A 71,179-nucleotide genomic window follows, 5' to 3' on the forward strand; every position below is an offset into this window, starting at 1 on the left:
TGAAGGTGTTTTTTTTACATTTTGGGGACATAAAAATATGAAAATAATTTTGGTAAACCTTAAATTAAAAACAGAGGGGAGGGATGTTACTGTGGTTAGAAAGGAACTCCATGTACAGCTAAACAAGCAAATAAAATAGTATGATGTTTAAGTAATTTGACCTCACCTTACCCCCAGACCACCCTTCAAGTGCTGATGGACCCATCTCCCAACAACAACAGACATCCAAGATGTTCAGGGAAGGTTTGCAGGGAGCAATGAGAGGTTGCTGGCTGTCTAGTTCAGGAACAAGTTTTGGCAGAAGTATATAAAACTGTTAACAGTTTTAGTAATGGTAAGTTGCAACGATCATATTTAGTGTTTCTCATAATTCAGGAGCAGTGAGATGGAAAGGCATCCACATAACATTGGAACAGGGAAATGCTTCTATTTATTTTATTATTAAAACTACTCCATAAATTGGCTTTCTGTTGCAAAGGGCACAAGAATTTTGTGGTAACTGTAAGCTCAAGTCCTCAATATATGAGCGAAAAAAGCAGTGCCTGAGAAGCACCTTCTCCCAGTTTTCCCTCCTCTCAGCAGTGCGGTTTCACTGTCTGTGGATATCTTGATGTTTGCTGCTGGCAGCCATTCAGCCGGTCTTGGAGAAGAGCAGGGAGAGCCTTTCCTCAGCGTACACCGGTATGAGTCTGACAGCACATTCCTTGTAAGAGTAGACTGTATGCAAGTCAGAGCCCCTTCTGTGCCTGGTGAGGAACGTTCATGGGCAGATGAAGCCTCATGCTCTGTATACAGCAACCTTTGACTCTGAAGCAGAGTACAGATTGCCTGCAGTTTCCTCTTCCAAATTCTGGTTTATTCACCCCAAATGCTATCATTGCAGCGAGCTTTTCTGTTCAGATGAAGTACAGAGCTTGAGTGACCCCAGATGGGTTTTTCCCTCCAGCTTTCGCCCCAAGAAGTGCCTGCCAAGCCTCTGCACCAGACAGCGTTTGCAGCAGTAATGCCACTGCTTTTGGCAGCCCGGGAGGTGGATGGGGACAAAGAATGGACAAGACTGTGGCAGCTCTGATATTCCAAGCAGACTTGAGGGACATAAGTGGTTGAAAAGATGAAAGACAGCAAAATATTGCCACCTCTTGGAAATCAGCTCTGTGAGAACATGGTTGTTAGGAGCATTTAGCTAAAGTAGTCAAGGCTGAACACAAGGCTAGCTCAGTAACAAAAATTTCAATACTGTTTCAACTGGGAGATGGAATTAGGCCTTTACTTTTTCCTCCTTCAGTGCAGTGAATGCTTGATTAGCAGCAGATGGTTATTACTAACCGTTTGCCTGGGCAGGCGTATCTGTCTGCCCCTGCTCTCCGCACTGGGGCTCTGCAGCGGCTGGAGGCGCTGCCACCTCCTCCCACCTCTGGTGAGAGGTCACGTCCAGTCTCCTTTGCTGCCACCATGGCTCTGCCTGTCTTTGGGATACTTGAAGCTCCTCTGATCAGTTTAAATGCCGCACAAGCAGAGCTATCCTGACTTCTTCAGGAGGCAGTAATGCTCCTATGCCTAAGCCAAGGAGCAGGGTGGGTGCACCAGCTGGCCTGGGCTGGGGAAGGAGGGGGACACCACTCTGGGGATGTGTTATGGCCAGGAGGGGCCTCCAGGGACAGGGAGTAGGCACAGCACTACAGCTACTGTTAAAGGGAGTTGCTGGCTGCAAACCCTGTGTCTGCACATCACAGTCGTATTTGATACAGCCATGGGAAATGCATAGTAGAGATGCAGGCAGAGACTGCAGCACCCTGAGATTCCTGGCTTTGGTGCTTGCTCCAGGTGTGGAGCAATCACAAAGCACTGACCGTCACATTATAACTGGGCTGATCAGAGGAAAGAAAAGAAAACTATCATTTGGAGTTCATCTTATCTGAGACTATCATGCATACTCAGGAACTGTGTAATTCAGTTGCCCTGCTTAGCCAAAAGCTAAATAGTTTCTAAAGTTTATTTCCTGTCTTTATAGCAACTGTCTGTCCCTTCATTTATTTTCACTGAAAGCTACTGGTGTGCTAAAAATAAGTTTTGGAGCAATTCTTGTGGCAGATTGTATAACAATCGCAGGCTGAAGTTAGAGTAGTTGGGAAGTGAAGGATGCCTCCTTGGCCAATCTCTTCTTATGAATTTCCATAATTTTTATTTTTATGTTTTGTGCTAAAACATTTTCTGTTCCTCGCAGTTGAGAAGAGCTGACGGCTCGCATTGTTGTTACCTTGAAAGGGCAGTTATCATGGTTAATCCACCCTCCAAGGTTTTTCCTCAGGATAATTATTGTTTCAGTGATTCATCTTGCAGACCCTGCCCTTCCTTATTCGCACAAAATAACCTACTCCCTGCAATATTTCTGGGTCAGGCTCGTGCCACACATGTGACTTCCTCTTGGGCACGCAGACAAGACAAGATGGATTTAAAGGTCAGCCATCGCTGGGCTGGCCAACCTTGGTGTGCTACACAGGCCACTTCATGTGTCACCTATGGGACGTTATTGGGTGGGTGAAGGTTGGCAGGGCTGCACAGGAGCAGGGTGGTAAGGTAGAGTTCCCCTGTGTTTCGCATGGGGTGGGGGGAACAGTGCCTCTGTTGTTATGCTGGAAAATTTCACTGCTCCTGTCTTCAGTGGAAAACATTATCACCAGCACATCCTGGCATGTAATTTTGCCTCATTTATTATTGTCTAGCATTGGCTTAATGCTTATGGTGCATTTCTAAGGTACTTAGAGCGGGTTGTGGTTTTTCAAGGAAACATAACTCATGGGGGACGGGGAAGGGAGAATCCTGAAAGTTTTTGGCACAAATTGTGTCAAATTTTACTGAACATGAAAAATATAACCTGTGCAGGTTTTAACATGAGTTCTGCATGGGCTGGAGACTATGGGCAAGGGAATATGCCCAAGAGGCAGGATTACCACTCGGGAGACCTGGACTCTGCTTTTTCTGCCAACCTGTTTGTCAGGGACTATTCATACATCCTGTGCTTCCCAGAGTGGGTAAAAACCACCACATTTTGTAGCAGGCAGATGTTACCCAACACTTGTATTTGCCTAATCTCAGGTTCCTTCTCAGGGTAGAGAAGCTGGACGAAACCCAGCGATGCCACCGAAAAGCCAGATCAGAAGCTTGGTTTGGGTTTGTTTGGGAGTTTTTTCCCCCCTTTAACCTTGGCATTTGTGCTAGAGATGGGCTCACAGCTCATCAGCTTGCTCAGTGACCCTCCCTGCCAGTGTGCCAGCAGATGAAGGTGAGGAGCACCATCAAAGGGAGCAAGCAAAACCCCCACCACATGGTTCCACTGTGCTGCCATTTCCCAGCAGGCGAGGGCCAGTGCTTATCCTTGCTGCTGAGCTGGGAAGCACCACAACACCCTGCAGTGCAGGACTGAACTCAGGGTGCCCCCAGCTTTGCTGCCTCCCTTTGCCATGCCGAAACAGCCACCCCACAGCTCCACAATACTGCTAGCTGCAAGATCACTGTAAAACGCAGCTGCCATGTCTCTCATCTCAGAGGTACAGCACCCTAACTGGTGAGATCGGTAAGGCAGCTTCCAGTCTGTAAGTTCTAGCCAGGATGGGAAATGCATATTAGCAGGTAAATTTTATGCAGTGCTGCTTTTAGCTAAGACCAGCAGAAACTGGTGGCAGTTTGGTGGCAAGGTGCTACCACCAACTTCATTTGATTTTACTTTAGGTGCTGTGGAGGAGATCAAAGTCTTGAGTAAAGCCCCTCTAGGGACAGAGGACATAAGGGAGAAAAACCCATGAGCTTCCAACGGAATTCCTTCGTACACTGAACTTGTAAGATGAAGGTGGAAACAGTTGCAACTGGTCGTGCAACCCTTCCAAGGGGTGTGAGTGAGTTGTAACAAGTCCACAGTACAATCATGTGCTTGCTAATACAGTGAGGAACTGTGGTTTTACTAAACCCACCCCTTCTGCTCCTGTGATGCAGCCAGCTGAGCTGGCATTTGCTCGCACCAGAGAGCTCCTTACGGACTCTGATCACCAGCAGTCACCGTGCTCCCGGGACTGGGATGCTTGCTGCTGGGTGTCTCTGGTAGCACGAACCTGTGCCTGCACTGGTTGCCTTCAGCATGTGCCTGTTCCATCTCTTCTAGCCAGATTCACCCAGTGTATTGGGTTGTATTTTACCAAATTCACCTGGTGACTTGGCAGTGCATTTTAGTGTCATTGTATCAGTATACTTGGACAAGAGAATACTTTTCCTGTGAACCTTTTGCATACAGGTGGAGCATCTCCAAACACGGGTGTATAACTTTCAGTATCAAGAAATGAAAACCAGTACACGCAGTGCTGACACACACAAAGTGAAAACCGGCACAAGTACCAGCCAAAACAAATTCGTAACATGTTCCTCAGGGGCTCTGAATAGCTGCCCTGCAGCCACTACCAGCCGGTAAATCGTGCGAGGTAGGAAAATCCCCAAACTGCTGTGTGAGGTGCTGTACCTAGTGGCCAGTGGTCAGTTTATGGGATCTTTATGGACAGAAGTAGTGACTGGTGACTGATGTTACTATTTTCAACTCCAAATTAATATTGTACACAGTGGTAGTCTTACTACCTTTCATTGCCTGGTATATAGTTATGACCTATTTAATTTAAAAAAAATAAAAAAAGAAAAGAATAAAAAAAAAAAAAGTGGAGTATTACAGTGAATTTATTCTCATTTTTCCTTGAGAAAGTTAACATAAACAATGACCACAATGATTTGATTGGAAAATTCTCTCACAAGTCTACGCTTACATTTACAGTTTCTTTGAATGTGTAACACCAATGGTTCAAAGAACTGCAGCTTTAGTGACAAAACAGAGATTCAATCTGTTACTGCTTCCTTGACAGCAAAAGTTGTTAAATACTTTGAACTGGTTTCAGCATGTCTAATTTTTTTTTTTTCTTTGGCACAAGAGTTCTGGAGCAACACTTCAGAGAGGAGTTCACTGTGCAAGTAAGGCTGCTTTCAATGCCCAAAGTATCAAAATCAGCTTCATTTGGTTGCACAGTGCTAAAATTAAACCACTCACATTGTACAGGTACATCTTGTATAGATTTGCTTAGGTTTTTACTACTGTACAGTGAAAATACCCAAGTAGTGTCCCTGCTAGTAGGCTGGTGACCGGACAGACACATGAAATGCCCAAGTAATAATAGATCCAGTAAATGATGTGTCCAGTAAAGAATCTAAGAATCCAGGGGAAGAGAACTGGCAGGGTATATTCACCATGGTTTAGGCTTAGGCAGTAGAGAAAACAGAGTTTTGCTTGGTTACTTGTCTCATGGTAGGTAAGAGTTTTCAATATGCTTAGTTAGAAATAATCAAGTTTTGATGAAGCTATCAAAGATGCATACTAAAAGAATCTACCTATTAATTTTGTTAGGTGATACAACACTTTCAAAGATCTGTGTGCAATTGTTGCATGAATTTAGTATGCAAACCCATATTGGGGTTTCTTTTAAAAGCTTTTCTGACCATAAGCAGAAATGTGGAAACTCAACAAATCACCTCTGGAAAAATGGCATTTGTGTGTTATATTCTCAGAAGACTAAAAATAGAGCTCTGTCTGTGTTTCTTAATGAAGTGGGTAACTATAACTCTCCCTTCCTAACCCTAAAAAAGAATTTACATAGAAGATGGTGATGTAAACCCTTATCTCATTAGTGTATCTCATTAGGTCATCTGTGGTGATGAAGAAAAGACATCATTTTTGAAGGCTTTTTCCCATCTTCCCTGACTATGAACCAATTTGAGAAAATATTTAGGTGCATATCTGCACACCAACCTGTTACCTATCTATTAATATTGCAAATCTGTTTTTTGAACCTACAATAAAATCTCGATAATCACACATAACATAACACTATCAGAGAGGAACTTTCACAAATGCCATCATTTAATAACACTTAGTAACATACTGTCTAAAGGGCATGGTATTTTTCCGGGTGTAATGAGCTCCACATCTTTAAACACTTTGCTGAACAGAGCTTGTGGAGAATTGAACCTTTCAGTTCTATTTAATTATGTTTTGTTTTCTAACTCTTATTTTATTGTAGGAAAAATAAATGTCATGGCTTATCTGTCTGACAATGAACATGTTTGGTGCTGGAAAGTTAACGTCAGTTACTTGTACTGCATCTACTGATGACACAGATACAGCCTGGAATGGGCAAGAGGTGAGAAAATACATGAGTTTGCATATTTTTCTCTTCCCTTAAAAATGAAATTTAAGGCCCAAATCTATCCTGCAATACTTATGCCTTCAATATTTATGCCCTCTACTTTGTTTTTTACAGAATCCTGCTCCATTTAGGAAACAACTATTGTGATCTGAGAACATTAGCTTTCAGCAGATAGTATTTCACATGCTAAATTTTTTCCAATTCAGATATAGTGAACGCAGCTAGAAACACAGATAGTATGGGACAGTTGTATAAAAGCACGTAAAGATACCAGTCACTCAGTTTTTCTAATGTCTTCATATAACTAAATATTCTCTCTTACACAGAAATCTCTAGATACTTGGGTTGCTGATCACCAGTTTTTTCCACGGCCTAATTTAAAACACTGTAGAAAAAGCCTGCTTTTTCATCTGTCTCAAAATAAATACAGAGAGGAACAAATAAATGTGGCGGTTTGTATAATTCACATTTTTCTTCTGCTGTTGAGGGCTCTTTGCACAGAAGACGTCTAGTAGTCATCTAGTCACATAATTTGTACTGAATCTAAAAGCAGCATCTGATTATTTTCTGTTGCTGATTTTGATGGAGGAAATTCCTTTTGGGTTGGAGAAGGACTACACAGTGACCAACCCAATACTGCTATCCACCAAGTGAAATACTGTCTTCAGTATCAAATTTGCTGATCAGCACTTTGGACTTTTTGATTTTTATTTTTGGAAATTAGTCCCTGAACACTGACATTCACACTAGTCACCCTAAAACTAATGAACGCTATTCAAGAGCAGCTTAGATTTGGCTACTGTCACAGCTGCATATTAAAGCAGTCTTAAAATACCTGGGATATCTGTCTATGAGTCAGCAGTGAAATGAATTGGCAGAGAAGGTAGAAAGCTTTGTGTACAACTGTGCTACATGTGGATCCAGAAACAGATTCTGAATTTCACAGGACCAGAGTGCTTCTCCAAAAAACAAAGGAAAGGATGTAGGGGGGTATTGAGGTGGGAATTTTAGTTTCTATATTTTAAGGAAAGCTGACAGGAAAGGTCCCGTGTTGCCTCTATTTGAAATACAAAAATCTGTGGTCACTGAACGAGACTTGAAGGGTAAGCAATACAACAGATACTTTTTCTTTCACAAGGTAATCCTTGGAAGGAACTTCTTGGCCACATTTCAGAATTTCTGAAACACAATGCAGTGTGCTGAGTCATGGCAATCCAGTAGAGACACACGTCCAACCAGGGTTGAAATGCGAAAGAGAAAACAGGTATTTTATTAAGAGTAAAAACTTCATCACACACCCAAGAAATATTTTTGAAAAGTCTTTGAGAATTTCATATGGTCTAATTCACTTCCATATGAATAAACTAACAGCATTGTAATAATTAACTCTGTATTAGATGGTTACTAACTGGCATCTTATTATTCTTGGTTAGGGTAAGCAACCAGGCTCAAGCTCCTTAAAGGAAATGCCACTTCTGTAAGTCATCACAGTTCCACAGCACAGGCGAGCAGCAATTGCCCATCAAGTGACCAGGCCTGGCAGGGGGATTCTAGAGAACAGCTTGCTGCATTTTCCACACCACCACGTTCATGCAGATTGACGACCCACTCAGTAAACAACAAGCCTTCCCTAGCTGTGAGTTAATTATAAAAAAAAAAAATTAATTAAATATTACAAATTCTTATTGATACCTGATCTAGTAATTATCTCAATATGTTGATTCGTATTAATGAGTTAGCTGTTCACCTTATTTCAATCACTTGTGTAAAAAACGTGCTTGGGCTTCAAGTGAAATCCTGCCCTGAGATTAAGGGAAGGAAAGATTTCCATTGACTTCAGCTAAAAGAGTGTTTAACATGTCTGTTCCTGTCAAAGGACAGCTTTCCAGAGCTGCTTGTTGGCAATTCATCCATTTAAAGTATCTCCACAATAGAGCTTTACATACTTCATTGCAAATTTTTGTGACAGTTAGATGAAACTTTTTAACAGCATCCTAACAAGAATCATATTTCCTGCATTTGCATCCTTCAGATACTCATACACCCTAGTTATTTCATACTATTGATTTATTTGTTAGGTATTCTCATGCCTAATGCTCCAAATGGTTTACTTACCTTCATTTTTTTTTTTTCCCATTGGTCTGATTAGGTTTCAACTACCTCTTTCACGTTTAAAGCATCAGAAATACCATAGATGAATTGGTACTAGACTGTTGTATCAGAATGGCATCACCAGTGTTACTGTACAATAAGTACACAAGTGGGATGGTGAGGAGCAGGGAACAGTAGAAATACTGTTCTATTCACCACTGCCACCAGAGAGATTGGTCAGACGTGTTGACTTTGCTTCTTTGCACTGCAGTGGTGGCGGTCACTGCTGGCTCTCCTGTAGGCTCCACAGGAGCTGCATGTAGTTGAAACACTAACAGAAAAAGGAAATATACTGCATTTGTTCAAAACTGAGGAAAATTTGCTTTGTACTGTCTGTCTATCCACTGGTTTCTGCAGCTATGCATCACCTCTTTCATTACAGAATGTACTATAAGGCAGTTGGGACAGTATATGCCAGCTGCTGAAGAAACAGTCAGGATGGTATTACACCAGTCTCTAAAACCAGCTTGTCTTACTTTTTTGTAAAGTATAGAGGATAGTCTTTGACTGTGCTTGTTTTGGCACAAGGTACGCTTTACTTTTATGTACCAGGTCCTAATAGCATCAGCCACAGCTGAACTGGGCAGAATGTTAGTCACGAATATTAGCTCTTTGGCATTGTATAAATTTATTTTTGTAGGAGTTGGGAAGTTTAAACTACACCTCTCTCTTTTTCTTCTTTACCCCTCTTTGTTTAGTGAGATACTGCAGGAGGAGCCACTTACTAAAGATTCTTGATGTGAATCAGATTTCATGTGTGACCGCATTTTGGGATACTGGGATTGATTTAATACTCCCTACTACTTTCACCTAGCAACTTATAGGTAGCTGATGGGAGTACCGAGACCACAGGTATTTCCAAAGGTTAAAGGTTATATTATAGATCTTATAATATATAAGGTAATGTATATAGGGAGTATTAAACTCCCTCACAGAACTGGAATTTGCAATTGCATGATTTGATCCTTCTCTCTGGGTTTTATGCTGTGCTGCATTTAACTAATCAGCTCAACATTAGTTATATAGGAGAGTTTTAATGTCAAAAGAAGTATTTTTTTCAGTAACATTCTATTTCAGAAAGGACCTTTTTAGTCACCAAAAACAGTCCTTAGTAGCATTATGACTTGTAATAGCTTTATTTTTAAGATTGTTTTAATACAACAGGCTGAAATAGAATAGTGTCTTCTTTTCCAATGCATATAAGTCCTCTTCACTGTAGCGGTTTCAAGTTTCTGAAACAAACTAGTATAAAAATCAAATTCCATTAAGAATTGCAATAAGAACAAATCTGATTTCTTGTGTTGCAACAAAATATACATTTGATGCTTCCAGCAGCTCCTATCATGACTCATCTTTAGAGAACTATGTCATTAAATATAAAATTAAGCTTGTTAGAAGAAATCCGCTTTCTTAACTAAATCAAACTATCTCATCTGCTCCTTAACTCTTTAAAACTTAGCAGAGGTCTGAAGGCCACATCACGCAGTGATGCCTCTAGAATTGAGGGTCTTCAGTTGTCTTTTCAGAGTCTCAGTTGAAACCACTAATACTCCATTGAATTTGTCACACTTGTCTTGTTTTGACCAGTATATCTAAGACTTTCCTTCCTCTTTCTTTTTTCTCCTTGTATATATCAGGTTTATAGTTTGCTTGGTAAAGCCAAAAAATGATGAACCACCTGTATGCACCTATTACCGAGTCCAGCCTGCTGGTTACCAAAAAAAGAGAGCAAAAAGAGCTTTTTGGCATAAGGATGATATGGCATTTCAAATGACCACAGTACTGGATCTAGCAATCAAGGAATCTAAATATAACATTAAAATTGTAACTGTGTGCATCTCTGTATGTACATTTGATAGCTAAAGGTTAAAATCACTGCCTCGGTTTGCGCAGGTTAGAAGGAGACTGGATACAGAAGCACAAAGAAAAACTAATTGTTAGGAATGCAAATACCCTAACCAACCAGGGAATCCCCAGCGGAGAACACCTTTTGAGGTTGGGTAAAACTCTGCTGTATGTACCTACGGTGGCAGCTGTTCTCTAGGAGCTCTATTATCTACTGCATAGCACAAAGTATAGAAAATAACAACAGCAATTCTTGTTTGCCATAATCACAGCTCTCAATGCAAAGCAGCAAAAGAAACAGAATTTTTAATGCATAAAGTTCACATACTGTGAATATGGCACAAGTACCCAGACTGCCCTTGGAAGCATAAGAGTATTTATTAGTCTTGTGGAAAAGCTCAACAGGTCTCAGGTTTCACACTACCAAGATTTCAGAGCACACCTTCCTGCATGGAAGGGCACAGAACAGAAATAATTCTCCTGGGATGTGGATCTGCACTGAAGCTGTATTCTATTTTTGGAGTTATATTGGAACATTTTCAAGACCACCATGACACAATTGCTTCAATATGGGTGGTAAACATGTCTCTACTGTTACTGCAAACTTTTCTGCAGTTTGCTGTGCATTCTTTAACCACTGTTTCTTTATTGGAAAGATTCTTGCCATGTTGTCACCTCATCCTTGGATCCGTCTCTGAATATACACGTGGAAAAAAGCAAACAAATCCTGTGCTTTGCTGAGCAGATATCATTTACTAGGTGGAGCCCATAGATAAATCAAGGTAAGAAATAATCTGATGAGATGAAACTGCTAAACCACAGTGTAATTCCTTTCTAGTTTGAGCCTTATCACTTAATCAAGCTGCTTCCAATTACAAGAAAATAAATGCCTGTACCTGTTACAGGTAAGACAGAATCAGTAGTAAAAAGATGGGGTCAAAGGTTAGCACCCTTAAAGGAAAGAACTAATTAACCATTTAAAAAAATCAACTGAACAGTACCGCCTTTGTTTACAAAGACATGATCAAGGCCACTTACAGTATTGCACGAGAAGGGCTAGATTTGATGTGGCAGAACTGATACTGCAGTAGCTTACTGCAGCATCTGCTTATCACAATACACTGAAAGCATATGGAGACAGTAATCCCAAAATTCAGGTACTTCTGCCTAAGAAACACTTAGGACTCTGAAGAGAGGCTCTGGTTTTAACACTTTAAAAAATCTAAATCATCTGCATCTGATAATAATGTTGAGCTGTATATAGCTTAGTCAGCCTAAGAAATTAAAAGCTTCATCTACTTGCTTTCTGAAGTTTACTATTAAAGAAATCCAGCAGCACCGAGAGCTAATATCAAGTATATAGAAGGCATTCTATAGGAATAGAAGGGCAGAAATAGGTGTATCAAGCCTAAAATTTGCATATTACTTCAAACTTAACGTAAACCAGCTATTCATTTTCATCTAGGACCCAGGTTCTATTTATTTCTCACAAAAGGGGCTTTACAAATGTATTGGATGCATTGGGAGTATCATAGTTGCAGTGGCTAGCACACATCAAGTCTTTTATAAGCATACTCTTTATACTTATATAATGTTAAGTATATTAAAGATTTTATGGCATTTTGCACTGCAAAAATCAAATTTATAAATGTTTCTCTGCCTGAATCTTACCTGCTGATACCAGCTGCATTTATGCAAAAACCAAGGTGCAGTTAAGACTAGTGGAGCCCACATTCTTAAAGTCTAGATTTTTGTGCAGCAATTTAAATTTACACCCAGAAACCAGCTCTAGAGTAAGCAGAGTTCCTGTAGTCATCAGCAGTGTTGTAAATATGAATTCCTCCCTCCCCCACAGCGAAGTCTTGTACCAAAGCTAAAGTCATAGTTAACACTAGCATAATTGGTTAACACTAACTCTAGTTAACACTGTATTTTTTCTAACATGGTCTTAACTTTATTTCAATAATGTGGGCACCGTTTTCCTGTAAAACTAACTTCCTTATTTTGGAGAAAGTAAAGTCCATACACCATAAGAGTTGCACAAAATGCTATTTTATTAACTAAATCAAATGTGTACAATCAAATTCACACAGGATGTTCAATATAAGCATACTTAACATGTTTATAATCTAGCAGTCTGTCTTACTGTCAAAAGTTTAAAAAGCGGCTGTTGTAGGCATAACCTGTTAATGCTACAAGATGCTTAGCAGTTAAAAAAAAAGTGTATCCCATAGCATAGGGAGTCCAGATGAGGCCCTGTCAGAACTACTGCAGTGTAATCACATAAAAAACTATGAACAACTAATTAACATACAATTCCATGAGGCACAAACCATGCAATCATTCATCTTAACTGACTGAAAACTTCCCTCCTGCAAGACTGCAAATAATCCATGACTGAGAACTTGTTTTATTAGGAGTGACTATACCTGTTAAGAAACCACCAGCTTTCAGCAGAGTTGCAAGCTGATCCTTCTGGGGAAGGAAAACTTTAGTTTTTCCACTGAAAATGCACAAAGCCAAACAAAGATGTATTTTAGCTCCTCATTTCAGTATTATACCTCAACTGAATGTTAAGAAGTGCATACCACCTCCATCCTGATTGCAAGGAACTTGATCTGTCTTGAAGGAGTTGCCTTCCAAACATAGCCTCTTATTTATCACAACCCAATGTCACCAAAATGGCAAGTGTACCCTCAAACGCAGTGTTCCACCATACTGAATTCCCGCTAGCAGTACTATGCTTGAGTTTGGTACCAAGTTTGCTGATATACCAGTTTTATTAAGCCTCAATATGCTTACAAATAGCTTGTCATTTCTCTTCATGTACCAAAGCTGCAGAAGTTAGGATGGAGCTAAAATGGTCCTGGTGTTATAATAAAGCCCTAAGAAAGGCAGCAGGTTGTATAGTTACCTCCTTGTGAGCAAAATCCCTGCCCTAAAACTATGCAACCTACTACCTCTTCCTAGGGCCCAGCGCTTCCTTTTTGCAGTTCTTCTTACTTAGCAGCTGCTCTGTGAAGTCACTCTAGCTTACCAGCTGCTTTTGGTCTTCTGCCTTTTAGGCCTGGGCATGTACTGCAAGTTTATGCTGTTATCACTGTTCGGTAAGTGGTTAACCAGTTTTAACACTACAGGCTTAAATACTCATTAATTACTCCTTTTTCACCCTGACCTATTATGCTAAACTTTCAGCCCCCAAAAAGCATTTTCATGTTTTTCTTTGTTACTATAGCAAAATAGCTAGCTGGTCAAACGAGTGCAGAAGCAGTTAGACCGGGTACACCTAGGATGTCAGGAGGAAAAATAATGCAGTAAGCTTAAAATGTCTTTTTTATAAAAACAGTAACCACCTCAGAGAAAAATTTGTTCTGGCTCTTGAACTCAAATTTCATAGCTTTACACTTCCCCAAAAAGGTGAGGAGTCAATTTTGGCCATTGAACACTTTTAGTTTTGTATTACAGTGTTTAAGTCTCAGGTGCTAGAAGAGTTGGATTAAAACAAGCAGACTTTATTAATAAAGTATAACTAAGCTTTCCCTCCAACTTTTACTAAGCAGTTGGATTCATGGCAGTTTAATGCTTTACAGAAATTGGGGTCTCAAATCAGTTTAAGTCACAATGTACAAGTTTGAGTTACCAGTATTTTAATATTCAAAACCAAATTGTTTTACAATAATTTCCACTCCATGGAGTATTCCATTATTTATCTAGAAACATAGGCATTTTCAGTATCCAGCCAGCACTGTGCCACTCACCTTGGAAGAAAAGTCGTATTAGTCAAATACATCATTTTGGGGTTGCACCATTCAGTGATAGCTAATCCTGCAAATTCTGTCACTGATTAATCTGATACTTTACAACCCTAAATTTATCTGACACATCTATTTTTACTCAATGCAGACATGAATGACTGCAAAGGACCGCAGTTTGTTTTACTCCTCAGGGAAGGCAATAGATTGTATAGTTATCTCCTGAACAGGGTAAAATAACTACCCTACAACTATACAATCTACTACCTCACTCTGACAGAGAAGCATATACTTCAGCAAAGAGCTTAAGTAGCTAACCATAGTTTCATTCTGAAGGATATTTGATACTTCAGTTAGCAGTGTTAAACAACATGACTGGAACATTAGTAATTTGTATTCGATTACCCCACCGTAAACATACAGGAATCAATCTGTTCTTAATTTTTTACTCGTTCAAGGAGAAAAATTAATGTAGAATGACAACCTGGCTTTTCAAAGAATTAGAAAAATTTAAACACACATACCCGTAAGCGTTAAAGAAATATTTTCTCCTATAATAAGCATGGTAAGTACAGAAGTTCAGTAGAGTCTGACATTGAGCTTAAAACTGGACAGTTTCCATTGTTGATTTTCTGCTGCTTTAGGAAAGACAGTAGATTGTATAGTTATCTCCCAGTTGTGGGTATGACCCTAAAACTATACAACCTACTACCTCATCCCACAGTGCAGGCATCTTCAGAGCTGATGTAGAAAGAATGTCACTTTAATAATGACAAGTTACGCTAGCTACAGACAGCATTTACAGTGCAAAATATTGATCACAGAAAAAGCATTCCCCTTACTCCATCCAGTCATGCAATAAAGTTATTTTAAATATAAGATTCCTTAATTTCAAAATTTTACCAATTGCTTGGGTCTTAACAGATTTCATCTTTAGACAGTTAGCAAGCTGTAATAGTCACAGCAACTATAGCCATTAAGCTTCTGTTCAAGGAAAAGTGCTATATGTGTTCCACAGATGTAACCTCTCACCTGAAATTAGAAAAAAAGTCTATCAGAAACATCATATGCAGACATACATTTCTTTCTCTCTAGACCTTAATAAAACCTCGAACCATAACTACACAGCCAGTTTACATGGATTGGTATGAGGCCCTAATATTTATCATTCTGATGAAATAAATACTATTACATAGAGCGACCCTTTTCAGCTACCCTAACTGTTAATAGTTCAAAGAAAGTAATATACCATCAGTATTTTGTGCTACTTCTGCTAGTCTTAAATTACATAAGTCCCATGTACAGGGAGCCTTCTTATAAACAGAAGTCATTATGGCCTATACCCTGGCGTTTAACTGTTAAACTGCCTTACCAAAAGGCCACTTAAAATATACATTGTTTTCAGCTCGGAAATACATAGGTTTCTCTAACTACTGATACAACCTTAGAGCCAATTTCTAAATTAACACAGCTCAATGTCATCTTTAAGTAAAAGTGTCTTAGAATACTAGAATCAAAATACTTGCCAGACAGATGTGTGACTTACAACGCCCTTCTTAGCAAGGCCATCTTGAGAACAGAGCTGGAGAGGAAAACTGATTGTTTTGTCAATCTAATTTATACGGTGGTTGAAAATGTTTACAGAAATGCAGTTTTTTTAAAACATTAAATACATGGTTTACTAGTACTTCATCCTAATTCTAAACTGAGGTTTTCAGAGCCCTCTTCAAACAAAGCCTTGATAGAACCAGAGTGCCCTAATGCATGTTAACTTCCTTGCCAAAAAACACAATGCGCGATCCAGTGGATTAATATACAAAAGGATGACGTTATTCCTTGAACAGAAGAAAAAAAAAGTACTTTCCAACCCCCTCCACACTCTACTCCAGAATCTTTTATACAAATATCGATGACAAATTTTGGTGAATCACTCTTAAAATCTTGCTTTGTAATTGGTATGAACCCCCTTATTTGCTTTTGCTAACTTACATGCCTACCAAAACATGTACTTCAGCATGCACAGATGGACACAAGCGGTTGGTCCTAATGCTCAGACCAGAAATAAATTAGAAAAGCAGCAATGGGACAAAGTCAAACCATTAGGAAGCACTGGCACACATCACATCCTTTTGAATTAGCTCAGGCAAAGGTCCTGCTGTCAAGCAACTATTCAGTAGGGAAGGTGACAGTCCTTTCAGCTCCATGTTCCTGCATCCAAACCTTCAACAGCTGAGCAGAATTCATGCAAAGCATCCATTTCTCAGAGGGAGAGGCAGCCTGCTAAGGCTAGCTGCAGACAGCCAACTCTGTATCTTCACTTTGTTATTAGTGATTCCATGAAGCTGTATCCCAGATGCACAGTTTCAAAAGGAACTTCAAGACAAAGCTGATGATTCTGTGATGTACTGAAAACGTTTTAAGCACTTTGGAAAATGGAATCAGTGTTACCACACAAAAAGCTTACAACTTTTATTTTTTATTTCAATTGACAGTAGGACTTCCCAATAAAGTTGTGGTTTTGGAAATTCTAAAAATTTGGAAATTCTACTGCCACCACTAGTTTTTCCTGTTCAGTGCCTGCAGCTCCTCAGTCTGTAAGAATCTGTCTCCTTTCAGCTTCCTGAAACAAGAGCCTTTCATCTAATACAGGTCTGGATGGGCTGCTACTTAGGAGAAAAAATATCTGTGAAAAACATTGTTAGTTACTTCAAACTGTTACCCTTTGGTTATGTGCAACAGTCAGCTTTGAGAACATAAAGTGCACATAAGACATTAGGAAAACCTCATTCTGCAACAAATATACCTCAAGATCATCAGGTATCCTGTCTACTAACTATTGCAGAAAAACAATTTTTTTGATGTTACATCAGTCAGGTATCAGGTTTTATTTGGTTTAATTCTAGAAGGGTACAGAATTAAAAGAATTAAAATTCTAGTCAAATTCTTCTTTTGAAAGTTCAGGTTACCTTGTACTTTGTTTGTACTGTGTATTCATGCGACTTCTAGCTAACTAGTGTTCTGCTTTACAGTAATCCCGTCGTTTTGGGAGTTTCTAACTTGTGGGACATTTCTAATTGTTTTTAAAAACAGTATCACCTAAGTTGCAGTGTCCTTTTAAGGCATGCAAACTGCCAGGTCTCCTTGGAGGCCTGTTGCCTGCCACTTCTCTGGTACCATGCATGTAGGTTTTTTGGCACACACAGAAGTCAAAAAGCTTGATGTACAGCAGGCTTGAGAAACTATGCTCCTGGCATAGTCTCTACAAATTTGGTACATTCTCATTTTCAAGTGAATCTGCTATTGAATACGTACCTGCTACTGAAGTCAGTGTGCTGATGACAGTGTACCTCAACACAGCACAAGAGTTTCAGGGGTCTCTACTTGAATGTTGTTTCCTTCAACAATAGCAAACTACGATGAGATTTTAAGCTTTGAAGATATACACGGTTAATTTGATTCCCTTGTTAAAAGCCAGGTTCCAAGTGCTATTTTTCCAGTCACCACGCGCTTGTATTCTAAAATCCCCAAAGCAGAGGAAGTGTGAAGATGATGACACTGCAGCTGTGGAGCTGCCTAACTTTCCCCAAGCAGCAGCAGCAGCAAAGACGAAGGCGTTCGCTGCCTACCACAGCCAAGGGCTGAGGCTCCAGCCGGCCCCCAGCCTTCCCCACACGGTGGGGAGCAGCCAGCGCTCGCAACGCCAGCGCTGACACCAACTCCTCACAGGGTTACCCCATGATTTCTGTAGCACCCCCTGCACCGGAGCCACTCAGCCCAACTCCCACGGACTCTCTCAGCGAGTTCCTGCCTCCCTCTCCAGCTGCCCCTGGAGCACCTGCACAGCCAGCATCCCGTGTGACTACGTGCAGGCTTGCAAACTCAAGCCGATTTGTTCCAGGGGTTGGTGGTTTGACTGGGGGGAACTGGAGCAAGGCAAAGGGAGCAGCACACTGATGCAAACTTATTTGTCCTTCAGACTGCTTCCCCTCACTTCACTCAACTGCCCTTGCGCTGTCTGTCATCACAGGCTACACCCATACCTCATCACCTCTTCCCACCAGAGGCTCAGTAAAATTACACAGCTACCAACATGAAAGTAGTTTTAGTGTGAATTACATTTTCTTCCTCTTCTATGTTCACAGTTTTGGATTGTAGCTTCCTCTGTATTAAGAAAGTGCTTCACTTGCTAGAGCCTTGCTCCTAATTTCTGTCCCAAGGAAGCAACAGTAGTAGAATCTAAACAGGCTCTAGATCTCTGGGCTATATGCTTTTCATCATTTTCTTCAGCTACCTGTAAGCTTAAAACCTCAGAAATGATCCTAAACTGTATGGGGGCAAAAAAGTCTCAGGAACATACATGTTCCACTCTCTGTTACTGAACAAGATCATGAAAGGAATCTTAAGCTATTCACCAACAAGAGAAAAAAATAGCTCAGATGACAGGTTCAACTTTTATTCATTACTCTGCTGAAGGAACAAAATGTGTATTTTCAGAAATAACAAAACTCCTGTTTCTGTGTGATACTACAAGGCAAATGCTTTATTCTCCCAGTTATTTTGTCCACTTTGCAGCACAGAAGAAACCACCTAAAGCTGAAAGTGAGCTTGCAGAAGGAATAGCTCCAACACAAAGTGTGCTGTACTGACGCTAACTATATGTAGCGTGGAGATGAACAGACACCTCAGCTTGAGGCATCCAATGCTGTAGCACCTCATTCGGTGAAAAGATCATTTGGCAATTGTGCATTTGTAAACAGCTTCTTATTGGAAAACTATTTTACTCTAGGGCTTGAATCCTGCTTTAGGAATTCAGCAGGTACAATTAAGCATAACAGAAGAATCAAAGCTATAAATTAAAAAACAATGTGAAGTCTAAAGAGATTAGAGGGTTTGGTGGTTTTTTTGGTTGGTTGTTTTTTTTTTGTTTGTTTGTTTGGTTTTTTTTACTTTTTCCCAAACACCTCCTCTGAAAACAGGCACTGACCAAGAAGGCAAAACTCTTTTATCAGCATAGAACACTTCCCAGCTGAAGCCCAGGCACCTTTCTAAGGGTCCCCTGCTTATGCCCAAAAGCTTCAGATTTAATACCTCTATTTGGACATGCTAGTCAATTTAGCAGCAATACACTGGAGAAAGCGTACATCATACCAGAATACGTTTGAACTGGCAAATTTTACAAAGAGGAGAAAAGGAATACAAGCAGGTTCAGTGCACAAGGCTATACAGTTGCACAGATGTGCTTTAACTCCAAGCATGAGCAGTACCAAAGCCCATGCACCTAGACAGGGATGTGTGCTCACTACGGTACTCTGTGTCATTTTTCACACAACACTGCAAGATTAATACCACTGATTGTCACCAATAATGTATTCATCTAGTCTCTCAATTGGAAATGCCACTGTTTGTTGTTTTGTTTTTTGGTTTGCGGGTTTTTTTTGTTGTTGTTTGTTGGGTTTTTGGTTTTGTTTTTTTTTTTTTGTTTTTTTTTTTTACAAAATCAATATCCCATTTACACTTAATTGTTTTAACACAAAGCATTCTGGTTTTACATAATTATAACATGTAATTTTACCATTGTGCCACATTCTCAACTAGCAGGTTTGAGTTTGACTTGTTTTTCTGACCAAAACAACTACATTAAAATGTTATCAGGCTTTCACAAATCCTTTTTGAATACACACCTGTCAGTACAGGGGCAGACGAAATAGCTATGTGAGCACATTTCAGCTACAGCTTCAAATGGTACAAAGGCCTCAAAGCACTTCTCAAGGGAAACCATCATTTTGGTTATTTGTTCCTGCTTCCAACAGGACTGTATACTTACTTACAAATATACAAATGTGTATTTATTCACTAGATTTGTCTCTTAGAAAATGCTACCACTAAGTGGGCTAACGTTTTCTACATAAAGTTTGCGTGTCATTACAATTACACAAATCCAGCAAATAATGAATTTAGTGCATGAGAACGTTTTCAAGCATGCCATGTTATGTTATTAATTGGCAACAGAATTAAACACCTATTGTCTTTTATAAGTCCTGGGAGCCTTTCACTGTTTTGCAAACAAACCGATGTCTTCCCCTACTAACAACAGAGGAAAATGCAGAAAGGCATTGATTAAAAGGAAAGTGAAATAATGAATAATGACACAGCTTGTTAGTAGTAGTAGAAAAACAAAACAAGTGATTTGATGTTTTACCTAAGCTTCCTTTTGCCAAGTCTCCGGTCTTAGCAAGCAGAATAACTCCCCAGCATGGCCTGCATGAATGGAAGTTGCATTTAAGATATACAAAGTAGCACTTGCTAGTAAGCTCAGTGAAAACAATTACCATCAACAATTTTACATTAAAAATAACACAATACAGATATCTAGCAACTCCTTCTTCATGAAGCTCATTATTACGGGGCACAAAAAATTACTATTCAATCTCTTAGCGCATGTTGAGTATGCTGAAAAGACTGCAGCAAGTTTGAGCACAGACAGTAAATAACTCCCAGGGTAAGTTCCAGCTATTTAACACCTGAGTGCTGCTGTGAACAGAACATGTCAAATGTGACAACAGGAGTATCATCAGTAAATAACTGCTCTGGTGAAGCCCCCTGGCAGCTGGGGAAGATTATGCGCTTGAAGAACTAGCAAGAGGATGCCCTGTTCCCTAAATATTGTTTCATTAACATGAATAGCATTGCTTTTCAAGGGACAGATTAATTTTCTCAAAAATTCTGTCATGGATTAAATTGGACCCACTCTTATGATTAAGAATCATTCTGTATGATTTCTAAGAACGTTTTTAATGAAAGCAATTTCTCCTTGTCAGTTAAGACTTATGTTACAGTCAGAAAACTGTCTGCAAAAAGTCGTACAATTAGAGAGGAGCATAAGCAATGCAGAAAGAGCAAATCTATAAATTATGATTATCATACCCTTGAACATGAGGTTGAGTTTCCACTCCTACAAGAAATAAGTCACGGAAGTGTAATTTGATTGAGCAATGTCCTTCTCTAGTACTGACTTCTGTGCCTGCAGAAAGTCACCATAATCATGTTATTGCTTACCAGGGATGGATTCTACGCTGTGCTAACAAGAAGACTGAAACATAGCACAAGTGTTTAGTTTCAATCAGTACAGTGTATGCTGCTGACAAGCGTTAAAGTTTAGTCTTGTGCAACCCCACCTCTCACCCTGCTGTCTACTGACAGCATGTTTAGCTGCCAAAGGAGGTACGTTTCAGGAGGTGTTTTCTTCAACTTCTGCCTCCTCGTTCCCGAGTTTAATTCTTACTACACCGTGTTCTGCCTGCCCGTCCCGTCCCTAACGCCCTCCCTGCTTCCCGCAGCTGCCTGCGGCCCTGCCCGCCCCCCCAAGAGCTCCGGCGGCCACCGCTCCCCGCCGCCGGTCAGCGCTCCTCGATGCCCGAGGGGCGGGCAGCCCTGGGGGGGCGGAGGACGTGGTCCCCACGCAGAGCCCTCTCGGGGCGCCCCTGCAGCCCCGGTACCGGCGAGGGGCGGCTCTCACCCCTCCCACCACCCCCCCCCCCGGCCAAGGTCTCCCCTGCCCACACACTTGGTAGCGGAAGTGACGTACCCAAGCGCTGACGGCATCCGCGACCTATCCCCAGCGGACGACGGGGCCAAGCCACCACTCAGGAGCAACCGGGGGCGGCACTTCCGGGCCTTCAAGTTAGTCTGGAGGTGAGGCGGGGAAAGGGAAAAAAAAAAAAAAAAAGAAAAAAAAAAAGGCCTCAATCAGAAAAATAACGACGATAAAGACAGGTCCTGGCGGCGGCGGGGGAGGGGCGGCAGGCGCGCCCCACCAGGTAGCGGCGGCCGCGGCCCCGCCTCACGCCGGGGTAGGGGGCCGCAGACGGCGCCTCCACCCACCGTCCAGGCGGCTCCCCCCACAGCGGGGACAGCCCCGGCCCCGCGGGGAAGAGCGGCCGGACCGCAACCCCCGCGCCCGCAGCGGGGAGAGGAGACGGGCCCGCCCGTCCCACCTACCTGCTTGCCCTGCCCCAACCGCTGCCGCCCGGGCTCCGCCAACAGCCTCCCGCTGCCCACCCCGCGGGCGATGGCGGCGGCCTGCGCGCCCCGCCGCGCCCCGTTACCTGCCGCAGAGTGACCCGGAGCCGCGCCGGGACCCGGATGGAGTCGCGGCCGCTCCTGCCGCCGCTCGCCGCGCGGCACCACGGGAAGGCGTGACGCGCCCCGCGCCGCCCGCCCCATTGGCCGGCGGGCGCCAAGCCCAGCCCACTAGAGCGGCCGGGCGGAGAGAGACACCCGTCTATCATCTACCGTCTCTCACGCCCATTGGGTTTGGGGCGTGCGGCACCGCCTCCACCTGGGACGCTCTCCCCTCACTGGAGAGCGGGGAAAAAGTCTCCGCTCCCTCCGCCATTTCTGCCGAGGCGGCCTCGGGCGCAGCCGCAAAATGGCGCCCCCGGCGGCTGCCCCTCCACTGCCGCAGTTAGTGGGGCCGCTTCGCTGTGGTCCGGCTCCTCGGGGGTGCCCGAAGGTCCGCGGCCTGGCTTCTGCCCCTCAGGAAGGCCCGGCCCGACCAGACCAGGTGGCTGTTCTGACGGGTGCACTCGGCCCCTTAACCAAAGCAGTGGTGGTTTGGTACAGGCTCCAGAGGAGGTAGAGGTCTGAGCGGTAGCTGGGCCAAGAACTCTGCTAGAAGACCTCACGAAGGAGCCGAGGGGCCCAGTGAGCATCCCAGTGAGCCCGCAAAACAGGCACACCAGCTCTCCCCACAGTCCCTCCTGCCCCCTTTCCCCCCCCCCCCCCCCAGCCCGTCCCTGGCTACCATGATGCAGTGGAACCCCCCCCAGCACCAACACAAACAGTGTGTATGAGCTTGGAACATGGATCATATAAGTAACGTGTGAATTGTGGGTGGGTTTTGCAAGTCATTTATCAAGGAACAAAGCAAGTTGTGGGTACAAGGAGTATCCAGCCTACCTTTCCAATTATATGCAATTTGACTATAAGCCAACCAGTTTAGCCCATAAATAAGACAGCCTAACAGAGCCTTCTTGGAGCTCTCCCTGCTAGACAGCATGGCTGTGTAGCAGTGACCTCCCCTTGAGCTGGGGCACCTCTTGAGGTTCCTCCTTGAGGCAGAGAGACCTTTTACCAGCAATGGTTTGTTGGATGAGACCAATTTCAGTTCTCCTTGGGAGTGCAACTGGACTGCACATCAGGCGACCCCCCCCACCTTGAGCAGGGACACCTCCCAGGGTTTGTGATCCCATACCAGAGACGAAGAAATCCTTCCTTACCCAAGGTGGAGACAGCCCTTATTCACAACATATCCTAGGTAAGCAACTGATAGCATGCTGAATTAATACTAGTGAAATCCATGCACCTAATTCCATTAGACATAAACCGTTGTCCAAGTCTGAGACTAAGATTGGGCCTACTTGCCCCTGAGCTTGCTCAGGAGTTTGGAAAGCAAGGGGGTCCACTCTGAACCTCATGACTCAGCAGGAGGGTCTCCCTTACCCTTTTGTGTCTCCAGTCTCTGTAAATTGTTCTAGCTCGATTCACACTCAATTTTGCTTTGCATGTCTTCCACGTAGTAAGTAATAGAGATAACCTTGCTATTAACATTTTGTAAGTCACACTTGTTGCAACATCATATTTAAATCACTGTGATCATTTGCAGCAGCCTTGCGTTGCCAGGCTGGCATGTGTGTCCTCCAGCCCAAGGTCACTCTGGTGTTGGTTTGTAGTCTTGGTGCCAGCGGTGGCTTGAGTTTCCAGGTTGGCCATTAGCACTGTTACCTGGTTTTGGATCCGCTTTGACCCTTCACCATTGGTCTTCTGGGCGCTTCCATGTTGTTTCTCATCAGCTGCTTAGACCAGGAAACGGTCAAAAGATTTGAGACTAGTGCTTATGCATATATCTGTCCAAACAGTGGCCATCCAAACTATTACGTGATGCCAAGCAGCCCAACATCAGGTAAAGCAGCAACACGACCTGCACCCAGAGCAGGATAACCAGCATGGTCAATTGAAATATCTTTAACAAGCTCTCCTGAGGGGGTGGGGAGTAACAGTTCCAGGTAAATACACTCTATTTTACATGCATTTTCTGTCCAGACCTCCTGTTAGCCTCTCAGCATTGAAAGAGTGGCTTTTCTCTTTGGCAATGACAGCTTTTGTTTTCACTGTATTTTTTGTAGTCAATTTAAGTAGGTGATTGACTGAGCAACACAACTGGTGTTTTAATTGCTTTGCTGATAACATTCTCAGAGAGGTCATAATCTTGTTTAATTGGGGAGCAACCACTGAAGCACTTTCTCTTCCTTCACCCTTCCTTGCAATCCCAGTAAGATCTTGAAGTAATGACTTTATACTGTTCCTTGCGGGGAAGAAGAGCCTCTTTTCTGCCAGCAACACTTGGAAGTGGTTCTGTTGTCAAGTTGCGGGCCTTTGCAGTTGGGTGAGAGAAACCTCTAGCTTGCAGTTGATGCTCTATTGTGAATTGTTTATTTTGGACAAAGATTATCTATACTTTTTTTCCTACTTCTGTGTTTGCGTTCTATCCTGTTCTACTTTCAGAAGTAATCTTGACAAGGAAGGCACTATGTTAGTGGGGTTTTTTTGATCAAAATCCCATTTTTGGTGGGATTTTTTGAATGTTCTGGGGGACGCCCAGGGCCTGTAGGGCGCATCAAGGTCTTTCAGAGGAGGAGAGGTGTTCCTTCAGCTTGCTGGTCTGTCTGCAATACCGGAGTCCTCGGGACTAGTAGATGCTCAGGGAGGGAAGTGCTGTGTTTCGAAGCAAACTTGAAACACAGGTCTGTTTTCTGTGCCTCTTAATTCTCACAAGGTCACTGGGCTAGAGATACCTTGGAAATGGGGGAACGCACAGAGTCGTCAGTCTTTGTTTGCAAGGAAGGGTTTCTGTTTTCTTGTTCGGAGAAATGTTAGAAATAAGGAGACGTCTGTGAGTTCTTAACAGTTGTGTTCAGGGAGTTTGACTGATGAAGTTCTTAGGTGTGTGGTGTCCTGTCTTAATACTTCACAAATAACGTTTTTTATCTCAAATGTGGGAAGGGAACACGGCGCCTTGGTTTCGGCGATCAGAGCAACGAACAGATCAGACGGTGCCCTGACTCCTGTCTGGACAAGGCAGAGGTTTTGCACGTCGAACAAACGAAATCGTGATGCCTGAACAGCTGAAAGGTGAAGCCCAATGCAGTTTTCATCCTTGTGCAGGTGAAACGTTGTGAAATAAATTCGGCCGGCTGCTAAATTCCTTTTTACTTCCAGGTGTCAGTGGACTCTGTTCCTGACGAATACAGACGCTACAGCACAGCCCATGTTGGGGTGAGCACCTTTTGCCGGGTGTCCGCCAGGTACAACCGAGAAGCGCTTTGTTAGCCCCTGCACTCCCACTGCGGGTCACAAGATGGGGTCTGAATACCCAGAGAGACAGCTGTGCCAGCAGCACGTGCAGCAGCGAAACACCACCTTGCCACTCTATTTTGCTTGGGTACCGTAATAAATCTCGCTAGCTGTTTTGCCAATTGACGGGGTTAACACAAAGGACACAGACACCAAGCTAAAGAAATAGGCTTATTTTACTTTAGTAGAAATAGAAATTTTACTATAGTAGAAATAGCAGAAAGAATAAGCAAGGTAATGCACCTAGACATTACTATTTAAAGCTAGCTATAGTGATTAAGAAAGATACATCACCAATTGCCCTCATACTTTACCATCATCCAGACCCGTGCATCAGCTGGGGAGCCCCGTCACAGCGAAGGGTCGCAGAGCCTTTCCCGGCAATTGGGAAGTCCCACGCAGTGCGTCCACTCGTAGGTGAGGTCTCCGTCTTTGCTGTGAGAGGGTCCAGCTTTTATACAGTTTAACAAACAAGTCTAAACAAAATGCACAGGAGATATCTGGTAGATTGGTATGCCTCACTCAGGCATGTCCGGATCTGGCCAGGATCCGGGCATGTCTGAGGAGTTTCTGTTTTTCTTTACATTTGGGATTTATAGTTACTTCCTGTTGTTTACTTATAGTTCCCAGGGATTGTCCCCAGGGTTACATTTTCATGCTGATAAGATACGGGTTGCTTCAGTCTGCTGATAAGATGCTGATTGCTGGTCGGGGAATTCACTCAGAAGTCAACTTTGGTTTGAGGCCTATTGTTTGGGCCCCTTTTTGTTTCACTAGCTAGCACGCAGAGAGGGCTTCCGAGAAGTAGCAGTTATTAAATGTTATTTTTCAGGAGTCCTGTTCAGGAAGGTGGAAAGAGGTAAATTCAGGTACCGATTTTTAGTAAGTTACAGGTGGTGCTGCCGGCAGTGAGGAGGGTTGCTGGAGGGCTGGATTTGCGGGAGGAGCAGAGTGCTGTCATGAGGCAGACCATCCCATCCGTCAGATAAATGAGGAGGGATCCAGAAGTGTTTTCCCCAAATGAAGCATTCTGTGGACGGCACCTTTGTTTTCAAAGCAGGAGATACTTCCTGAGTGTCGGTGTTCTTTTGCGCCTGAGACTTTGCCAGATGCGCGCTGGTTCATGGGTGGCTGTTGCTCGTTATACCCGTAATTGGGAGGTGGCTTTGGTTGTGGCTTAGAGAACAATTCCACGGTATGTCCAGTCAGGCACCAGCCAGTTGTTGACGTGACAGTGAATTGTTTTATGACTTTCTGCCCAACTCGCATCTTGTGTTTGAAAAGAAATGCCAGCCCATCTCTTTTGCTGGACTGCGCGTAGCTGTGGCTTAGCAGGCCGTTTTCGATAGCGCTGATTATTTTAAAAGCAGATCAAGGCACATTGAAACTACGTGACTTGACATGTACTGTCCTAGGAAGAGTCTTTGGTCTTGCAAAATAGCGCCGAGTAGTGCTGCTCACCTTCCTCTCTGTTTCTTCAGGACAGATAGGAACGCGAGAGTCTAAATCTGTTCCTCATCTAAGAGTCGAGACACTAGTGTAAAAGTGACAGCTGAAGGTTTGCTCGCAATTGGGGCGTTCACATTTATCCACCATTTCCATGTGAATCCTGCCATGTCAAAAGAAGCGTTAGAACTTCTGTTGCAACCTCTTTTCACAGCGTCTGCTTAGTCACGCGCAGCTTTCCTGAAGAACCTCATAATGTTGTTTGGAGAGGTGCCACGTGCCAGCCAAGAGGTCAGCAGGCCCCTCTGCAGTTTTGACAGCCTCCAACGCTGTCGGGCCCCCCTGTCGTTACGAGGGGCCCCTTTCCATTACCTGCAGTTCCCTAAGGCAGACGAGGTTCCCAACATGCAATGGAAATGTTTCTCATCTGTACCTGCTTGCCGTCTGTAAGACAAGCTGTTTCTCTGTCTCTGTCAATGCATCCAGCATTAAATCGATATCTTTCCAATCGGGATCTTGATTTTTTTTTTTAATTATTTTTTTACAATCTTTTAGCTACCCCTGAGGGATCATCTTCCCAAGCAGAGCCTCTTGTTACAGCCTAACTGGGGAAAGGAGAAATAGAATTCTAATTGATAATGAAGCAACATATTCTGCACCTAACACCTTAGAAGGACCACATAGTTCAAAAAAATATTAAGGGAAGCTGCAATTTGCTTTATGGATAACATAGGATCTAGCATTCCATGTGAAGTAGAGGACGCTGTGATTCTTATCGTGTTGGTGAGTGGAATTACCTGCAAAATCCAGGGCAGCAGAACCAGTAAAGATCCAATTGAAACAGGGAATCATGCTGGTAAGATTGGAACAATATCCAATTAAAAGAGGCCTTGAACCTTTAGTAAATTCTCATTACTAATATGAGGTTTTGTGGTCGGACAGGTGCTGAAGCGTAACGCTGCAGCGATGGTAAGACGAACATCTTGCCTCAGAGGATGTCTCAGCAATGTTGAGACAGACATCTGTTAAGACAAGCACAGTCTCAACAAAGTCCTTTACAAACCTCTAGTAAATTCTCATTCTTAATATGATTATAACTACTAATAATATAATAATGAATATAATTAATAATAACTAATATGATTATAATCATATTACTAATATGATTGGAATTCACCAATCGAAATATAACACTCCCATATTGGAGGTAAAGAAAGCTAATGGGGAGAATTATGGCTGGTACAGTATTTAGAAGCAACTAGTAGAGCAGTAGAAGATATACATCCTGTAGTAGCAAATCCACACACATTGTTAACTACATTACATGAAAAATTAAGGTAGTTTACAGTGATTGATTTAAAGGATGCCTTCTTTTGCATCCCCTTAAGTTCGGAGGGCCAGGAATCGTTTGCCTTTGAGTGGGAAATCCCTGAAACAGACCACAAAACAGTAACATCTCAAGGGCAAATAATGGTAACTCCTAGCTTAATATGAGAGGTGGCCACAAAAGAACACGAAGCTACTCACTGGGGGATGAAAATCCTGGTTAAATATTTATGAAAAATTATAATCAGTAGACTCATAACTGAAATTGTAAAATCAGTAATTGAACAATGTGAAATTTATAAGGTAAATAATCATAATACGGGCAATAGGGTAGTTTTGGGAATAACTACGAGTGGACTGATTCCAGGAGGATACTAGCAGATAGATTTTGCTTTTGCTTTTTACCAAGATTACCCAGTACAAGGAGATATATCTGTATCTTGGTCTTAGTGGACACATTTAGTGGATGGCTGGAAGCCTACCCCTGTCGCACCAATATGGCTCGTGAGGTGAAACAGCTGCTGAATCAAACAATACCCTGATTTGGTATACCAGCAGGCATATCTTCAGACAGAGGTCCCCGTTTTTACTGCAGAAGTTCAGAAAGTGGGAAAAGCATTTTGGGATTAGATGAGACCTACATACCCCATAAAGGCCTCAGGCCAATGGAAGAAGAACTGAAACTCTCAAACTACAGCTGAGTATGATATGCCAGGAAATTTGGTTACAAGCACTACCAATAGCAATATTAAGGATAAGAATACAGCTTGGAAAAATCATGTAAGCCTCTATGAATTAATGTAACAGTTCCTGGAGACTTTTCTTTGTCAGAGGTCCTGTCTTCACTGCAACACCTGCTGGCACTGGGGGAGACCCTCTAGTGGCTTCACAACCAGTTCACATCACCAAAGCGGGTTTTGGACACTCTGGATCACCCATTCCAACCAGGGGACTGAATTGGAATTAAACATGGTAAGATGAGCCACTGGCAAGTAGGTGGCAGGGACCCTTCCAGGTATTATTAACCACCTATACAGCACTGAGGGTAGCGGAGAACGGACCTTGGATACACTACTCGGGCTGGAAGAACCTCTGCTCCATCTGCAACAAAAATCGCTGCTCACTTTGCAGTCTGTAAGAAAAACTGAATAATTAAAGGGTATTTGTGGATAATAATTTCAACTGGTTTATTATTATATATTAAAAAAAAAAAGGAGGGGTCAGGGGACCAGCTATTTAACTAGGTCGGACTTGGGACAAGAAATCAAATGGTAAAAGGATTTAATATAGACTGATCCTGGTTGACTAGCTGGTTGCCAAACCTTTAATAGGCAAAGCAATTTGTTGTGATTATAATTTTGATAATCTTTACATGTTTGATCACTCAAATATTACTACTGTTACAATCTTGTCTAGTATTATATATTGTATATATTACATTATATTACGATAGTATTGTAACTATCCGCTTTTAAGTGTAAGAAAGGATGGTTCCAGACTGGATGGCTGATAGTAAACGTGATAATGATTGTCATATTATTTGTAATCAGTGTAATCAAAAGAATAATGTTATGAGATTTGTGAGAATTTATGGTCTTAAAGCGGGAATTAATACCTCCCGACACTAGCCATTGTGAAATTGCTAACAACAGATGGTAAGTGGAAGAGAGGAGCTGGCTATCTTGTTAAGCTTTGGATAAATGTAACTAGGACAGAAAGACCCCCAAATTATCCAATTTGGTGCCTGTCAGGTGTTGAACTGTGGAGGTGTTGAGACCCAGAGACAATTAAGTAGTGAAAGTAAATATCTATGCCCTGTGACACAACTTCATAGGGGGCCACCATGTCCCAGGTAGAATAATGTATGGGGGACTACCACCTACCAGGGACGGACCTACACACCTCCCTGCCCAATACAGCAAAGGCATTAAAGGATCAAATAGGCAGATCTAAAGTGGTCCTCAGTCCCACCTGCTCAACCTTACAACGTAAAGCATCAAGATAAGCACCTGGGAATTTGTTAAAAACTGACCTTCTTGGAGCATCCCAGGGCGGAAAAATAGATTACTAATAGCTAACTACATGACCATATATGGGCGAAGGAAAACCAAAGTTCAGTCACCTGACAGTGAAGAAGAGTATGAACGACCACCCAAGCGGGAAAAGACCCTAACGCTAATTTTATCATGCATGCTTGGCCTATGTAAATAAGTTCTAGGCAATCTTATATGTATGTAGATTAGTTCTCAGAAATCCACTGAAGATGTGTAACCTCGCAGCATATATTCTCTGTGATTTTACCTGTCTGTTGGAGCACTCATGGTGGAGTGATCCCCAGTGCTGATCGGCACTGCTAATGAAGAATACCTGCTTGACAGTTACATTGGATTCTAACTGTTGAGTCAATGCCTGCGTTTCAGATGGTGACCCAGATGGGACCCTCTCCACCCAGCTGCAGGGCCCATTGAGATTGGGACTCTCTTGGCTACCTCTGGGGATTTTTCTCTGGAGACATTCCTCTCCTCAATCGGATCGCTGCGGGGATGGACAAGGACCATCTAAAATAAAGGTATTCTTTGAGGAACTTTGTTTAAGAACGGGTCCATTTGGGAGCCTACCCATAAGTGGTATTGTGTAACGCAAGGTGAGCATATACCGGCTTGCTAGCACCTCAACGACACAGTTGGAATTTTCCATGTCTGCAATTGCCTGTGAGGGTCTTGCAAGTTTGGTAAATAATCTTTTTCTGTATTGTGAATTTTGTGTGCCTGCAATTGCCCGGGGACAGGCTTCTCTGTTGTGAATTGTGGTGCTTGCGAGTGCCTGGGGACAGGCTTTTGTAAGTTTGGTAAATAATCTCTTCTTCTGTATTGCGAATACATGTGAGTGACCGAGACGTGCATTTTACAGGAAGCGAGTGTAGAACCCCAGTCGTCCGTTCTGTTATCCCATGAGGGAAACAGCCAGAGATGGGCAAAGCGAATGATTATGTGAATAACTGTTGGTTACATCCCGATAATAATATTTGTGTACCTGTGCTGGTATTGAGTTGCGTAAGACGTAGTCAGAAAACCCGGGTATATTTTGGTAGCGATATTGAATGTGTTCCATGGAAGTTGTGGGTGGATTGGGATTGGTGGTATAGCGCTCTTGAGAGTGTAAAGGCAGACTGTGGTTGGGAAGGAAGCCTGAAGCACAGTTAGCATGGGGAATCGGCAAAGTGAAGGAGAGCTTAAGAAAAGTCCACTCGTGTGTACCAGCCCCTTGGAAAGATTGAGGTGGACCACCTGGAGGGTCGGCAAAAAGAAGACTCTCATAAAATACTGTGCATCAGTGGTGGCCACTATATCAACTGGAAAATGGGGAAAGGTGGCCTTTTAAGGGGACGTCGGATTATAATACTCTTGATGCAACTGATGTTATTTTTAAGATGAGGAAAGAAATGGGATGAAGTAGGATATGCAGAGATGTTCTTTTCTCTAAGAAATCACCCGGAGCGGCAGAGAGATTGTGGAATAAATATGCCACCCCAAGACTCCTTGGTGCTTGCCTTGGAAAAGGACAGGAAGAAGGAACAAGGTCCTATTCCTCGGTGGTGTTCAATCTGCAGTATAGCTCAGCCGTGTCAAAAACATCAGAGGAGAGAGGAAGAGCAAGAGGTTGAAAAGGAGTTAGAGGACTGCGTATGTCCCGGTGGGAGAAGGAGAGAAGCAGGAGGGGAAGGAGGCAACAGACACGAAAGAGAATAAAGGAGTTGGGGACAAGCAAAAATTTCTCTCCTATTACCCACAAAACTCGCAGTAAAATGGGACCGGTAATTCAGGCCCTTTTAAGACAAGCTGTAGGGCCTGAAGAGCCCATTAAAGTTCCTTTCTCCATGGGGGATTTAGATACCTGGAAAGCGATACTTAAAAGGATAGACAGATGATCCCTCGGGGGTAGCTAAAAGATTGTAAAAAAATAATTAAAAAAAAAAAAAAATCAAGATCCCGATTGGAAAGATACCGATTTAATGCTGGATGCATTGACAGAGACAGAGAAACAGCTTGTCTTAAAGACGGCAAGAACCCAGGTAGAGGCACAAATGACGGCTGGGGTCTTGCAGGGGAGGGTGGACGCCTGTATTCCCCTCACTGAGCCTACATGGAACCCTGCTGATGATGCAGAATATAGGCTGTTGAAGCAATATCAAGGATGGATCAAATCTGGATTGGAAGGTGCAATACCAAAAGCTGTAAATTAGTCAGCCCTGTGTGCTATTAAGCAGGGCCTAACTGAAACCGAGTTTTGAGATAAACTGAGATCTGTGATGCGTTAATATACTACGTTAGATCCTTCACCTGATATTGGACAACAACAGCTTGAATCGTTATTTTGGGGGCAATCATCTGAAGACAGAAGGAAATTGCAAAAGTTGAAGGAACCAGAGATAAGAGATTTGGAGAAGTCAGTTGAAGCAGCATGGAGGGTATATAGGAAAAGGGAAAATAGTGACCGAAGGAAACGTGGATGAACAATCGCTACTGCCACTGTCACTGCTTTGAATCAACAGAAATTCTCTGTGATTTTACCTGTCTGTTGGAGCACTTGCGGTGGAGCGATCCCCAGTGCTGCTAATAAAGAATACCTGCTTAACACTTAAAACGGATGCTAACTGCTGAGTCAACGTCTGTGTTTCACCTCAACGTCTGTGTTTCACCACGAGTGTTCCACAAAACTGGAGAAACCACAGGCAATCTCAAATGAGGCCGAAGCTTCTGGACAGCTGAATCGGCAAGGAAAAACCCTCCTGGAACAGCACGAAAATTCGGTACAATTTCCACAGGAGGACAGAAGGCTTAAGGGAAAGAGAGAAATGCAAACTAAAAGGCAGAGCCTCGAATCAGGACCCATCAAAACGTAACGTGCGAATGCAACAGTAGTTTGAAAAGCTCATCAGAGGAATTAGTATCAAGGATCACCTCTCTACTGTGTGCCAGGAGATGCTTTCAAGTACCACCAACCTAGCCAAACACATCACTCAGCATGTCCAATGCCTTTGTTTTTTCAGATGAGAGTCCCGATCGCCACGTCCGCAAACAAGAACTGCAGCAACTGGAGAATGCAAACGACATCAACAAAGATCACTTTGAAAATGCAGCCGCCCTCCCCCGCATTGCAGCACTAATGCAAACACTAGCATTAGTGAAAATATAGATTTCACAGATTTTCTGACAGAAAAAATGACAGCACTATCTCCTGACATTCAGCCTTCCTTTCCCAGCCATACGTGCTGCCTATATATTCTGTCAAACAACAGAAAGCCACGTTGAAAGGTAAACAGAATGAGAGGCAAGTAGTACATATGGTCTGCTGCATGATTTATTATCCCACCACAAATGAATAACTGTTGGGAAGCTGGCACTAAAAGAGTAGCCTCTCTCTCTTCATGGGGGGTGAAAGGGCTGCCCCCTGAAGCTGTGGCTGGGGGGATCTGTCTCCCCACCCTCAACCGATACCATGGCGGGGCCGCCTCCTGCCCTTGGCAGAGGGCCGGACCAGCGGGCTCGGGAGTTAGGGGTGCTTTTTCAGATGGGGCCTCGGCGTGCTGGGCAGGTTCTGCCGCATCAGGGCATTCGGGGATGGGCTGGGGGAACAAGAGGCACTGGGGGCCATGGGGAGGGTGGACATGCCGGCGTTTCAGGCAGGGGCTGCGGCTCCTGATGTTGGGTCCAGCTGTCAGGGATGCCGGGGTGGCTGGTCGGGCTGACCAGATGCAAGGGTCACCTGCCGGTTTCCAGCCGCTGTACCCAAGCAGCGTAGGCATGACTGTGGAGAGAGGAAGCCGCTGAGGCACTCGGCTGCAGGAGGGACACAGGGACTCCCCTCCAGAGCAATGCCCACAAGCAGCCATGCAAGGGAGCAGTGCAGGGAAAATCACTGACTCACTCTTTGCTCTTACTCCTCTGCTGGACGATGACGTAGCACAGCAGCAGTGCAAGTGGCACGAAAATCACGATTACCACTGTGCCGATCATGCAGCCCTTCCGCACATCTTGGGGACAGAGAACACTGGCAATATTGTGGGGACGGGACATACTCGGCCTTTTCTTGCCAACCGCACCTGGAGATGCAATTGGGGATGTTAGTCTGTCCAATGCACCACTGTAAGCTGGCAGCACGTCTCATATGACCAGGAAGGTCTCTGTTTCCCACCAGTGCTGGTGCCCGGAGGCACGCTCCCACCCTTTGGGACAGGTTGTCCCCCCAAACAAAACTGAGGCGGCCAGAGGAGCACGTGGCGGGGAGCGCATCTGCTCGAGCAGTCGCTCCTTCGAGGGACACGGACAGAAGAAACCATCCCTGCAGCAGGCAGTGCCACCCCCAACTCTCCCTGCCCCCGGGCAGCTCCCACATCACCAGGGGATGGAGTCAGGACTTCTCAAGAGACACCTGAGCCTCCCTCCCCACTTCTGCCTTTTCCCCAGCATGGGCACCGCCTGCAGCCGCTCCCAGAGTTCTGGACTTATCTCCCACTGAAGGACCCCAGCAAGACTGCTCAGTACCTGAGTCTGTTGGATGAAATTCATACACTTTGCTTCGGTGATGTTCCCCAAACCTTGACAGCACTGCCAAAAAGCAGAGAGGAGAGGTAAAGCCTCCGCATGGCTCAGGCACAGAGGATGCAGGAGGATGGGGAGGTTCCCTCCAAGCCCCTGCCCAGCTGGGGAGTCAGGGCATCGCTCTGGACCTCGGCTCACGGGAGGGATCCCGCTTTGTGCTGCTCTTGGGCCTCGAGGGACTCATGGCAAGCTCTGGGATGCAGCTACAGCGGGAGGTGCGTCGGATTAAGAGTTACATTCCCCATCATCTGCGGAACGTGGCCCAGGTGCCGCGAGCCCACAGCACTTTCCCCTTTGGCTGCTGACGTGATGTGCAAGAGCGGGACTGGGGGAAGAGCCTGCTGACGCACAGCGATCCCGATGGGTGCCAGCGGCTGACCCCGGCACAGCAATTACCTGGCATGCGGGGGGCTTGCATCGCCTCCCTTGCTGAGGCAGAGGCGAGCCGTGAGCCACTGCTTCCTCCTGGAAACGCCGACTCCTGCACAGCCTCTGGGTCTGTCTCTTGAGAAAGAAAGCGGGACAGTTGGGTCAGGTGGAACCGTTCCCCATCAGGGCGGTGGCACCTCCAGGAGGCAACGCTTCTCAAAGCCATCGGTAAGGTTTAGATAAATAAATCTGCCTGCCGACATCTGCACAAGCCAGCTGTGAGCCGTGATGGTAAAACGGGGGCACCAGCTGCCCTTGGCACTTGGCTTGAGCCACAACTGGCAGCAGAGGCTCTGCCCCATCTCTGTGGCTCGCCAGCGCCTGCAAGGCGTGAAACCCAGCATCGCTGCTGCGAGGCTCTGCTCGACCCCTGCCTGCTGGGCCGGCGACGGCGTGTCTGGACACGGATCTAAGAGCTCCGGCTGACGAGTCTCACGGCTAAGGCAGAGCAAAGTGTACCCACCCTGTGTTCTCTCCAGCTCCTCCAGTACGTGTTTCATCACTTCTGAGGCCTCCCGGGAATTTTCTCCTCCTTCAGCCGGGTACTTCGCTCTTGGAGGACCTTAACAGAACGTATTTGGTACGATTCCACATGAATAAATTGCACAAAACCAGTGCACAGCCTGTGAGGTGAGCAGAGGACAGAATACTCACCCGTGGGATGCCAGCCAGACTCTTGCGCCGGATCCAACTGAGGAGCTGGAAAAGTCCTCCCGTCAGGAACATCTGTAATTATTAATCACCCAGAGAAGCTCCCGTCATCTACACTGGCAGATGCGAATCGCAGGAGCGGTGAGGGGGTCACGCAAGCAGAGGGCACCCACGGGCAGGTCTCCGTCCTCCCACCTGCAGAGGCGCCCGGCCGGCTGACCTTTGGGCTGTGAGCGGGCAGCTCTGAAGGGGAGGGAAAAGCCAGGACGTACCCGTGCCATCTCCCGCAGTCGCCGTCCTAGAACCCAGCTGCCAAGCTGCATCACCTGCGCCTACAGGCACGGCTGCAAAGAAGCACAGGACAGAACGGCTCCGGTGACACAGTCCAGGATCCTTCCTCAGATCGGAGTGGCAGCTCAGGAGCGCCGGGCAAAGACGGGATTACTCCACGGCACTCCTCTCTCCCCTCCGCTCAGGAGCTTGGTGCAAAGAGTTACCGTGTGCCTGCAGTGGCACCACGCTGGGACAAAATGAACCACGCGTGGAGCCGCTGGGAGAAAGGACTCCCTGGAGCTCGCACCAGCTCTGAAGTCAGCCCCAAGAAGCCCACTGGCTTGGCAGCCGGCACCGGGAGGGAGCAGCTCAGGCTCCCAGGGGCCGGCAAAGAGCTTCGCAAGGGAAAGCGCCCCGGGGCACGGCACTCAGCCCGACCCTTTCCCTCTCTGCTCTTCTGCACGTCTGCGCGTCGGCCGCAGAACGAGCAACTTGCATTTCACACGGAAAGAAGAAATTAAAAGGTAGATGCTCCTTGCTGCCTCTAAATTACCCGTGAGATTGCTCTCAGGCTGGAGGACAGGAATACTAGATAAAGACATTGGGAAGCCGTGGACAGTGAGGGGGTCTTCAGGAGATCTGCACGTGAATAAACTCTTGCCAAGTTGTCAGTGTTCACTCTTTCAACAAAATGGACATTGAGAACTTACCTCCAGGATGGCCCAAAGATTCCCAGTCACCATTGAGTTGAGAAGCCTTGTAACCATTGCCACCAGCCTCATCTAGAAGCAGACACAGATGTGAAACATTTCCATTGCATGTTGGGATCCTCGTCTGCCTTAGGGAACTGCAGGCACTGGAAAGGGGCCCCTCATAACGACAGGGCACCTCTGCAAACACTCTTTCCAGGCCATGTGCAGCACCTCTAGGAGCAGATGGACCAACATACGGCCCCTCGGGGCTTTCTGACCGGGAGAGCTCACACAGAGAGAGAGGAAGCCCTTGCTAAAGCACTGGAGGGAGAAAATCATCCTCCACGCTTCCTGGGGAGAAGAGCCCTCTGGCCCGTGAAAGGCTGCACGAGCCGTCCCCCACTTACCTGTTCCCCACGCTTTCCACGGAGCTGTCCTGGCAGCCCTGGCATGCAGGGCCACCAGGAGCAGGAGGATGAGGAGGAGGTGGTGGGTGGGGGCCATGGCCCTGTGCTTGCACCGTGCTGCTGCTGCTGCTGGTGATGCTGCCGGTGCTGCTGCTGCTGCTGCCGGTGCTTTTGCTGCTGCCGCTGCTGGTGCTGCAGTGGGCTCCGGGGGCTGAGCGATCCATATTTATGGCTGTCGTGACATGACAGGGCTCTGTGACCTCACAGCCCCACTGTGACCTCACAGCCGGGCCGAGGCTGCGTGGGGACGTCTCTCAGGGTGCTCGTGGAGAGCCGCTGGAGCGCAGGCGGGGGAGCTGCCCTCCCGGAGAGGGGAACACGTCCCCTCGGGCAGCTCCGTCCAAGGGCTGGGACACAGTCCCACCCGGGGCTGAGCCCACAGCTCTGCCCTGCTTTCCAGGCACTGTCACAGGGGCAGCGAGGAGCTCCCAGTCCCCCCGAAGAGGAGGAAACCGCAGGCAAGGGATTTCTGACCTCCTCGGGTGCTGTTACCAACAGCTCAGGATGATGCTGATGGAGCGAGGGATTTCAGTCTCGAGACAAGTGCAAGATGCCCTCCCGGAGTCATCTTCCAGGCTGGGGCCCCCTTTGGCACTAACCAGGCACTAACCAGGGCTAATGGGTCCCTTTGGTTTTAGGGCAAAGATGAAGTTTTCACTTTTCCATTTCTTCTTCATGTGTAATTGAAGGGAATACTTTCTGTCAGGGTCCTCACAGAGCAAAGTCAATCGATAAAACAGGCAAAAATTCTCTTAAATTATTTGACATGCAAAAGGAAACCATGTGTGGCAGGTGCACCCACCTGCTGGAAATGGGGCTTCCTGGCTGCTGAAATATAGTGGCCATTGATTTTTTTTTTTTTTTTTTGGTGCCCTTGTTCTCAGGGCTTTATGGGAATTGGGGCCCTCAGCCAATAAGGGCTGATTATTGACCGCAGATCAGATTTGTCGAGGGTAGAAACGGAGCCCCCGGGGGGAGCCATTTTGAGCTAGTCCTCCCTGGAGCAGCACAGCTGAGGTCGAGGACCGTCCCCTTGGGTCGGGACGCTGCCCAAGGAAACTCCTTGAGGTTCCCCCCTTGGGTCGGGATGCCACCCGAAGAAATTCCCCACGGTTGAGAGCCCTCGCTTTTTAGGTGAGTGACCAAGCGCTTTGGATTGTCGTTAAATCCCAGGAGTTTGTGCAGCAATAGCTTTTCCTCTCCCTGACACTCAGATCTGCCCTCTGTGAACGATTGCCAGAGTGCCAATTGATTGTATTAACATAAATTTAATTGTTGTCTGTTTATCTTGAGAGCCTCCACGACATTTTAATTGACGTAGTCAGCAGGATCCTGAGAGTGGAGCTATTATGGAGGCACAGTTGTGTCCCTTCTCCCCTAGACGTACAGTGGGTGAAGGTGAAACGGATTGATCTGATGGCCGTTGTGGGGAAGTTGGAACAGAGCCACAGAAGTTTTTGGGCTGGCCAAGGTAAAGGGAACGTGTGCCCCATCTTAGGTGCCTGTTTGATTCAGTTGCTAGATCACTTTGGAATAGTGGAGAAAGATAATTTATAGAAATTGATTGTTTAAGGAAGGAATTTTTACACAAAAGAGAGTGAATACAGTTACTGGAAGAAAACATTGGAATTATGTTGGTGTGAGCAAAAAAAAAAAAAACCCAGTAATTGTCCAGATCCAAAAGTCAATGATAAGTGTAGATCTTGAGGGGTGGGATGGGGACATCTGGCGAGACACCGATGAATGTAGTTTGGAGGAAACACAGGAACTGGAGGAAAGAAATGTGTGACCTCTTATCAAAACAGGACACATGGGTTCGCAAAGTGGGTACCCCCAAACCACCATCTGCATGATCCCCTGGACAGGACCCAAGCTTACCTGATACCTGCAAACTAAGATTATTAGAAAATAGGTATTTGTGGAATAGAATTATTAAGATCAATTTAAGGTGTTTTAACCATTTGACAATTGTGCTGCAGAACAAATGCTGATCTTTTGAGGAATAGTTGGAATAACTGTAGAATAAGGCACTCATAAATAATCTTACTGGAGACGGTTTGGCCTTGTAGTGGCAGGTGCAAGGAACCGTAAAGATAAAGAAGCTGAAAATTAGCAACAAAACCAGACCAGGCCAGCCTTGAAGGACAAGATCTACGTGACCACGGGACTGAGTTTGCGCAGAAGCAAGGGTCAACTGGCGAACACAGTGAAGAAGACGACGAGCCTTCATCTGAAGACCCCCGACGACTACCCGAAGTCTCCAACTGACATGCGCAAGAGACATTAACATATGCTAAATGAGTTCCTGGAAAAGTTATGAATATGATAAAAATGCGTTGAATACGTATGACTAAGGTAGTATAAATGCTTCTTGATTTCATTCTCACACACAGATGAGGAGGAGCTCTCCCCTGTGTGTCCGGCGCTGTAATAAAGAATGCCTGCTTTCTAAAACTCCAAAATTGAGTCTAAGTGAGTGAGTTAATTACCACTTTCCAGTAACACTCTAACCAAGGTAGCAAAATCATACTTAGTTATAGGTAAATGAATATAGTGAGGATCATTTCCAGTTAATTGTTGACCATGATGTCGTCCAGAAGTAGCTAACCAAGAAAGCATTTCAATTGCTGTTGTCAACATTTTGGAAAAAAAAAAAAAAAAAAAAAAAAAAAAGGAGGAAGAAATAACCACTATATAATAATTAGAGATGATTTTTCATTGTTCTCCTCAGAGTACCACTGTCCAAGTAAAGCATATGGTTGAAAGCTATGATAGATGAGAAATAGCCTAACAGTTAAATTCAAATGTATTTGGTTTGCAAATGGTGTATTAATTTTTTGTATAACCTTTTGTAAAGATGACTTTGCAATCTCTGTTAAATCATCGTTCTGAAGTAAGGTCAGTACCCCCTTTAAGCAAACAAAATAAGGGTGACAATTCCTGTGTGGTTATCCCTTTTAAGGGACATAACCAGTTAATAGTTCCCAGTAACTTTTGTAAATCATTCAGTGTTTGTATCGTAGGTGCAATTCTGACAGTCTGAGGATAAACAGTAGATTCATATACTTTCCAGCCTAAATATTTCCAAGGTGACACATTTTGTACTTTCTCTGGAGCAATTTGAAAACCATATCGACCTAATTCATGTCTTAAGGAATCAGATACAATATTCAGGTGTGTTAGTGTTTCTGTGGCCAGTAAAAGGTAATCCATATATTGATATAAAATTATATCCTTATAAATTTGCCTGACATGAGAAAGAGCTTCATTCACCACATTTTGACAAATGGTTGGGCAATTTTTCATGCCCTGTGGTAAGACTACCCAGTGAAAACGTTTCATTGGCCGATCATTATTTATCACAGGTAAGGAAAAAACAAATCGATATCATCAGGGTGTAGATAAACTGTAAAAAAGTAATCCTTTAAATCAATGACTCGTAAATTCCAGTTCTCATGAATCATTGTTAGACTAGGTGTCCCAAGCTGCAAGGTTCCCATAGGTGCCATAACAGCATTAATAGCTCTTAAATGTGGCAAAAGTCTCCATTTTTGTGGTTTCTTTGGAATAACAAAAATTGGAGTATTCCATGGGCTAGTAGATGGAACTACATGTCCTGCCCGTAATTGTTCCTCTACTAACAGACAAGATTGCTCCAGCCGTTCTTTCAAAGGCCACTGACTGACCCACACAGGCTGATCCGCAAGTGAAGTTAGGTTAAGGCGCAGCTGGACTTCAGTGGCCCTCATTAAAAATTTGTTGACAAAGTCATATTCCACTGTTGAAGTAAGTCTCTACCCCGCAAGGTGCACGGTACATGCAGTACATAAGGTTGCAACACTGCTTGCTTTCCCTCTGGTCCTTCTAGAAGTAATGAATGTTTACTTTGCCATGGTATCTGTGTTCCACCTACTCCTGTAACTTCAGCAAAAGCTTGAATTAAAGGCCATTCAGGGGGCCAATCTGCTTTTTGTGTGATAGAAACATCAGCACCAGTATCCAATAACCCAGTTATTGCATGACCATTTACCTTACAGGTTAACATAGGTTGTCCTGTTGTAATCTTTTTTTTGTCCAAAAAGTATTTGGCATACCAGAACTCCTAAAACCTTTATCTCGTCTCTGCTGTTGTAAGGCAGGTCGATTGTTACTGACTATATGGGGAAAGAAAATCAATTGTGTCTAAGGTTCTCCTGCCGGTATAGTACGGGGTGGGTGGGGTATCCACACCATAGTTTTATTTCTCCCATATAGTCAGAATCAATTACTCCTGGTAGTACAAGCAATCCGGCTCTAGTAGTAGACCTGCCAAGTAATAGAGCATTTAAACTTCTTGGTAATGGGCCAAAAATCCCTGTTGATAATAAAGATACACTGGTATCAATTATTGTGGCTGATTGCGTTGAGGCCAAATCCAGGCCGACGCTCCAGTAGCAAAGTTACCTTGTCCTAGCAACTCTCGTTCTCCAGATGCAATTCCCGCAGCTCTACTGTCCTTAAGCCCAAACAGAAAATTGAGTAGCCGATAAAATCAATCTTAGAATAGATTTACAATCTAACAGAGTCGTGACATAGGAGTCAGCTGTAGCTTACAACAAGTTCATTGTAAAAGACACCTGTAGTCCATACTCCTTCATATACTTTCTGAGTTCCTTAATAACATCCTATGGTAAACGAGCATATTCCGGAGGCCTCTTAGGTAGATAAATGACTGGCATAGCTTGTAAAATAAAAATATCCCCTTTTTTTAATGCTTCAAAACGACATTCGTCTAATAATCCTCAAGTACGCACTTCACCCAGTGCAGCCGCAGCGGGTGACTGCTATGAAGGTGGCCCCGGGGCGGAGGGAGGTGGTTTTGATATAGAAAGCCGTGATATAGAAGTTTGCCGTTGTCGCTGTAAAATTTCATCTGCAGTTGGGGCTGAGGCTGTAACACTTTTACTGGTGTTCACGGTGGATACAAGTTTGCCTCCTGACCTGGATTAATTGACCCTGTATCAAAAGGATCATCCATACCCAAACTTTCATCCTTTGGCAACTCAGCAGGCACCTCTGAATTTTCATGATTAGAACTGGAGTATAGTAATTCAAATGACCGAGATTCTTTTCTGACCTTTACATTTTCAGTTCTCTCAGGTTCTCTCGATTCAGCTGCAGCACTATTATCGGAAGCCCCTTGCAAAACTTCTTCTGCAGGCATTAATGTTTTTAAGGTGGTAGAGACAACTCACCATGTTATTAAGATTACCCTTCTGGGGTCTCCAGATGCAAAAACTGTTTAGTCTGAATTTCCTCGCCCACCTTTTGCCACAAGGCTAAGTCATAAGAACAAGCCTCCGGAAACCACGGACGATGATCCCTTACCCAAACAAGTAACTTTACTATCTGCACAGGGGCAACCTTAAATTGCTGTTCACGCAATATTCTTCGTAAAATCTCTGCATACAATTTCTGTTCCTTAGTTGCTAACTGCCACGTAATGTCTGTTTATGTAGAATTTCCCGTAGCTGCTCACCTGTGTGGTCCAGCGATCGGTGATGAAAAACTTTAATGAGTACTCAATATGTCCTTCCCTCCGTCCAGCTCGGGAGTATACCACCAAGAATGATCATTCTTCAATTTCTTTTCCATTCTTCATGTCTCTATTCATTCCTGAAAAAAACCCAAATCGGGCAGCGTTTGTGGTATACTGAAGGCACGGACCCCAGCACTTGAGAGTACTGAAATCGTTTATTGAAACAAACTGTGATTTTATGCCTTCCAAAGAAGGGGAGGCCCCTTCTTTCCCCCAGTAGTGCCCCATTCCCAGGTAAAATTAGAATGAAGATAACAGTCCTTTGCAGCTGGCATTCCAAAAGTCTGAGCCAAGTCCTTATGTTTTAAGTGAGGTGTTTTTTGTTCCCAGGATTCGATCACTGGGTTCCCTTTCAGAGGTGCTAATCTGTGCAGTTAACTCGTAGTTCCCCTTTGTTTTCCTTGTTCTTGTTTTGTACTGCAATCTCAGGCTGCCAATTCCTCGGCAGTCAACAGGTTTTTCATCTTCCACACCTCCTCATTTATTTATCTGACGGATGGGATGGTCTGCCTCATGACAGCACTCTGCTCCTCCCGCAAATCCAGCCCTCCAGCAACCCTCCTCACTGCCGGCAGCACCACCTGTAACTTACTAAAAATCGGTACCTGAATTTACCTCTTTCCACCTTCCTGAACAGGACTCCTGAAAAATAACATTTAATAACTGCTACTTCTCGGAAGCCCTCTCTGCGTGCTAGCTAGCGAGATTTATTACGGTACCCAAGCAAAATACAGTGGCAAGGTGGTGTTTCGCTGCTGCACGTGCTGCTGGCACAGCTGTCTCTCTGGGTATTCAGACCCCATCTTGTGACCCGCAGTGGGAGTGCAGGGGCTAACAAAGCGCTTCTCGGTTGTACCTGGCGGACACCCGGCAAAAGGTGCTCACCCCAACATGGGCTGTGCTGTAGCGTCTGTATTCGTCAGGAACAGAGTCCACTGACACCTGGAAGTAAAAAGGAATTTAGCAGCCGGCCGAATTTATTTCACAACGTTTCACCTGCACAAGGATGAAAACTGCATTGGGCTTCACCTTTCAGCTGTTCAGGCATCACGATTTCGTTTGTTCGACGTGCAAAACCTCTGCCTTGTCCAGACAGGAGTCGGGGCACCGTCTGATCTGTTCGTTGCTCTGATCGCCGAAACCAAGGCGCCGTGTTCCCTTCCCACATTTGAGATAAAAAACGTTATTTGTGAAGTATTAAGACAGGACACCACACACCTAAGAACTTCATCAGTCAAACTCCCTGAACACAACTGTTAAGAACTCACAGACGTCTCCTTATTTCTAACATTTCTCCGAACAAGAAAACAGAAACCCTTCCTTGCAAACAAAGACTGACGACTCTGTGCGTTCCCCCATTTCCAAGGTATCTCTAGCCCAGTGACCTTGTGAGAATTAAGAGGCACAGAAAACAGACCTGTGTTTCAAGTTTGCTTCGAAACACAGCACTTCCCTCCCTGAGCATCTACTAGTCCCGAGGACTCCGGTATTGCAGACAGACCAGCAAGCTGAAGGAACACCTCTCCTCCTCTGAAAGACCTTGATGCGCCCTACAGGCCCTGGGCGTCCCCCAGAACATTCAAAAAATCCCACCAGGAATATCACCAGGTCACCGAGGTATACCAAAGCGGCTTCACACGGACAAGAAGCTTTAACAAACTTTAGTTTGCAACCAAATCCAAACAGCCGAAGCCAGTGAGATGACGGGGACAGGGCAGCCAAAACAACGCCCCGATAACAGTTAACTAAGTTCCACGTACCAGCTGGGGACGCTGCTGCTGCTGCACAGCAACACGGAAGAACGACAACGACGGCACGTGAACAGTGATGATACCAAGGTGCGCACCCACTCTCCGAAGGGGGAACCCGCCCCTCAGAGGTGCCCGAAGGGGGCAAGCGCTCACTCAAGCTCACCCCGAGGCACCATTCCCTCACCGAGGGGGGCGGGGGGCTGAGGGCACTCAGTCCCACCAAGCTCCCTTCGGGGTTGTCCCCGTCCCAAGGGGAGGGCTTCCGAACACTCGCCCGCTGCGCCCTCTGAGGGGAGCTCCCGCGGGGGCCGCCTCTTCGAGCCCGGCAGGAGCTGAACTCCGGCCCTAGGCGGCCAGCGCTCCTGCGCCTCCTCTCGCCCCACGAGGCGTTTCGTTGGCTGAGGGCCTTGTCTGTGGAGCAGCGGTCCCGCCCCCCTCTTCCCGCCACGGCAGGGGCAGAGCCGCGCGCGCTGCTCTGCACCCGGCCCGGGTGCGTCCGTGACAGCAGCCGCGGTGTGCCGCCAGAGGCGCGAAAACGAGGGCGCGGGAGAGCCCGCGCCGCCCTGCGGGAAGCCCTAGCCCCTGCCACGCGCCAGGCGAGGGATTTCGGTCGAGTAACACCACGCTAACGGAGCGCCTTCCGAGGCGAGACGGCTTCTCGAGCAGAACAGGACAGCAGCAGGACAGGAGAGGCCCGGAGCGGCCCCGTCGACTGCGGCGGCTGAGGGGCGGCCGCCGGGGGCGCCATTTCGCCGTTTTTCCTGCGGCAGCCTCGGCAGAAATGGCGGAGGGGGCGGAGACTTTTTCCCCGCTGTCCAGTGAGGGGAGAGCGTCCCAGGTGGAGGCGGTGCCGCACGGCCCCAAACCCAATGGGCGTGAGAGGCGGTGGATGATAGACGGGTGGCCGCCTCTGTGGAAAGCCCCGTTAACAAGCGGTTCCGTTAAAAGCGGGCCTAGGAATGCTGCGGAGCGGGGCCTAATCACGAGAGCACTGGCATGGCGAGCGCTGGCTGCTCCCCACCGTGTGGGGAAGGCTGGGGGCCGGCTGGAGCCTCAGCCCTTGGCTGTGGTAGTGTCGTGGTTTAGGCCTGATTGGCAGCCAACCACAATGCAGCAGCTCTCTCTCCCTTCCCCTCCGGCAATGAGAAGGGACAGAGAGCCAGGCATGGGGTTCAAGATAGAACTGGGATGGGGGAAAATCCCCCTTTTATGATCACGAGCAAAAGGCAGACTCGTTAGGGGAAGGAGAAAAAGAACATACATTTATTACAGACACTAACAACACATAACAGAGTAAGACAGTGAGAAGCATTGCCACATCTTGAGAACACCTTCCCCCCACCCCTCCCTTCTTCCCGGGCTCAGCTCTGCTCCCGATATCTCTACCTCCTCCCCCAGGGGCGCAGGGGCAGGGAATGGGGGGTGCAGTCAGTGCTGCCACTTCCTTCGTGTTCGGTGAGGGGAGTGTCCAAAACTTGTTACCCCCTGCTCCATCGTGGTCCCCCTCTCACAGGAGACAGTCCTCCACAAACTTTCTCTGACTTGAATTCCTCCCATGGACCACAGCGTTCCCCACACTGCTCCGTCATGGGTCACTAACTTCCTCCGACTGGATTCCCTCCCACGGCTGCAGCCCTTCCCAAGCTGCTCCGGCGTGAGACTCCCCCGCATGCTGCAATCCTCCCAGCACTGAATTACAGCAGCGGGGCCACCTTTTCCCATGAGACCCCGGCCTTCTTCGGGCACAGAACCTTGATCAGCTGAGCAGGAACAACAGGCCGTAAATCAATGTCTGCTCCACCGTAGATCTTCATGGGTGGCAGGGGGGGGCCGCCCTGCCGTCTCACCACAGGATACAGGGGGGTCTCTGCTCCGGCACACCTCCCCCCTCCTTTCTTCCTCTGTTCCTCCACTGACCTTGGTGTTCACGCAGCTGCAGCAACTCCTCCTCACAAGTCCCACTGCCCGTCACCACGTCCCTTCTTAAATACGTTATCGCAGAGGCGCAGCCGATTGGCTCAATTTCCCAAACAGAAGTGGAGCTGACGTGGAGCTGGGGGAGCTTCGAGAAGCTTCTCACAGGGGGCCGCCCCGATAGCCCCCTCCCCTGCCACCAAAAACTCCACCACTCACTCAACCCAGGACAGGTAGGCAGCAAACGCCTTCGTCTTTGCTGCTGCTGCTGCTGCTGCTGCTGCTGCTGCTGCTCGGGGAAAGTTAGGCAGCTCCACAGCTGCAGTGTCGTCATCTTCACGCATCCCCTGCTTTGGGGATTTTAGAATACAAGCGCGTGGTGACTGGAAAAATAGCACTTGGAACCTGGCTTTTAACAAGGGAAGTTTAAAGACTTCCTGTAGACTACCACAGCTTGCTGTGTAAAGATGAAATCTGTTCAGGCCAAAAGAGTTGATAAACTTCAGACACAAAGCAATCTTCTGCTTACAGTAACTTTATTGCGTGCCTGGGGGGAGTGAGGGGAACGCTTCCCCAGCTCACGGGGGCTGTGCATGCCAGTCAGAGGAGCCCCCCGTGCGTGGCTCCTGCCTGCCTCCACCGCGAGTGGACATAGTGGGCATATCCACAGCCGCAGCTGGGCGTGGAGATGAGCCAGTGCTTGGTGCCTCGTGGGGTTTGGCTGTTAGGGCCATGTGGACGCTTGTGCACCGACTCTGTCCCTCTTCATGGAGGGGGTGAAAGGGCTGCCCCCCGAAGCTCTGGGTGGGGGCTCTGTCTCCCCACCCTCAACCCCTACCCTGGCAGAGCCGCATTCAGCCCTCGTCAGAGGGCTGGACCTGTGGCCTTGGGGGACGGGGAGGACGTCTGGGTTGGGGTTTGGGGGAGCTGGGCCCATTTTGAGGCACTGAGGCGGCCAGTGTTGGGCTGGGGGCAGGAGGGGTTGGCGGCGGTGGTGGTGGAGGTGGCAGGGAGTCCCGTCTGGAGGGTGGACGTGCCGGTGTTTCAGGCGGGGGCTGCAGCTGCTGGCGTTGGTCCCAGCTGCCAGCGATGCCGGGGTGGCTGGTGGGGCTGACCGAGCGCAGGGGGTACCCGCTGGTTTCCAGCCGGTGTCCCCAAGGTGCAGGGGCATGTCTGTGGAGAGAGGAAGCCGCTGAGGCACTCGGCTGCAGGAGGGACACAGGGACTCCTCTCCAGAGCAAGGCCCACGAGCAGCCATGCAAGGGAGCAGTGCAGGGAAAATCACTGACTCACTCTTTGCTCTTACTCCGCTGCCGGACGAAGACGTAGCACAGCAGCAGTGCAAGTGGCACGAAAATCACGATTACCACTGTGCCGATCATGCAGCCCTTCCGCACATCTTGCGGACAGAGAACACTTGGGATGTTCTGGGGACGGGACACAGTGGGGCTTGTCTCGCCGACCGCACCTGGAGATGCAATTGGGGATGTTAGTCTGTCCAATGCACCACTGTAAGCTGGCAGCACGTCTCATATGACCAGGAAGGTCTCTCTTTCCCACCAGTGCTGGTGCCCGGAGGCACGCTCCCACCCTTTGGGACAGGTTGTCCCCCCAAACAAAACTGAGGCGGCCAGAGGAGCACGTGGCGGGGAGCGCATCTGCTCGAGCAGTCGCTCCTTCGAGGGACACGGACAGAAGAAACCATCCCTGCAGCAGGCAGTGCCACCCCCAACTCTCCCTGCCCCCGGGCAGCTCCCACATCACCAGGGGATGGAGTCAGGACTTCTCAAGAGGACACCTGAGCCTCCCTCCCCACTTCTGCCTTTTCCCCAGCATGGGCACCGCCTGCAGCCGCTCCCAGAGTTCTGGACTTATCTCCCACTGAAGGACCCCAGCAAGACTGCTCAGTACCTGAGTTTGTTTGAGGAAATTCATACACTTTGCCACGTTGATGTTCCCCAAACCTTGACAGCACTGCCAAAAAGCAGAGAGGAGAGGTAAAGCCTCCGCATGGCTCAGGCACAGAGGATGCAGGAGGACGGGGAGGTTCCCTCCAAGCCCCTGCCCAGCTGGGGAGTCAGGGCATCGCTCTGGACCTCGGCTCACGGGAGGGATCCCGCTCTGTGCTGCTCTTGGGCCTCGAGGGACTCATGGCAAGCTCTGGGATGCAGCTACAGCGGGAGGTGCGTCGGATTAAGAGTTACATTCCCCATCATCTGCGGAACGTGGCCCAGGTGCCGCGAGCCCACAGCACTTTCCCCTTTGGCTGCTGACGTGACGTGCAAGAGCGGGACTGGGGGAAGAGCCTGCTGACGCACAGCGATCCCGATGGGTGCCAGCGGCTGACCCCGGCACAGCAATTACCTGGCATGCGGGGGGCTTGCATCGCCTCCCTTGCTGAGGCAGAGGCGGGCCGTGAGCCACTGCTTCCTCCTGGAAACGCCGACTCCTGCACAGCCTCTGGGTCTGTCTCTTGAGAAAGAAAGCGGGACAGTTGGGTCAGGTGGAACCGTTCCCCATCAGGGCGGTGGCACCTCCAGGAGGCAACGCTTCTCAAAGCCATCGGTAAGGTTTAGATAAATAAATCTGCCTGCCGACATCTGCACAAGCCAGCTGTGAGCCGTGATGGTAAAACGGGGGCACCAGCTGCCCTTGGCACTTGGCTTGAGCCACAACTGGCAGCAGAGGCTCTGCCCCATCTCTGTGGCTCGCCAGCGCCTGCAAGGCGTGAAACCCAGCATCGCTGCTGCGAGGCTCTGCTCGACCCCTGCCTGCTGGGCCGGCGACGGCGTGTCTGGACACGGATCTAAGAGCTCCGGCTGACGAGTCTCACGGCTAAGGCAGAGCAAAGTGTACCCACCCTGTGTTCTCTCCAGCTCCTCCAGTATTTTCTTCATGATTTCTGATGGCTCCCGGGAGTTTTTTCCTCCTTCAGCTCTGGGAGGACCTTAACAGAACGTATTTGGTACGATTCCACATGAATAAATTGCGCAAAACCAGTGCACAGCCTGTGAGGTGAGCAGAGGACAGAATACTCACCCGTGGGATGCCAGCCAGACTCTTGCGCCGTATCCAACTGAGGAGCTGGAAAAGTCCTCCCGTCAGGAACATCTGTAATTATTAATCACCCAGAGAAGCTCCCGTCATCTACACTGGCAGACGTGAATTGCAGGAGCGGTGAGGGGGTCACGCAAGCAGAGGGCACCCACGGGCAGGTCTCCGTCCTCCCACCTGCAGAGGCGCCCGGCCGGCTGACCTTTGGGCTGTGAGCGGGCAGCTCTGAAGGGGAGGGAAAAGCCAGGACGTACCCGTGCCATCTCCCGCAGTCGCCGTCCTGGAACCCAGCTGCCAAGCTGCATCACCTGCGCCTACAGGCACGGCTGCAAAGAAGCACAGGACAGAACGGCTCCGGTGACACAGTCCAGGATCCTTCCTCAGATCGGAGTGGCAGCTCAGGAGCGCCGGGCAAAGACGGGATTACTCCACGGCACTCCTCTCTCCCCTCCGCTCAGGAGCTTGGTGCAAAGAGTTACCGTGTGCCTGCAGTGGCACCACACTGGGACAAAATGAACCACGCGTGGAGCCGCTGGGAGAAAGGACTCCCTGGAGCTCGCACCAGCTCTGAAGTCAGCCCCAAGAAGCCCACTGGCTTGGCAGCCGGCACCGGGAGGGAGCAGCTCAGGCTCCCAGGGGCCGGCAAAGAGCTTCGCAAGGGAAAGCGCCCCGGGGCACGGCACTCAGCCCGACCCTTTCCCTCTCTGCTCTTCTGCACGTCTGCGCGTCGGCCGCAGAACGAGCAACTTGCATTTCACACGGAAAGAAGAAATTAAAAGGTAGATGCTCCTTGCTGCCTCTAAATTACCCGTGAGATTGCTCTCAGGCTGGAGGACAGGAATACTAGATAAAGACATTGGGAAGCCGTGGACAGTGAGGGGGTCTTCAGGAGATCTGCACGTGAATAAACTCTTGCCAAGTTGTCAGTGTTCACTCTTTCAACAAAATGGACATTGAGAACTTACCTCCAGGATGGCCCAAAGATTCCCAGTCACCATTGAGTTGAGAAGCCTTGTAACCATTGCCACCAGCCTCATCTAGAAGCAGACACAGATGTGAAACATTTCCATTGCATGTTGGGATCCTCGTCTGCCTTAGGGAACTGCAGGCACTGGAAAGGGGCCCCTCGTAATGACAGGGCACCTCTGCAAACACTCTTTCCAGGCCATGTGCAGCACCTCTAGGAGCAGATGGACCAACATACGGCCCCTCGGGGCTTTCTGACCGGGAGAGCTCACACACAGAGAGAGGAAGCCCTTGCTAAAGCACTGGAGGGAGAAAATCATCCTCCACGCTTCCTGGGGAGAAGAGCCCTCTGGCCCGTGAAAGGCTGCACGAGCCGTCCCCCACTTACCTGTTCCCCACGCTTTCCACGGAGCTGTCCTGGCAGCCCTGGCATGCAGGGCCACCAGGAGCAGGAGGATGAGGAGGAGGTGGTGGGTGGGGGCCATGGCCCTCTGCTTGCACCGTGCTGCTGCTGCTGCCGCTGCTGGTGCTGCAGTGGGCTCCGGGGGCTGAGCGATCCATATTTATGGCTGTCGTGACATGACAGGGCTCTGTGACCTCACAGCCCCACTGTGACTTCACAGCCGGGCCGAGGCTGCGTGGGGACGTCTCTCAGGGCGCTCGTGGAGAGCCGCTGGAGCGCAGGCGGGGGAGCTGCCCTCCCGGAGAGGGGAACACGTCCCCTCGGGCAGCTCCGTCCAAGGGCTGGGACACAGTCCCACCCGGGGCTGAGCCCACAGCTCTGCCCTGCTTTCCAGGCACTGTCACAGGGGCAGCGAGGAGCTCCCAGTCCCCCCGAAGAGGAGGAAACCGCAGGCAAGGGATTTCTGACCTCCTCGGGTGCTGTTACCAACAGCTCAGGATGATGCTGATGGAGCGAGGGATTTCAGTCTCGAGACAAGTGCAAGATGCCCTCCCGGAGTCATCTTCCAGGCTGGGGCCCCCTTTGGCACTAACCAGGCACTAACCAGGGCTAATGGGTCCCTTTGGTTTTAGGGCAAAGATGAAGTTTTCACTTTTCCATTTCTTCTTCATGTGTAATTGAAGGGAATACTTTCTGTCAGGGTCCTCACAGAGCAAAGTCAATCGATAAAACAGGCAAAAATTCTCTTAAATTATTTGACATGCAAAAGGAAACCATGTGTGGCAGGTGCACCCACCTGCTGGAAATGGGGCTTCCTGGCTGCTGAAATATAGTGGCCATTGATTTTTTTTTTTTTTTTTTGGTGCCCTTGTTCTCAGGGCTTTATGGGAATTGGGGCCCTCAGCCAATAAGGGCTGATTATTGACCGCAGATCAGATTTGTCGAGGGTAGAAACGGAGCCCCCGGGGGGAGCCATTTTGAGCTAGTCCTCCCTGGAGCAGCACAGCTGAGGTCGAGGACCGTCCCCTTGGGTCGGGACGCTGCCCAAGGAAACTCCTTGAGGTTCCCCCCTTGGGTCGGGATGCCACCCGAAGAAATTCCCCACGGTTGAGAGCCCTCGCTTTTTAGGTGAGTGACCAAGCGCTTTGGATTGTCGTTAAATCCCAGGAGTTTGTGCAGCAATAGCTTTTCCTCTCCCTGACACTCAGATCTGCCCTCTGTGAACGATTGCCAGAGTGCCAATTGATTGTATTAACATAAATTTAATTGTTGTCTGTTTATCTTGAGAGCCTCCACGACATTTTAATTGACGTAGTCAGCAGGATGCTGACAGTGGAGCTATTATGGAGGCACAGTTGTGTCCCTTCTCCCCTAGACGTACAGTGGGTGAAGGTGAAACGGATTGATCTGATGGCCGTTGTGGGGAAGTTGGAACAGAGCCACAGAAGTTTTTGGGCTGGCCAAGGTAAAGGGAACGTGTGCCCCATCTTAGGTGCCTGTTTGATTCAGTTGCTAGATCACTTTGGAATAGTGGAGAAAGATAATTTATAGAAATTGATTGTTTAAGGAAGGAATTTTTACACAAAAGAGAGTGAATACAGTTACTGGAAGAAAACATTGGAATTATGTTGGTGTGAGCAAAAAAAAAAAAAACCCAGTAATTGTCCAGATCCAAAAGTCAATGATAAGTGTAGATCTTGAGGGGTGGGATGGGGACATCTGGCGAGACACCGATGAATGTAGTTTGGAGGAAACACAGGAACTGGAGGAAAGAAATGTGTGACCTCTTATCAAAACAGGACACATGGGTTCGCAAAGTGGGTACCCCCAAACCACCGTCTGCATGATCCCCTGGACAGGACCCGAGCTTACCTGATACCTGCAAACTAAGATTATTAGAAAATAGGTATTTGTGGAATAGAATTATTAAGATCAATTTAAGGTGTTTTAACCATTTGACAATTGTGCTGCAGAACAAATGCTGATCTTTTGAGGAATAGTTGGAATAACTGTAGAATAAGGCACTCATAAATAATCTTACTGGAGACGGTTTGGCCTTGTAGTGGCAGGTGCAAGGAACCGTAAAGATAAAGAAGCTGAAAATTAGCAACAAAACCAGACCAGGCCAGCCTTGAAGGACAAGATCTACGTGACCACGGGACTGAGTTTGCGCAGAAGCAAGGGTCAACTGGCGAACACAGTGAAGAAGACGACGAGCCTTCATCTGAAGACCCCCGACGACTACCCGAAGTCTCCAACTGACATGCGCAAGAGACATTAACATATGCTAAATGAGTTCCTGGAAAAGTTATGAATATGATAAAAATGCGTTGAATATGTATGACTAAGGTAGTATAAATGCTTCTTGATTTCATTCTCACACACAGATGAGGAGGAGCTCTCCCCTGTGTGTCCGGCGCTGTAATAAAGAATGCCTGCTTTCTAAAACTCCAAAATTGAGTCTAAGTGAGTGAGTTAATTACCACTTTCCAGTAACACTCTAACCAAGGTAGCAAAATCATACTTAGTTATAGGTAAATGAATATAGTGAGGATCATTTCCAGTTAATTGTTGACCATGATGTCGTCCAGAAGTAGCTAACCAAGAAAGCATTTCAATTGCTGTTGTCAACATTTTGGAAAAAAAAAAAAAAAAAAAAAAGGAGGAAGAAATAACCACTATATAATAATTAGAGATGATTTTTCATTGTTCTCCTCAGAGTACCACTGTCCAAGTAAAGCATATGGTTGAAAGCTATGATAGATGACAAATAGCCTAACAGTTAAATCCAAATGTATTTGGTTTGCAAATGGTGTATTAATTTTTTGTATAACCTTTTGTAAAGATGACTTTGCAATCTCTGTTAAATCATCGTTCTGAAGTAAGGTCAGTACCCCCTTTAAGCAAACAAAATAAGGGTGACAATTCCTGTGTGGTTATCCCTTTTAAGGGACATAACCAGTTAATAGTTCCCAGTAACTTTTGTAAATCATTCAGTGTTTGTATCGTAGGTGCAATTCTGACAGTCTGAGGATAAACAGTAGATTCATATACTTTCCAGCCTAAATATTTCCAAGGTGACACATTTTGTACTTTCTCTGGAGCAATTTGAAAACCATATCGACCTAATTCATGTCTTAAGGAATCAGATACAATATTCAGGTGTGTTAGTGTTTCTGTGGCCAGTAAAAGGTAATCCATATATTGATATAAAATTATATCCTTATAAATTTGCCTGACATGAGAAAGAGCTTCATTCACCACATTTTGACAAATGGTTGGACAATTTTTCATGCCCTGTGGTAAGACTACCCAGTGAAAACGTTTCATTGGCCAATCATTATTTATCACAGGTAAGGAAAAAACAAATCGATATCATCAGGGTGTAGATAAACTGTAAAAAAGTAATCCTTTAAATCAATGACTCGTAAATTCCAGTTCTCATGAATCATTGTTAGACTAGGTGTCCCAAGCTGCAAGGTTCCCATAGGTGCCATAACAGCATTAATAGCTCTTAAATGTGGCAAAAGTCTCCATTTTTGTGGTTTCTTTGGAATAACAAAAATTGGAGTATTCCATGGGCTAGTAGATGGAACTACATGTCCTGCCCGTAATTGTTCCTCTACTAACAGACAAGATTGCTCCAGCCGTTCTTTCAAAGGCCACTGACTGACCCACACAGGCTGATCCGCAAGTGAAGTTAGGTTAAGGCGCAGCTGGACTTCAGTGGCCCTCATTAAAAATTTGTTGACAAAGTCATATTCCACTGTTGAAGTAAGTCTCTACCCCGCAAGGTGCACGGTACATGCAGTACATAAGGTTGCAACACTGCTTGCTTTCCCTCTGGTCCTTCTAGAAGTAATGAATGTTTACTTTGCCATGGTATCTGTGTTCCACCTACTCCTGTAACTTCAGCAAAAGCTTGAATTAAAGGCCATTCAGGGAGCCAATCTGCTTTCTGTGTGATAGAAACATCAGCACCAGTATCCAATAACCCAGTTATTGCATGACCATTTACCTTACAGGTTAACATAGGTTGTCCTGTTGTAATCTTTTTTTTGTCCAAAAAGTATTTGGCATACCAGAACTCCTAAAACCTTTATCTCGTCTCTGCTGTTGTAAGGCAGGTCGATTGTTACTGACTATATGGGGAAAGAAAATCAATTGTGTCTAAGGTTCTCCTGCCGGTATAGTACGGGGTGGGTGGGGTATCCACACCATAGTTTTATTTCTCCCATATAGTCAGAATCAATTACTCCTGGTAGTACAAGCAATCCGGCTCTAGTAGTAGACCTGCCAAGTAATAGAGCATTTAAACTTCTTGGTAATGGGCCAAAAATCCCTGTTGATAATAAAGATACACTGGTATCAATTATTGTGGCTGATTGCGTTGAGGCCAAATCCAGGCCGACGCTCCAGTAGCAAAGTTACCTTGTCCTAGCAACTCTCGTTCTCCAGATGCAATTCCCGCAGCTCTACTGTCCTTAAGCCCAAACAGAAAATTGAGTAGCCGATAAAATCAATCTTAGAATAGATTTACAATCTAACAGAGTCGTGACATAGGAGTCAGCTGTAGCTTACAACAAGTTCATTGTAAAAGACACCTGTAGTCCATACTCCTTCATATACTTTCTGAGTTCCTTAATAACATCCTATGGTAAACGAGCATATTCCGGAGGCCTCTTAGGTAGATAAATGACTGGCATAGCTTGTAAAATAAAAATATCCCCTTTTTTTAATGCTTCAAAACGACATTCGTCTAATAATCCTCAAGTACGCACTTCACCCAGTGCAGCCGCAGCGGGTGACTGCTATGAAGGTGGCCCCGGGGCGGAGGGAGGTGGTTTTGATATAGAAAGCCGTGATATAGAAGTTTGCCGTTGTCGCTGTAAAATTTCATCTGCAGTTGGGGCTGAGGCTGTAACACTTTTACTGGTGTTCACGGTGGATACAAGTTTGCCTCCTGACCTGGATTAATTGACCCTGTATCAAAAGGATCATCCATACCCAAACTTTCATCCTTTGGCAACTCAGCAGGCACCTCTGAATTTTCATGATTAGAACTGGAGTATAGTAATTCAAATGACCGAGATTCTTTTCTGACCTTTACATTTTCAGTTCTCTCAGGTTCTCTCGATTCGGCTGCAGCACTATTATCGGAAGCCCCTTGCAAAACTTCTTCTGCAGGCATTAATGTTTTTAAGGTGGTAGAGACAACTCACCATGTTATTAAGATTACCCTTCTGGGGTCTCCAGATGCAAAAAACTGTTTAGTCTGAATTTCCTCGCCCACCTTTTGCCACAAGGCTAAGTCATAAGAACAAGCCTCCGGAAACCACGGACGATGATCCCTTACCCAAACAAGTAACTTTACTATCTGCACAGGGGCAACCTTAAATTGCTGTTCACGCAATATTCTTCGTAAAATCTCTGCATACAATTTCTGTTCCTTAGTTGCTAACTGCCACGTAATGTCTGTTTATGTAGAATTTCCCGTAGCTGCTCACCTGTGTGGTCCAGCGATCGGTGATGAAAAACTTTAATGAGTACTCAATATGTCCTTCCCTCCGTCCAGCTCGGGAGTATACCACCAAGAATGATCATTCTTCACTTTCTTTTCCATTCTTCATGTCTCTATTCATTCCTGAAAAAAACCCAAATCGGGCAGCGTTTGTGGTATACTGAAGGCACGGACCCCAGCACTTGAGAGTACTGAAATCGTTTATTGAAACAAACTGTGATTTTATGCCTTCCAAAGAAGGGGAGGCCCCTTCTTTCCCCCAGTAGTGCCCCATTCCCAGGTAAAATTAGAATGAAGATAACAGTCCTTTGCAGCTGGCATTCCAAAAGTCTGAGCCAAGTCCTTATGTTTTAAGTGAGGTGGTTTTTGTTCCCAGGATTCGATCACTGGGTTCCCTTTCAGAGGTGCTAATCTGTGCAGTTAACTCGTAGTTCCCCTTTGTTTTCCTTGTTCTTGTTTTGTACTGCAATCTCAGGCTGCCAATTCCTCGGCAGTCAACAGGTTTTTCATCTTCCACACCTCCTCATTTATTTATCTGACGGATGGGATGGTCTGCCTCATGACAGCACTCTGCTCCTCCCGCAAATCCAGCATTTGCCCTCCAGCAACCCTCCTCACTGCCGGCACCACCACCTGTAACTTACTAAAAATCGGTACCTGAATTTACCTCTTTCCACCTTCCTGAACAGGACTCCTGAAAAATAACATTTAATAACTGCTACTTCTCGGAAGCCCTCTCTGCGTGCTAGCTAGCGAGATTTATTACGGTACCCAAGCAAAATAGAGTGGCAAGGTGGTGTTTCGCTGCTGCACGTGCTGCTGGCACAGCTGTCTCTCTGGGTATTCAGACCCCATCTTGTGACCCGCAGTGGGAGTGCAGGGGCTAACAAAGCGCTTCTCGGTTGTACCTGGCGGACACCCGGCAAAAGGTGCTCACCCCAACATGGGCTGTGCTGTAGCGTCTGTATTCGTCAGGAACAGAGTCCACTGACACCTGGAAGTAAAAAGGAATTTAGCAGCCGGCCGAATTTATTTCACAACGTTTCACCTGCACAAGGATGAAAACTGCATTGGGCTTCACCTTTCAGCTGTTCAGGCATCACGATTTCGTTTGTTCGACGTGCAAAACCTCTGCCTTGTCCAGACAGGAGTCGGGGCACCGTCTGATCTGTTCGTTGCTCTGATCGCCGAAACCAAGGCGCCGTGTTCCCTTCCCACATTTGAGATAAAAAACGTTATTTGTGAAGTATTAAGACAGGACACCACACACCTAAGAACTTCATCAGTCAAACTCCCTGAACACAACTGTTAAGAACTCACAGACGTCTCCTTATTTCTAACATTTCTCCGAACAAGAAAACAGAAACCCTTCCTTGCAAACAAAGACTGACGACTCTGTGCGTTCCCCCATTTCCAAGGTATCTCTAGCCCAGTGACCTTGTGAGAATTAAGAGGCACAGAAAACAGACCTGTGTTTCAAGTTGCTCCTCCTCTGAAAGACCTTGATGCACCATATAGACCCTGGGCTTCCCGCAAAACTTTAAAAAAATAAAAAAAATCCATCAGGAATATCACCATGTTACAGTAGTATGCCAAAGCCACTTTACACGGGTAATATATTTTAACAAAATATATTTTGCAAATGCAAGAAACATGAAAGCCTGAGGAGATTACGTGGACCCAGTAGTCATAACAGCCCTCCGATAATATTTGAAGCCGATACACCACAGTGTCAAAGCAGTTGGCAATAAAGTCACGAATACCACTGTGATAACCACGCAGGCCAACCGCACATCTGTTGGACAGAGAAGTCGTTTGCTGCTCTGGGGACGGGACACAGTGGGTTTTGTCTCGCTGACCGCACCTGGAGATGCAATTGGGGATGTTAGTCTGTCCAATGCGCCACTGTAAGCTGGCAGCACGTCTCATATGACCAGGAAGGTCTCTCTTTCCCACCAGTGCTGGTGCCCGGAGGCACGCTCCCACCCTTTGGGACAGGTTGTCCCCCCAAACAAAACTGAGGCGGCCAGAGGAGCACGTGGCGGGGAGCGCATCTGCTCGAGCAGTCGCTCCTTCGAGGGACACGGACAGAAGAAACCATCCCTGCAGCAGGCAGTGCCACCCCCAACTCTCCCTGCCCCCGGGCAGCTCCCACATCACCAGGGGATGGAGTCAGGACTTCTCAAGAGACACCTGAGCCTCCCTCCCCACTTCTGCCTTTTCCTCAGCATGGGCACCGCCTGCAGCCGCTCCCAGAGTTCTGGACTTATCTCCCACTGAAGGACCCCAGCAAGACTGCTCAGTACCTGAGTTTGTTTGAGGAAATTCATACACTTTGCCACGTTGATGTTCCCCAAACCTTGACAGCACTGCCAAAAAGCAGAGAGGAGAGGTAAAGCCTCCGCATGGCTCAGGCACAGAGGATGCAGGTTCCCTCCAAGCCCCTGCCCAGCTGGGGAGTCAGGGCATCGCTCTGGACCTCGGCTCACGGGAGGGATCCTGCTCTGTGCTGCTCTTGGGCCTCGAGGGACTCATGGCAAGCTCTGGGATGCAGCTACAGCGGGAGGTGCGTCGGATTAAGAGTTACATTCCCCATCATCTGCGGAACGTGGCCCAGGTGCCGCGAGCCCACAGCACTTTCCCCTTTGGCTGCTGACGTGACGTGCAAGAGCGGGACTGGGGGAAGAGCCTGCTGACGCACAGCGATCCCGATGGGTGCCAGCGGCTGACCCCGGCACAGCAATTACCTGGCATGCGGGGGGCTTGCATCGCCTCCCTTGCTGAGGCAGAGGCGGGCCGTGAGCCACTGCTTCCTCCTGGAAACGCCGACTCCTGCACAGCCTCTGGGTCTGTCTCTTGAGAAAGAAAGCGGGACAGTTGGGTCAGGTGGAACCGTTCCCCATCAGGGCGGTGGCACCTCCAGGAGGCAACGCTTCTCAAAGCCATCGGTAAGGTTTAGATAAATAAATCTGCCTGCCGACATCTGCACAAGCCAGCTGTGAGCCGTGATGGTAAAACGGGGGCACCAGCTGCCCTTGGCACTTGGCTTGAGCCACAACTGGCAGCAGAGGCTCTGCCCCATCTCTGTGGCTCGCCAGCGCCTGCAAGGCGTGAAACCCAGCATCGCTGCTGCGAGGCTCTGCTCGACCCCTGCCTGCTGGGCCGGCGACGGCGTGTCTGGACACGGATCTAAGAGCTCCGGCTGACGAGTCTCACGGCTAAGGCAGAGCAAAGTGTACCCACCCTGTGTTCTCTCCAGCTCCTCCAGTATTTTCTTCATGATTTCTGATGGCTCCCGGGAGTTTTTTCCTCCTTCAGCTCTGGGAGGACCTTAACAGAACGTATTTGGTACGATTCCACATGAATAAATTGCGCAAAACCAGTGCACAGCCTGTGAGGTGAGCAGAGGACAGAATACTCACCCGTGGGATGCCAGCCAGACTCTTGCGCCGGATCCAACTGAGGAGCTGGAAAAGTCCTCCCGTCAGGAACATCTGTAATTATTAATCACCCAGAGAAGCTCCCGTCATCTACACTGGCAGATGCGAATCGCAGGAGCGGTGAGGGGGTCACGCAAGCAGAGGGCACCCACGGGCAGGTCTCCGTCCTCCCACCTGCAGAGGCGCCCGGCCGGCTGACCTTTGGGCTGTGAGCGGGCAGCTCTGAAGGGGAGGGAAAAGCCAGGACGTACCCGTGCCATCTCCCGCAGTCGCCGTCCTAGAACCCAGCTGCCAAGCTGCATCACCTGCGCCTACAGGCACGGCTGCAAAGAAGCACAGGACAGAACGGCTCCGGTGACACAGTCCAGGATCCTTCCTCAGATCGGAGTGGCAGCTCAGGAGCGCCGGGCAAAGACGGGATTACTCCACGGCACTCCTCTCTCCCCTCCGCTCAGGAGCTTGGTGCAAAGAGTTACCGTGTGCCTGCAGTGGCACCACGCTGGGACAAAATGAACCACGCGTGGAGCCGCTGGGAGAAAGGACTCCCTGGAGCTCGCACCAGCTCTGAAGTCAGCCCCAAGAAGCCCACTGGCTTGGCAGCCGGCACCGGGAGGGAGCAGCTCAGGCTCCCAGGGGCCGGCAAAGAGCTTCGCAAGGGAAAGCGCCCCGGGGCACGGCACTCAGCCCGACCCTTTCCCTCTCTGCTCTTCTGCACGTCTGCGCGTCGGCCGCAGAACGAGCAACTTGCATTTCACACGGAAAGAAAAAATTAGAAGGTAGATGCTCCTTGCTGCCTCTAAATTACCCGTGAGATTGCTCTCAGGCTGGAGGACAGGAATACTAGATAAAGACATTGGGAAGCCGTGGACAGTGAGGGGGTCTTCAGGAGATCTGCACGTGAATAAACTCTTGCCAAGTTGTCAGTGTTCACTCTTTCAACAAAATGGACATTGAGAACTTACCTCCAGGATGGCCCAAAGATTCCCAGTCACCATTGAGTTGAGAAGCCTTGTAACCATTGCCACCAGCCTCATCTAGAAGCAGACACAGATGTGAAACATTTCCATTGCATGTTGGGATCCTCGTCTGCCTTAGGGAACTGCAGGCACTGGAAAGGGGCCCCTCGTAATGACAGGGCACCTCTGCAAACACTCTTTCCAGGCCATGTGCAGCACCTCTAGGAGCAGATGGACCAACATACGGCCCCTCGGGGCTTTCTGACCGGGAGAGCTCACACACAGAGAGAGGAAGCCCTTGCTAAAGCACTGGAGGGAGAAAATCATCCTCCACGCTTCCTGGGGAGAAGAGCCCTCTGGCCCGTGAAAGGCTGCACGAGCCGTCCCCCACTTACCTGTTCCCCACGCTTTCCACGGAGCTGTCCTGGCAGCCCTGGCATGCAGGGCCACCAGGAGCAGGAGGATGAGGAGGAGGTGGTGGGTGGGGGCCATGGCCCTCTGCTTGCACCGTGCTGCTGCTGCTGCCGCTGCTGGTGCTGCAGTGGGCTCCGGGGGCTGAGCGATCCATATTTATGGCTGTCGTGACATGACAGGGCTCTGTGACCTCACAGCCCCACTGTGACCTCACAGCCGGGCCGAGGCTGCGTGGGGACGTCTCTCAGGACGCTCGTGGAGAGCCGCTGGAGCGCAGGCGGGGGAGCTGCCCTCCCGGAGAGGGGAACACGTCCCCTCGGGCAGCTCCGTCCAAGGGCTGGGACACAGTCCCACCCGGGGCTGAGCCCACAGCTCTGCCCTGCTTTCCAGGCACTGTCACAGGGGCAGCGAGGAGCTCCCAGTCCCCCCGAAGAGGAGGAAACCGCAGGCAAGGGATTTCTGACCTCCTCGGGTGCTGTTACCAACAGCTCAGGATGATGCTGATGGAGCGAGGGATTTCAGTCTCGAGACAAGTGCAAGATGCCCTCCCGGAGTCATCTTCCAGGCTGGGGCCCCCTTTGGCACTAACCAGGCACTAACCAGGGCTAATGGGTCCCTTTGGTTTTAGGGCAAAGATGAAGTTTTCACTTTTCCATTTCTTCTTCATGTGTAATTGAAGGGAATACTTTCTGTCAGGGTCCTCACAGAGCAAAGTCAATCGATAAAACAGGCAAAAATTATTCTCTTAAATTATTTGACATGCAAAAGGAAACCATGTGTGGCAGGTGCACCCACCTGCTGGAAATGGGGCTTCCTGGCTGCTGAAATATAGTGGCCATTGATTTTTTTTTTTTTTTTTGGTGCCCTTGTTCTCAGGGCTTTATGGGAATTGGGGCCCTCAGCCAATAAGGGCTGATTATTGACCGCAGATCAGATTTGTCGAGGGTAGAAACGGAGCCCCCGGGGGAGCCATTTTGAGCTAGTCCTCCCTGGAGCAGCACAGCTGAGGTCGAGGACCGTCCCCTTGGGTCGGGACGCTGCCCAAGGAAACTCCTTGAGGTTCCCCCCTTGGGTCGGGATGCCGCCCGAAGAAATTCCCCACGGTTGAGAGCCCTCGCTTTTTAGGTGAGTGACCAAGCGCTTTGGATTGTCGTTAAATCCCAGGAGTTTGTGCAGCAATAGCTTTTCCTCTCCCTGACACTCAGATCTGCCCTCTGTGAACGATTGCCAGAGTGCCAATTGATTGTATTAACATAAATTTAATTGTTGTCTGTTTATCTTGAGAGCCTCCACGACATTTTAATTGACGTAGTCAGCAGGATGCTGACAGTGGAGCTATTATGGAGGCACAGTTGTGTCCCTTCTCCCTAGACGTACAGTGGGTGAAGGTGAAACGGATTGATCTGATGGCCGTTGTGGGGAAGTTGGAACAGAGCCACAGAAGTTTTTGGGCTGGCCAAGGTAAAGGGAACGTGTGCCCCATCTTAGGTGCCTGTTTGATTCAGTTGCTAGATCACTTTGGAATAGTGGAGAAAGATAATTTATAGAAATTGATTGTTTAAGGAAGGAATTTTTACACAAAAGAGAGTGAATACAGTTACTGGAAGAAAACATTGGAATTATGTTGGTGTGAGCAAAAAAAAAAAAAAACCCAGTAATTGTCCAGATCCAAAAGTCAATGATAAGTGTAGATCTTGAGGGGTGGGATGGGGACATCTGGCGAGACACCGATGAATGTAGTTTGGAGGAAACACAGGAACTGGAGGAAAGAAATGTGTGACCTCTTATCAGAACAGGACACATGGGTTCACAAAGTGGGTACCCCCAAACCACCGTCTGCATGATCCCCTGGACAGGACCCGAGCTTACCTGATACCTGCAAACTAAGATTATTAGAAAATAGGTATTTGTGGAATAGAATTATTAAGATCAATTTAAGGTGTTTTAACCATTTGACAATTGTGCTGCAGAACAAATGCTGATCTTTTGAGGAATAGTTGGAATAACTGTAGAATAAGGCACTCATAAATAATCTTACTGGAGACGGTTTGGCCTTGTAGTGGCAGGTGCAAGGAACCGTAAAGATAAAGAAGCTGAAAATTAGCAACAAAACCAGACCAGGCCAGCCTTGAAGGACAAGATCTACGTGACCACGGGACTGAGTTTGCGCAGAAGCAAGGGTCAACTGGCGAACACAGTGAAGAAGACGACGAGCCTTCATCTGAAGACCCCCGACGACTACCCGAAGTCTCCAACTGACATGCGCAAGAGACATTAACATATGCTAAATGAGTTCCTGGAAAAGTTATGAATATGATAAAAATGCGTTGAATACGTATGACTAAGGTAGTATAAATGCTTCTTGATTTCATTCTCACACACAGATGAGGAGGAGCTCTCCCCTGTGTGTCCGGCGCTGTAATAAAGAATGCCTGCTTTCTAAAACTCCAAAATTGAGTCTAAGTGAGTGAGTTAATTACCACTTTCCAGTAACACTCTAACCAAGGTAGCAAAATCATACTTAGTTATAGGTAAATGAATATAGTGAGGATCATTTCCAGTTAATTGTTGACCATGATGTCGTCCAGAAGTAGCTAACCAAGAAAGCATTTCAATTGCTGTTGTCAACATTTTGGAAAAAAAAAAAAAAAAAAAAAAGGAGGAAGAAATAACCACTATATAATAATTAGAGATGATTTTTCATTGTTCTCCTCAGAGTACCACTGTCCAAGTAAAGCATATGGTTGAAAGCTATGATAGATGACAAATAGCCTAACAGTTAAATCCAAATGTATTTGGTTTGCAAATGGTGTATTAATTTTTTGTATAACCTTTTGTAAAGATGACTTTGCAATCTCTGTTAAATCATCGTTCTGAAGTAAGGTCAGTACCCCCTTTAAGCAAACAAAATAAGGGTGACAATTCCTGTGTGGTTATCCCTTTTAAGGGACATAACCAGTTAATAGTTCCCAGTAACTTTTGTAAATCATTCAGTGTTTGTATCGTAGGTGCAATTCTGACAGTCTGAGGATAAACAGTAGATTCATATACTTTCCAGCCTAAATATTTCCAAGGTGACACATTTTGTACTTTCTCTGGAGCAATTTGAAAACCATATCGACCTAATTCATGTCTTAAGGAATCAGATACAATATTCAGGTGTGTTAGTGTTTCTGTGGCCAGTAAAAGGTAATCCATATATTGATATAAAATTATATCCTTATAAATTTGCCTGACATGAGAAAGAGCTTCATTCACCACATTTTGACAAATGGTTGGACAATTTTTCATGCCCTGTGGTAAGACTACCCAGTGAAAACGTTTCATTGGCCATCATTATTTATCACAGGTAAGGAAAAAACAAATCGATATCATCAGGGTGTAGATAAACTGTAAAAAAGTAATCCTTTAAATCAATGACTCGTAAATTCCAGTTCTCATGAATCATTGTTAGACTAGGTGTCCCAAGCTGCAAGGTTCCCATAGGTGCCATAACAGCATTAATAGCTCTTAAATGTGGCAAAAGTCTCCATTTTTGTGGTTTCTTTGGAATAACAAAAATTGGAGTATTCCATGGGCTAGTAGATGGAACTACATGTCCTGCCCGTAATTGTTCCTCTACTAACAGACAAGATTGCTCCAGCCGTTCTTTCAAAGGCCACTGACTGACCCACACAGGCTGATCCGCAAGTGAAGTTAGGTTAAGGCGCAGCTGGACTTCAGTGGCCCTCATTAAAAATTTGTTGACAAAGTCATATTCCACTGTTGAAGTAAGTCTCTACCCCGCAAGGTGCACGGTACATGCAGTACATAAGGTTGCAACACTGCTTGCTTTCCCTCTGGTCCTTCTAGAAGTAATGAATGTTTACTTTGCCATGGTATCTGTGTTCCACCTACTCCTGTAACTTCAGCAAAAGCTTGAATTAAAGGCCATTCAGGGAGCCAATCTGCTTTCTGTGTGATAGAAACATCAGCACCAGTATCCAATAACCCAGTTATTGCATGACCATTTACCTTACAGGTTAACATAGGTTGTCCTGTTGTAATCTTTTTTTTGTCCAAAAAGTATTTGGCATACCAGAACTCCTAAAACCTTTATCTCGTCTCTGCTGTTGTAAGGCAGGTCGATTGTTACTGACTATATGGGGAAAGAAAATCAATTGTGTCTAAGGTTCTCCTGCCGGTATAGTACGGGGTGGGTGGGGTATCCACACCATAGTTTTATTTCTCCCATATAGTCAGAATCAATTACTCCTGGTAGTACAAGCAATCCGGCTCTAGTAGTAGACCTGCCAAGTAATAGAGCATTTAAACTTCTTGGTAATGGGCCAAAAATCCCTGTTGATAATAAGATACACTGGTATCAATTATTGTGGCTGATTGCGTTGAGGCCAAATCCAGGCCGACGCTCCAGTAGCAAAGTTACCTTGTCCTAGCAACTCTCGTTCTCCAGATGCAATTCCCGCAGCTCTACTGTCCTTAAGCCCAAACAGAAAATTGAGTAGCCGATAAAATCAATCTTAGAATAGATTTACAATCTAACAGAGTCGTGACATAGGAGTCAGCTGTAGCTTACAACAAGTTCATTGTAAAAGACACCTGTAGTCCATACTCCTTCATATACTTTCTGAGTTCCTTAATAACATCCTATGGTAAACGAGCATATTCCGGAGGCCTCTTAGGTAGATAAATGACTGGCATAGCTTGTAAAATAAAAATATCCCCTTTTTTTAATGCTTCAAAACGACATTCGTCTAATAATCCTCAAGTACGCACTTCACCCAGTGCAGCCGCAGCGGGTGACTGCTATGAAGGTGGCCCCGGGGCGGAGGGAGGTGGTTTTGATATAGAAAGCCGTGATATAGAAGTTTGCCGTTGTCGCTGTAAAATTTCATCTGCAGTTGGGGCTGAGGCTGTAACACTTTTACTGGTGTTCACGGTGGATACAAGTTTGCCTCCTGACCTGGATTAATTGACCCTGTATCAAAAGGATCATCCATACCCAAACTTTCATCCTTTGGCAACTCAGCAGGCACCTCTGAATTTTCATGATTAGAACTGGAGTATAGTAATTCAAATGACCGAGATTCTTTTCTGACCTTTACATTTTCAGTTCTCTCAGGTTCTCTCGATTCGGCTGCAGCACTATTATCGGAAGCCCCTTGCAAAACTTCTTCTGCAGGCATTAATGTTTTAAGGTGGTAGAGACAACTCACCATGTTATTAAGATTACCCTTCTGGGGTCTCCAGATGCAAAAACTGTTTAGTCTGAATTTCCTCGCCCACCTTTTGCCACAAGGCTAAGTCATAAGAACAAGCCTCCGGAAACCACGGACGATGATCCCTTACCCAAACAAGTAACTTTACTATCTGCACAGGGGCAACCTTAAATTGCTGTTCACGCAATATTCTTCGTAAAATCTCTGCATACAATTTCTGTTCCTTAGTTGCTAACTGCCACGTAATGTCTGTTTATGTAGAATTTCCCGTAGCTGCTCACCTGTGTGGTCCAGCGATCGGTGATGAAAAACTTTAATGAGTACTCAATATGTCCTTCCCTCCGTCCAGCTCGGGAGTATACCACCAAGAATGATCATTCTTCAATTTCTTTTCCATTCTTCATGTCTCTATTCATTCCTGAAAAAAACCCAAATCGGGCAGCGTTTGTGGTATACTGAAGGCACGGACCCCAGCACTTGAGAGTACTGAAATCGTTTATTGAAACAAACTGTGATTTTATGCCTTCCAAAGAAGGGGAGGCCCCTTCTTTCCCCCAGTAGTGCCCCATTCCCAGGTAAAATTAGAATGAAGATAACAGTCCTTTGCAGCTGGCATTCCAAAAGTCTGAGCCAAGTCCTTATGTTTTAAGTGAGGTGGTTTTTGTTCCCAGGATTCGATCACTGGGTTCCCTTTCAGAGGTGCTAATCTGTGCAGTTAACTCGTAGTTCCCCTTTGTTTTCCTTGTTCTTGTTTTGTACTGCAATCTCAGGCTGCCAATTCCTCGGCAGTCAACAGGTTTTTCATCTTCCACACCTCCTCATTTATTTATCTGACGGATGGGATGGTCTGCCTCATGACAGCACTCTGCTCCTCCCGCAAATCCAGCATTTGCCCTCCAGCAACCCTCCTCACTGCCGGCACCACCACCTGTAACTTACTAAAAATCGGTACCTGAATTTACCTCTTTCCACCTTCCTGAACAGGACTCCTGAAAAATAACATTTAATAACTGCTACTTCTCGGAAGCCCTCTCTGCGTGCTAGCTAGCGAGATTTATTACGGTACCCAAGCAAAATAGAGTGGCAAGGTGGTGTTTCGCTGCTGCACGTGCTGCTGGCACAGCTGTCTCTCTGGGTATTCAGACCCCATCTTGTGACCCGCAGTGGGAGTGCAGGGGCTAACAAAGCGCTTCTCGGTTGTACCTGGCGGACACCCGGCAAAAGGTGCTCACCCCAACATGGGCTGTGCTGTAGCGTCTGTATTCGTCAGGAACAGAGTCCACTGACACCTGGAAGTAAAAAGGAATTTAGCAGCCGGCCGAATTTATTTCACAACGTTTCACCTGCACAAGGATGAAAACTGCATTGGGCTTCACCTTTCAGCTGTTCAGGCATCACGATTTCGTTTGTTCGACGTGCAAAACCTCTGCCTTGTCCAGACAGGAGTCGGGGCACCGTCTGATCTGTTCGTTGCTCTGATCGCCGAAACCAAGGCGCCGTGTTCCCTTCCCACATTTGAGATAAAAAACGTTATTTGTGAAGTATTAAGACAGGACACCACACACCTAAGAACTTCATCAGTCAAACTCCCTGAACACAACTGTTAAGAACTCACAGACGTCTCCTTATTTCTAACATTTCTCCGAACAAGAAAACAGAAACCCTTCCTTGCAAACAAAGACTGACGACTCTGTGCATTCCCCCATTTCCAAGGTATCTCTAGCCCAGTGACCTTGTGAGAATTAAGAGGCACAGAAAACAGACCTGTGTTTCAAGTTTGCTTCGAAACACAGCACCTCCCTCCCTGAGCATCTACTAGTCCCGAGGACTCCGGTATTGCAGACAGACCAGCAAGCTGAAGGAACACCTCTCCTCCTCTGAAAGACCTTGATGCGCCCTACAGGCCCTGGGCGTCCCCCAGAACATTCAAAAAATCCCACCAGGAATATCACCAGGTCACCGAGGTATACCAAAGCGGCTTCACACGGACAAGAAGCTTTAACAAACTTTAGTTTGCAACCAAATCCAAACAGCCGAAGCCAGTGAGATGACGGGGACAGGGCAGCCAAAACAACGCCCCGATAACAGTTAACTAAGTTCCACGTACCAGCTGGGGACGCTGCTGCTGCTGCACAGCAACACGGAAGAACGACAACGACGGCACGTGAACAGTGATGATACCAAGGTGCGCACCCACTCTCCGAAGGGGGAACCCGCCCCTCAGAGGTGCCCGAAGGGGGCAAGCGCTCACTCAAGCTCACCCCGAGGCACCATTCCCTCACCGAGGGGGGCGGGGGGCTGAGGGCACTCAGTCCCACCAAGCTCCCTTCGGGGTTGTCCCCGTCCCAAGGGGAGGGCTTCCGAACACTCGCCCGCTGCGCCCTCTGAGGGGAGCTCCCGCGGGGGCCGCCTCTTCGAGCCCGGCAGGAGCTGAACTCCGGCCCTAGGCGGCCAGCGCTCCTGCGCCTCCTCTCGCCCCACGAGGCGTTTCGTTGGCTGAGGGCCTTGTCTGTGGAGCAGCGGTCCCGCCCCCCTCTTCCCGCCACGGCAGGGGCAGAGCCGCGCGCGCTGCTCTGCACCCGGCCCGGGTGCGTCCGTGACAGCAGCCGCGGTGTGCCGCCAGAGGCGCGAAAACGAGGGCGCGGGAGAGCCCGCGCCGCCCTGCGGGAAGCCCTAGCCCCTGCCACGCGCCAGGCGAGGGATTTCGGTCGAGTAACACCACGCTAACGGAGCGCCTTCCGAGGCGAGACGGCTTCTCGAGCAGAACAGGACAGCAGCAGGACAGGAGAGGCCCGGAGCGGCCCCGTCGACTGCGGCGGCTGAGGGGCGGCCGCCGGGGGCGCCATTTCGCCGTTTTTCCTGCGGCAGCCTCGGCAGAAATGGCGGAGGGGGCGGAGACTTTTTCCCCGCTGTCCAGTGAGGGGAGAGCGTCCCAGGTGGAGGCGGTGCCGCACGGCCCCAAACCCAATGGGCGTGAGAGGCGGTGGATGATAGACGGGTGGCCGCCTCTGTGGAAAGCCCCGTTAACAAGCGGTTCCGTTAAAAGCGGGCCTAGGAATGCTGCGGAGCGGGGCCTAATCACGAGAGCACTGGCATGGCGAGCGCTGGCTGCTCCCCACCGTGTGGGGAAGGCTGGGGGCCGGCTGGAGCCTCAGCCCTTGGCTGTGGTAGTGTCGTGGTTTAGGCCTGATTGGCAGCCAACCACAATGCAGCAGCTCTCTCTCCCTTCCCCTCCGGCAATGAGAAGGGACAGAGAGCCAGGCATGGGGTTCAAGATAGGACTGGGATGGGGGAAAATCCCCCTTTTATGATCACGAGCAAAAGGCAGACTCGTTAGGGGAAGGAGAAAAAGAACATACATTTATTACAGACACTAACAACACATAACAGAGTAAGACAGTGAGAAGCATTGCCACATCTTGAGAACACCTTCCCCCCACCCCTCCCTTCTTCCCGGGCTCAGCTCTGCTCCCGATATCTCTACCTCCTCCCCCAGGGGCGCAGGGGCAGGGAATGGGGGGTGCAGTCAGTGCTGCCACTTCCTTCGTGTTCGGTGAGGGGAGTGTCCAAAACTTGTTACCCCCTGCTCCATCGTGGTCCCCCTCTCACAGGAGACAGTCCTCCACAAACTTTCTCTGACTTGAATTCCTCCCATGGACCACAGCGTTCCCCACACTGCTCCGTCATGGGTCACTAACTTCCTCCGACTGGATTCCCTCCCACGGCTGCAGCCCTTCCCGAGCTGCTCCGGTGTGGGACTCCCCCGCATGCTGCAATCCTCCCAGCACTGAATTACAGCAGCGGGGCTACCTTTTCCCATGAGACCCCGGCCTTCTTCGGGCACAGAACCTTGATCAGCTGAGCAGGAACAACAGGCCGTAAATCAATGTCTGCTCCACCGTAGATCTTCATGGGTGGCAGGGGGGGGCCGCCCTGCCGTCTCACCACAGGATACAGGGGGGTCTCTGCTCCGGCACACCTCCCCCCTCCTTTCTTCCTCCGTTCCTCCACTGACCTTGGTGTTCACGCAGCTGCAGCAACTCCTCCTCACAAGTCCCACTGCCCGTCACCACGTCCCTTCTTAAATACGTTATCGCAGAGGCGCAGCCGATTGGCTCAATTTCCCAAACAGAAGTGGAGCTGACGTGGAGCTGGGGGAGCTTCGAGAAGCTTCTCACAGGGGGCCGCCCCGATAGCCCCCTCCCCTGCCACCAAAAACTCCACCACTCACTCAACCCAGGACAGGTAGGCAGCAAACGCCTTCGTCTTTGCTGCTGCTGCTGCTGCTGCTGCTGCTCGGGGAAAGTTAGGCAGCTCCACAGCTGCAGTGTCGTCATCTTCACGCATCCCCTGCTTTGGGGATTTTAGAATACAAGCGCGTGGTGACTGGAAAAATAGCACTTGGAACCTGGCTTTTAACAAGGGAAGTTTAAAGACTTCCTGTAGACTACCACAGCTTGCTGTGTAAAGATGAAATCTGTTCAGGCCAAAAGAGTTGATAAACTTCAGACACAAAGCAATCTTCTGCTTACAGTAACTTTATTGCGTGCCTGGGGGGAGTGAGGGGAACGCTTCCCCAGCTCACGGGGGCTGTGCATGCCAGTCAGAGGAGCCCCCCGTGCGTGGCTCCTGCCTGCCTCCACCGCGAGTGGACATAGTGGGCATATCCACAGCCGCAGCTGGG

The 71,179-nt window shown here is 47.2% G+C and overlaps 1 protein-coding gene and 2 long non-coding RNA genes across 5 annotated transcripts; 1 reads left to right on the forward strand and 2 right to left on the reverse strand.

Annotated features, from left to right (window-relative positions):
- The first annotated feature begins 22,422 nt into the window (after positions 1-22,422).
- Positions 22,423-25,540, forward strand: LOC116962371. 2 transcript variants are annotated; one of them, XR_004407539.2, is made up of 3 exons: positions 22,423-23,297; positions 23,899-25,171; positions 25,259-25,540. It is a non-coding gene; the product is annotated as an uncharacterized LOC116962371 (long non-coding RNA). The 2 variants fall into 2 exon arrangements; XR_006166910.1 differs by lacking the exon at positions 25,259-25,540 and having other exon boundaries at positions 23,899-25,241.
- Positions 25,541-33,568: 8,028 nt separating this feature from the next.
- On the reverse strand, positions 33,569-51,021 carry LOC116962373. 2 transcript variants are annotated; one of them, XM_042806991.1, is made up of 10 exons: positions 42,798-43,082; positions 37,220-39,047; positions 36,831-36,902; positions 36,120-36,191; positions 35,851-35,922; positions 35,660-35,758; positions 35,164-35,271; positions 34,711-34,773; positions 34,094-34,268; positions 33,569-33,973 (listed from the first exon to the last, which is right to left on the reverse strand). In XM_042806991.1, exons 2-10 carry the CDS (start codon positions 37,314-37,316, stop codon positions 33,928-33,930), a joined length of 804 nt encoding a protein of 267 aa, XP_042662925.1. In that variant the 5' UTR covers positions 37,317-39,047; positions 42,798-43,082; the 3' UTR covers positions 33,569-33,927. The 2 variants fall into 2 exon arrangements, 1 of the variants encoding a protein (XP_042662925.1); XR_006166908.1 differs by lacking the exons at positions 33,569-33,973; positions 34,094-34,268; positions 34,711-34,773; ... (5 more) ...; positions 37,220-39,047; positions 42,798-43,082 and adding exons at positions 49,599-49,633; positions 49,831-51,021.
- Positions 42,994-44,522, reverse strand: LOC122154822. Its single transcript, XR_006166911.1, has 2 exons — positions 43,887-44,522; positions 42,994-43,799 (listed from the first exon to the last, which is right to left on the reverse strand). It is a non-coding gene; the product is annotated as an uncharacterized LOC122154822 (long non-coding RNA).
- Positions 51,022-71,179: the final 20,158 nt, after the last annotated feature.

Source organism: Tyto alba, unplaced genomic scaffold, assembly GCF_018691265.1.
Source record: "Tyto alba isolate M040663 unplaced genomic scaffold, T.alba_DEE_v4.0 Super-Scaffold_49, whole genome shotgun sequence".
NCBI classification, from domain to species: domain Eukaryota; kingdom Metazoa; phylum Chordata; class Aves; order Strigiformes; family Tytonidae; genus Tyto; species Tyto alba.

Bases quoted from the DNA above. Each gene is read 5' to 3' on its own strand.
- LOC116962373 (XM_042806991.1), bottom strand. From the start codon at position 37,316: ATGGCCCCCACCCACCACCTCCTCCTCATCCTCCTGCTCCTGGTGGCC. The intron at 36,192-36,830 runs GTAAGTTCTCAA...GCTTCTTTGCAG, and splicing joins ATCTTTGGGCCATCCTGGAG to CCGTGCCTGTAGGCGCAGGT. The intron at 35,923-36,119 runs GTACGTCCTGGC...TAATAATTACAG, and splicing joins GACTGCGGGAGATGGCACGG to ATGTTCCTGACGGGAGGACT.